Source organism: Polypterus senegalus, chromosome 16, assembly GCF_016835505.1.
Source record: "Polypterus senegalus isolate Bchr_013 chromosome 16, ASM1683550v1, whole genome shotgun sequence".
NCBI lineage: Eukaryota > Metazoa > Chordata > Cladistia > Polypteriformes > Polypteridae > Polypterus > Polypterus senegalus.
The window spans coordinates 74,326,612-74,398,700 of NC_053169.1; the positions used below are offsets into that span (position 1 = coordinate 74,326,612).

Genomic DNA, 72,089 nt, shown 5'->3' on the forward strand with positions numbered 1-72,089 from the left:
GTCCACTTTCAATCCAAGACAGTTGTCAAGTTGTTCGATCACACACATATTGTAAAATAGGTTATATATGTCATTTTTGTACAAAAAAAACACAAGTATGACATTCAGCCATTTTAAAAGAAGGCCAGCTGTGTGTGCCATCTCAGTGCTTGTCTTCTTCCACAATAACCTTACAGCCACCTCCAGGGTGTGGTTTCCTCTCGAAAAACCAAAGTAAACAGTAAACTCAAAGAAACAAATAGAAAACTCATCTTAACCTGTAGGAAAATATTACCAGGAATATGGGATAAAATGAATACTTGCAGATCCCTTTAGTTGTCATAAACATATATCGGAAACAGAGAAGGGATATTTTCTTATATTGAAACTTTTGCCGCTTTATCTGTAAGTTTCTAGGCTTTTATTTTCTGGAGGTACGTTGTGCCTCATAAGGTTGCATTGTAAAACTCAATGACTAGTTATGTATCTTTTTAAATTTATAAAAAACATTTAACTTTAGAAAACAATTTTGTGTGGCAAATACATACCATATACAGTATACTCGTGTTTAAGTTCTCCCGCAGATAAGTTGGGGCTTGATTTTACAGTATAATTTCCCATATTTTATAATGTCAGTTGTATAAGTCGAATGCGGAAAACTCACACTATTTGTCCAAGAGATTATGATATGCTAACGCCCACCTGATAGAGTAACCACGGAGCACACTGCCTTTTTTTCCTACGTATTGTACCTACGTGAGCACACGGTAATACTTGAACTATTCTGAAGTGACGTTTGCACTGTTTTGTATTTTTTGTATCTCACGCCCTCATACACCTTTATCGTAAAAGCATCCCTTATCTACGATGGAGCATTCAATTAGAAGAAAAAATTAATCTGGTTTTAAATGAAGTCGTTGAAGTGGTGAAAAAAATTGGCAACTGCATGTGCTGCTGCAACAAAATTCAATGCGTTGGAGAAACTGGTGCGAGACTGGAGAAAGCAAGAAGATGTAAAAAAAAAATGAAGTGTTGCATTTTTGAACGGGTGTATAAGTCGGGGTATGATTTTATGATCAATTTTTTGGGTTTCAAGACCCGACTTATACACAAGTATATACGGTATATACCATATTTGGGAAGAAATTGGTTTGGCTTGAAAAACACATATCCTTTAATAAGCTAACAAGCTGGAAAACTCTATTAATCAGTGTTTTCTGAATCTTTAATTATTTTTCCCCTAAAAGTTGCATTGCTGGCTAAAGATATAATATACATCTGTGGTCTTTTTTTTAAACAGATACTACATGATGAATTCGCTGGAGTGTTAATGTGGCTAAGTTAAGCCCTGTCACACTACAAAATTCAGTGACATGTTTTATTTACTTAGGAAGTCAGGGACACTTCTCACCTCCAGTCAAATAGTTTGACAGTCTGACCAGTCTGTTATTTGCCAGAACAAAATCATACAGCTCTGATTTTATTTTAAGTAATAATGGCAGGCTTTTGTGTTCATGAAAAACGACGAGTAAACGCTCACTTAGGAGTAAAATGCATACAATGCAGCTACGAGGAATAAGGAACATGTCTGTTTTAAACCTCAGAAACAGAATAGAGTCTTGTTTGTTTGATGCCTCGTGTATTATGCACCATGACAGATGAAAAAAAGGGGAAAAAAAAATGTCCTGAGATTACAGCTGAACTCACTGTACCTGGAAAGCATATGTACGGCACTGCCATGGTCGAACAGCACAGTATTGGTTGTCAGAAAAAGGGGTGAGTTCACAATACTTTGGAAATGTGAAGCTGTGCTGGAATATCTTCACAGAGTTGTGTAGTTTGTAATGCCCTGCAATTCCTAGTGCTGTAATTTGACATCCTCAGATAACAAGAACAGCATCTACAGTCGTCTAATTTGACATCCCCTTCAACTAGAAGCCGTGTAATGTGATGCCAGCTTTAGACAGTAACCTGCAGGCTTTGGGCATCTGTAGGGCTCATGATTTACAGCGGCCCGCGGAATTTATGGTTTTGCAGCGTTAAAACGCCACGCCGCGGAATTAACCTAACTGCCGCGGAAAATACCAAATCTGAATGAAATCTCACCATTTGAGGTATATTGATATTAGTGTGAATAGTTTCAATTACTTCTTTAAGTTCTTTCTTCAGCCTGTTGCATCATCTCATTAATATCTCGTTCATTGCTACTGAAATCGAACACAGTGGAGCTACAGTCCAGTTAAAGAAGCTGTCGGCGTTGCTGCAAAGTACTAATAAACTTAATGAGCTGAGAGCTCAACTTGAATTTGTATCTGTTCACTGCCAGCCAATTATGAACACTCTGACTTCTTTTGAGGCACAGTCATTCATGGCTGTCGATGTCTACAACAAAGTATCTGACTTACTGTCTTGCCTGAAATCATCTGGATTTCCAATTGCAACCAGCAGCTGTGAAGATGCAAAGCACAATGCTGCTGCTAAACTTGAAGAATATTTTGTGGGAACCAAACAGCCGGCAACAGACCTATTCAGATCTTTGAGAATATTTCATCCATGACAGCATACCACTCTTATCGAAGAATTTTGCTGATCATGCACTATCAGTGCCAACAATGATAGCTGCAGCAGATGAATGGCAAGCTTATCTGGACATAGCATCTCGTGAAGTAATTCCAGCTGATATCACTGCTTTTTGGCGTGCCTTAGAGGACAGACTGCCTTGCTTAGCAGCTCTTGCTAAAGTTTAACGATCTCTTCTGTTGATGTGGAACGTTCGTTCTCAAAATATGGATCGGTGTTGTCACCACTGCGATATTCTCTGTCACAAGAAAACCTACGAGCTTACAGTGCCGTTTTGTTCAACAATAAATAAACAATAACTTCAGAAACATTATTTGATAGTTTGTTGAGAATAATACTATGCCTACATATGTTTCAGCATCGTTTGACTAAAGCAAATCTGTGGATAAAAATGTGTGGATGTGAATGCTTTGATATACCTATTTAATTAGTATTACGAATTATGATTGATTATTATTAAGGATTAAGAATAAGAAAAATTTCATTTATTTTGCTTGGGTTATGAATTAGTTTTATGGAGTTCTGGTACTGCATTTGCCGTGCTGCGGTACACCGCGGAATTTAAATAAACATGCCGCGGAATTTACCATTTCTTGCCCCGGTAAATCGTGGGCCCTAGTCATTTGCACCTTATTGTAAATGGGCAGCTGAATAAGAAAAAAGTCATTTAAAAACAACAATTAATAACGGTGTTTAAGACTAAAAGATGCAATTAAGTAGTGGGAATCTTCATGAGCAAGATATGAATTAGAATAAAGCACAAAAATTTGATTGATCAGTAATGACTTCAGCAGCAGTTATTAACTTCTAGTTAAAAATTGTGATGGAACAAAAATCTAAAGGTCTGAACCTGAAGACCCCAGCTCTAGATATTCCATTTGCTTTTGGCAGGCATCTAGCCCTACATTTTTATACCTTGACTGTCATACTGAAGTACAGACTCATGACATTAACATTAATTTCTGAAAGCTTATTTCCATGTATTGTGAGATGAAACATGCTAACAACGACACACATTGGCAGGAACAGCAAACAAATCAACAAAGACACAATATTTTCCTTTCACTCACATTTCCAGAAATTTAATCCACAACATTTGAGATATACACAAAATATTTGTCCTCATTATGACTTTGTATATTGCTAATTAGCTATTATTTAGTTCCTTGACACTAATTCTAACATTCTGAGAGACTTGCTGGTAATCATGATCTAGCAGCTGTCATTTACTTGACTAATGAAGTAGTTAGTGATAGTAAGGAAAGCACTCAGGAGTAGAGAGAAGAGAGGAAAACATTTCCTTAGTGTTCATTCACTTCAAATGTATGCTTCTTTTAAAGTCAGCTTTAAACTAGCTTCTGTGTGGTTTAGCTGCACCAATGTTGAGAAACTTAGTCTTAGCAGTGGATACCTCCACCCTGGAATTGCACTCAGTGTTTTCAGAGCACCAAAAATATAGGAAACAATGTTCTAGCGGAACAGGAAAATGTTTTGGTGCCCCCAAAGTTAAAGTTTTTTATCTGGGAATCATGAGAGGGATAAACTTAAATCCATCCCTGTAACAGCACCTCATCATCATGGAGGTTGACTAGTTTGTGGTCACTAATCCCTTCCACTAAGCATCTGAAGACATTCTTTATTTTAAAATAACAGAGAAGACATGCATGATGCAGCCAGTGTTAACGTATTATATGATTAGAGTCAATTTTACTGTACTGTGAAAAATGTTACCCTATTTGATGATTGAAATGTTATACCATTTTGCGTATGTTTATCATCACATAGATCTCAAAACAGCTCATATCTGCACCATTTCAACATTTCTGTGCATAATGAAACAACCGAGAACGAACAAATTCAACTATAATGCAGAAGCGTTGACTCTTGAACATAATTTGTTACCATAGGCCTCTAAAATAAGGCTTATTGCTCAACTACTAAGCAGTCATTTATACAAAATGTAGAGGACAAATCAATTTTTCAGTCCTGATAAAAAAATATCCATCACCTACAAAGAATAGACTGTTCTGCTCAAATGACATATTTTATGCTGCATGCACTATAGATACCCTGCAATTTCCAAAACAGTATGATTTATTACAAAAAATGCAACAACAATGCTAGACATTTCATATTTCCTTCCCTATTATGAAGTCTAATCACTTGAATTCTGAAGAGCTGCATTTGTTCATGGACTGATGTGCTAGTGTGGGCAGTTCTCATTCTTGGTTAATATACCTCTTTTTTTCTAGTCCATAGCTATATTTAGTATTTTTACTGTAGTGGTGTTCCACATACATATTTTTGTAGTTGTCCTCATCCTCTTTGATTTATGAAATCATGGCACCTTGTTTCTGACTGGATTGTCTTCAGACATCAAGCAAAATGGTGCTATATTTACAGATGATGCATTAATGCTATTTTAAGATTCTTGGGAAGGATGAAACAATAACTTTCAGTTAGTTATTTTTTAAGTGAGACAAATTCTACTTAATTAAGCAAAATATGTCTAAGTTAAAAAGCAAAAACAAACTGCATGTCTTTAAAATATTTTCACTTTTTGAACATTGTGCATTTTAGGCTTACTGATTTGTGATCTGGCACCACATAGTGGTTGAATGCAGAACTGCTTGTTCTGAAATACCAGATTTGGGCAAACATTCCTTTTTTTAACCACTAAAATACAGAGTACATTCAAATACAGATCAGGTCTTATCTATTGACTGTTACTGTTACAAATGTTACACTTAAGCACTTTCGCAGACGGACACTGCAAATACTCCAGTCAGTTTACATACACGCACTCACTAAGAAGCCATCAAAAAATTCTCCATACTACACATAGCCCTAGCCAAAATATATTTTACTTGTTTTGTGCTGTTAAATTTCAGTGCATACAAATAGTTGAGAAATAAAATGTCTGAACAGTTATTAATGTTATCACCCTCTGGTGATTAACAGTAGCCCCTATCTTCTCATTGGGGACATCACAATATAAAGTATGTCCAGAGGCTCAATGCAAAGACACATAGCAAATTCCGTCTTAATGATCTGGATTACACTGCTAGGTGAAAATGACCTCAGGGTACTGCTCTAGTTTTGGTTTCAATATTTTTAAAATCAAATTTGTCATGATCATCCAATAAGCATATTTAAAAACATATAACCATATAACTAGATTATAATTATAATCAGATTTTTATTATTATTATTAAACCTACTGAGACAAATAAATAAGTTTTTTTTTTTCCTGAGAGCATTTTTATGCTTAGAAAGATAAGAATAAATAGTTTTGATATTCTTATAAAATTCTAAGAGTTACCCCAGCCATTCCAGTAAACTGGTTGAACCGTATTGTGACATCCCCATAAAAACATCTTATCACTTTTCAAATCTTATGCAACAGACAGAATTTTGTTGTCGTTTTCAGCATTAATCTGCATGCTGTCTTTAGAACTAAATGCCAACTTACTTTGTTGATTAAAGTCTGTCCACTGATTTGTTTTATAGCGCAACACACAAAGCTTATTGGAAGCCAGCTGGCAGTGCAGTATAAGCGGACCCCACCATTTGGATTTTAGCACTATGGCGAGTGCACAAAGTCACTTGCAGACATCAAGGTGTCCTCGGCTTCTGGAGATCAGCCTAGCCCAGTTTTGTAATTTGCACGCTGCCGTTAATCTTTATTGTATCAATGGAAGGCAAAGAGTTAACACGGTGATAAAAGTCAAAGAGCTGATGCCCATCCACAAATATTCGGAATCGCTGGTGCTCACAATGAATTTCGACCTGTAAAATAAAAGGCAATATTTTAGTGACAAATCATATATGATTGTGGTTTATTAAGGGCGAATCGTTGCGATCAGAAGACTGTCTCTGTATATACACATGCTGTAACTACAGTGAATTCAGACCTCTTCACTTTCTGCACACTTTATTGTGTTGTAGATTTAATTTTAAATGAATAAACTTACCATTTTTATCAATCTACACTCAATAACCCATAATGACAATTCATATACTGTAAGTACTCAGACCCTTATTTCAGCACTTTATCGAAGCACAGCCATTCCTGGTACCTTTTACCAACAACCCGTTGACCTCCTTTGATGTCAATATTAAGGCAAGTTTTACTCTTTTCATTTTTCCATTCTGTACTTTGTAATGACCCAGCATTCTGCCCAAAGTCAGTCCCTGTCTCGATCCCAATGCTTCTGGCATAGAATCCCGCTTCCTTTGACTCTGCACTGGAATAACAGAGGGACAGGTGAATGGGTTCGAAAATTAAAGGATTCTTCCCATATTTGTAACCATTAAATCAGCCTATAAGTAAGCCATGCATACACACGAAGAGCTGCTTTGAAATTCCTTTTCAAAAAGCCAATCTGATCTGCTGGTTTGTACTCTTGCTTATTCTCATTTGGCAAATTGCACTAAGAGCAGCCTTTTTGCAGTTACACTTATGTTTTTAAGAGCCACTGATATTTGCTTTTGCTTACAATAAAAATATATGGAACTATGTGGTCAATATGACTAATTTCAATCACGATAGTTAGCTATTAATGTTTTTAAGGTTGATACTTCAACAGTATCAATATATGCTTTCTCATCAGTCAGACTGCAGTCTAAACGGACCCATTTATATATTATTTTGTTCTTATACATGTTAAGATGTTGGAAAAACTCAACATTCCATGTGCAGCTGGACTCTGGAACATAAAAGTAATATATGCAGACATTCTGAAAAAAAATCGGCATCTAGACATTTTAATGTATCAATGCATACAGGAGCACAGTTATGGAGGCCAAGATTACAACACCCTCTTATTAAGGAGAGAGACAACCACACTGGATTAACAAATCTAGCAGCCACCCTATCCACGCCCCATTAGCTCATATATTTGAGGCTGAATTTTCCCAGTAAGGGACACATACATTTTCAGCCTCTGAACATATATGCCTGAAAATAGAAAAACATTGCAAATTTGGTATACAACAATGATGGATGGATTTAAAGGCAGAAGTCTACGTGACCATCATCATCAAGTCCTTCTGTGAGAACCCTAAATCCAAAGAGGACTGTTTTATTTATGTTAGGTAGAATACCCAGAGGGGACTGGGCGGTCTCATGGTCTGGAATCCCTACAGATTTTATTTTTCTCCAGCCGTCTGGAGTTTTTTTGTTTTTTCTGTCCCCCCTGGCCATTGAACCTTACTCCTATTCGATGTTAATTAATGTTGATTTATTTTGTTTTCTTATTGTGTCTTTTTTCTATTTTTTATTATGTAAAGCACTTTGAGCTACTGTTTGTATGAAAATGTGCTATATAAATAAATGTTGTTGTTGTTATTCAGTCAAAAAAGAAAAATACAGAATATTTTTTGGTTGAAGCTGTTTCTGTTGCTCTCTTTCATTGGTTATGGCTGATGCCTTCAAGCAGTGCCTCTTGTTCTACAGGGATGAGTAAAACAACACACTGCATTGCATTGTGGGGCACAGACAACATCTTTGGAGGTTTGTATTGGTTTATTTACAATGGGAAATGAGTGCAGCAGTGACATTTAATAACTGTTAACAAACAATATTTTTGTCACGCATTCACATCAGAAGATCTCCTTACAGGCTCTATCAAGGTATGAGATACTCTCTGGATGACAGGGGGTGCTATCTCTAATATTGTCTTTTCTTTCTTTCCCTGCAGCACTGAGGAACCACTCAGGGAGGGAACCTGACTCCACAACTTCCTATTGCCTGTACATAAGAATCTCGGACTCCTGGAAGGAGTTATCATTTAACTCCATTCTTTCTCTCCCCCCCTAGTCCCTCCACCCCCCCATTTTGCCTCCCCACGTGAGGCTGGACCCCACTTCACAAAGTCCCAGTCCTCTGACATACCTAGAGACAGAGCACGTCCAAAACAAAACAAGCCCCCTAGCAGCGGCGTTTGAGGATTAAAATTCTATGCCAGTACAGTCTAAATACGATAAGCATAAAATATAGTCTTTAACAGTCTTGAAATAGTAAAAAGTAAATCCAGGAAATGGTGTTAAAAAGTGGCCCTGAGTAAGCGTAGCAAGCCCTAATACAATAATATTAATAACAATAAACCAAGGGTATGATGTTAAATAGTCTCCTTAAAAAAAAAATGAAAAGTTACTAATTTAATTTATTCCACATATACAGTCATGGCTGATTTTATCGGCACCCCTGGAATATTCCCAGAAAATGCACCACTTCTCTCAGAAAATTGATGCAATCACAAATGTTTTGGTATACACATATTATTTCCTTTATGTGCATTGGAACAACACAAAAAAACAGAAAAAAAGCCAAATCTGACATCATGTCACACAGAACTCCAAAAATGGGCTGGACAAAATTATTGGCACCTTTTCGAAATTGAGGGTAAATCGTTTTATTTCAAGCATATGATGCTCATTTGAACTCATCTGTGGCAAGAAACAGGTGCTGGCAATATAGCAATCACACCTGAAGCCAGTTAAAATGGAGAAAAGTTGACTCAACCTTTCTGTTGTGTGTCTGAGTGTGCCACACTAAGCATGGAGAACAGAAAGAAGAGCAGAGAATTGTCTGAGGACTTGAGAACAAAAATTGTGGAAAAATATCAACAATCTCAAGGCTACAAGTCCATCTCCAGAGATCTTCATGTTCCTTTGTCCACTGTGTGCAACATAATCAAGAAGTTCACAACACATGGCACTGTAGCTAATCTCCCTGGACGTGAACGGAAGAGAAAAATTGATTAAAGACTGCAGCAAAGGATAGTCCGAATGGTGGATAAACAGCCCCAATCAACTTCAAAACATATTCAAGCTGTTCTGCAGTCTCAGGGTGCAACAGTGTCAGCTCAAACTATCCGTCGACATCTGAACAAAATGAAATGCTATGGCAGGAGAGCCAGGAGGACCCCACTGCTGACACAGAAACATAAAAAAGCCAGACTGGAGTTTGCCAAAATGTACTTGAGTAAGCCAAAATCCTTCTGGGCGAACGTCTTGTGGACAGATGAGACCAAGGCAGAGCTTTTTGGTAAAGCTCATCATTCTACTGTTTACAGAAAACGGAATGAGGCCTACGAAGAAAAGAACACAGTACCTACAGTCAAACATGGTGGAGGTTCTAAGATGTTTTGGGGATGTTTTGCTGCCTCTGGCACTGGATGCCTTGACTGTGTGCAAGTCATCATGAAATCTGAAGACTACCAAAAGATATTGGGGCGCAATGTAGGGCCCAGTGTCAGAAAGCTGGGTCTGCATCAGAGGTCATGGGTGTTCCAGCAGGACAATGACCCCAAACATACCTCTAAAAGCACCCAGAAATGGTTGAAGACAAAGCGCTGGAGAGTTCTGAAGTGGCCAGCAATGAGTCCGGATCTAAATATGATTGAACACTTATGGAGAGATCTCAAAATTGCTGTTGGGAGAAGGCGCCCTTCAAATCTGAGAGACCTTGAGCAGTTTGCAAAAGAAGAGTGGTCGGAAATTCCAGCTGAGAGGTGTAACAAGCTTGTTGATGGTTATAGTAAGCGCTTGATTTCAGTTATTTTTTCCAAAGGGAGTGCAACCAAATATTAAGTTGAGGGTGCCAATAATTTTATCCAGCCCGGTTTTTGAGTTTTGTGTGAAATTATTTCAGATTACGCTTTTTGTCTTGTTCCAATGCACATAAAGGAAATAAATATGTGTATACCAAACATATTTGTAATTGCAACAATTTTCTGGGAGAAATGGTGTATTTTCTGGGAAAATTCCAGGGGTGGTAATAATTTCGGCCATGACTGTATGCATATAACTGCAACCAAAACATAAACAGAAAGTGGCTGAGAAGGGAAAAGGATGTATAATTACGGTAACAGTATCATTGCAAGCGGATCGTACAGCCGGTAAGATCTTCTTTGTGCAACTCAAAATCGTATTTCAGTGTCAGGCTCAGTTTTCTTAGTTCTTTTTCTTCTTCCTCCGTAGTGATAAAGATGTAGTGCCTGCCTTGAATATCCACTTTCAGTTTGGCAGGATACAGGAAGCTGTATCTGATCTTGGCTTTCCATAAGCTCTGTTTAATGTTGTAAAAAGTGGCATGAACTCCAAGACAAGCTGTTTTTGTAGACAAAACTCCTCTTTCAAAATAAAGGTCAACCCCACCAACACGTTTATTTATTATTGTTTATTTTTCCCTAATATTAAATGGGATGAGCTGGGTGGCACCCCAAATTCTGATCTGCCAGTGTGTCGTTCCCTCACCTGGCCAGAATCTGTACAACTAGGTAACCAAGGAATGGACAACGCACCCTGAAAAGCTAACTTCATTTGAATTTTATTACTGTTTTATTTTTTTTATTTATAGTATTTATTTATTTTCAGTTTAGCTAGTTTAAATAAGGGCAGCACGGTGGCACAGTGGGTAGCGCTGCTGCCTCACAGTTAGGAGACCCAGGTTAGACAAATTTTGTATTCAAATGTTTAAAAGGTGTTAAAATGAAAAACTAAAATACCTTGCTGCTGACATGTTAAAATCTAACTGCCATCCTGTCTTCGCTTATCAATGCCTTTAAAATATAATATTATTACCTAACCCATGAGGTTGCTGGTCCACTTCCTTACAGTACAATAAAGCACTCCTGCCCACCTCTCAATCACCACTCTAGCCTTACATCTTCTTGCCAGTTAAGTCCTTCACCAAATTCTAGCACCCAACTCCAAACTTACAGGACTAGTAAGTGGAAAGCGTTTTTAAGCCGTAATTCAAGACTGCCCCTGATAGATCACAGTAATCATTTGTAGGGTGACATAACAAAGCCCTTAGGCCACATAAGCACAACTCCACAGACAGAACCGGGTACTCCACACCACTATAGCAGTGAAGGCCATAATGGTTGTCTTCACTAGTATCCTTGAGGAGCTATCATGTAATGCCTCTAATGGCTTGGAGGATGTCATACAGCATATATATACACACAGACTTGTATATAATCACTGCATATATATACACACATAGTGTATCTATGTCTGTCACAAGAAATTAATGAACTTTCATTTCAATTAGTAGGAAATCATATATTTATCTTTCTAAGGTGCTTCACAATCAGTCTTCAACATTGTGTGTGAACATTTCAACACTGCCTTGGCTTGATGTTGTTACTTTAAAAAGCTTCACAAAAATGAGTATTGAGAATGCAGTTGCCTGAACTACAGCAGTGCTGTATCCCACCTTTTCTTTCAAAGCCCTACCAAATGAAGCAGCAGTCACTTCTAAAAGACTGCAGTTACCATAGTCGTGTTGCTTTGGCATTAGAGAACTTCTGCTGCTGTGTTTTTAGCTCCCATTTGCACTTACTGTACTTTGGCTTTGTTTCAGTCATTGAGTGTACTACCAGTAAAATAAGCAGTGCAAAAAAATTGAACACACGAGATCAGGAAATGATTCAAAATTGAGATAAAAAAAAGAATTGTTACAGAAAAAAAAAATGGAGTCTTTCACCAAAAACCAGAATGCTAACCCAGAAATCAAAGTCAAAAAGAAAGAGCAAGAATTTTGTATCCAGAATAACCAAGAGACACATGCACAAAGGTTTTTAGTTGTTAGTTCATCCAAATCACGATTGGTGAATGAAGTGTTGTGCTTGCATTTAAAATGAAATGGCAGCACCAATGAATAAATAAGACAGCATCATAGAAATGTAAGTAGAAATACAAAGTTATATTCTGTTACAAAAACAGAGATGACAACAGCTAGAAATATTCTATCTCAAAAAGATTTTGTAGAAAGCATTACTTTCATCTTTCTTTTCTAGAAAAAACAAATCACTGCAATTAAATGGTTGAATAAAGCCATTAGATATTTTTTTCTGAACCATCTATGGCTTAAGTTTCTGGTTGAGCAACAGCATAAACATTTTCCTAAAGCTACGGAGTCCCAGGAAGATGGTCAATAGGACAATCATAATTATCTGTGTGGAGGAAGTTCATTAGACCTTTGCTAACTGAATGCATTAGAAAAATCGTCACAGTATTGAGGCCAAACATTTACAGAACTCAACTGTATAGACTTAAGTTCTCCATCTGACCCGGAAGTGCTTCAGCAATTCCAGCTTCATACCCAGGAAGAGAGCCTGAGTTGGGAGGAGGTGGACAACGCTTGCTGGGAGGTACAAAGGAGAGAAGAAAAGAAAAAAGAAAAGAAGGAATAATTGTGGTTAACTGCCTGTTTATTTGTGGCTTTAATGACTTTAACCAGCGGCTTGCCAAAGGGGGACATGTGACCTGCCCCAAAGAATTCTGGGACAGAGAAGGTCAACATCGACCCGTCTGCTACTTTGCCTGTATCCTGATGGATTCACATTCTCAGAAGGGGAAGAGGGAGGAGAGTGTTGCACTGCCCACCGCAATCAAAGGTAAGGAGGTTTGGGACGTGACTGAACGATCCGCTGATAAAATGAAACAGGCGGATTGAAGTCGGCTGCTGGCCTCATCCAGAAACTCCAACTCCCAGGAGCCCATCCGAAACCTGCACCTGCACATGCACCTGGAATTAGCATGCTTGCCGGCTCAGAGCTGGGAGATGATTGCCTGAGTTCGTTTCTGGCCGATTGATTAAATGATTTCAATGTTCGGGAACTAGAAAGGTTGCTCCAGCCCATACAAGACTTCATACAAGTTGTGTCAACAATGAAGAAGCTACTTGAGGAAATGGAGCTGATAGAGGAGGCGCCTTTGAGAAGGGTGAAAGAGAACCTGTGGTGACTTGGTCAGGAGCTTCCCCATATGGAGAATGCGGTGGTACAGTTATACTTACTGGTACCGTGCAGGAAATAGGGATGCAGAGCGAAGGGGCAGCAAGATGTATTGATATCAGCTGTCAAGTAGCCTTGCATCCTACAGTTGAGGGATGGATGATGACCAATCGCCTGACAGAAGGGTCAGGTGAGCCGGAACAGCTGGGTAGAGCCTCTAGCATCCATACTCTTCAGATGTTGCTTAGCAACAACAAACCGTGCATTTCCAAACTTTTTCCATCATTTTTTAACAGATAATTATAAATGACGGTGGTGAAACTGTGATACAATTACAATGATACACTCAAAGAAGTGATATAACGTTTGATATTGGCAATTCTATGCTGCAGTCCAAGGTGTAGCTCACGATATAGCACTCTGTCTTGCATATTATTGTTTAATAACACAACAAAGTGGGTTATTTTTGCTTGCTGTAACCCATTCAGGTGTGCATTTCTCAAAAATGATTGATCTTAACAAGTAACAAATGTGATAACGAATGATGCACGTAAAGAATGAGTAAGATTTGCAAGTGTTCCCTGAAGTCTTTCGCTATCTGACATTTAACAAACAAGTTTAAAGTATTTCTTTGTTGGGCTCCTCCCCAGTGTCAATGTCAGAAAATCAGACCATTGATAACAGGAACATTGATGTATTTCAGTTGTCAAATATATGTTTTATTGTCACATCAGACATGTGCAGAAGTAAAAAAGTAAGAAAGTAATCAATTAACATGCAAAAATGCCCCAAATAAAGAAACTAACATTTTGTCTAATACAGTGATGGTGAACCTTTTAGAGACCGAGTGCCCAAACTGCAACCCAAAACCCACTTATTTATCACAAAGTGCCAACAAGGCAATTTAAACTGAATACTGAGAAAAAAGAAAAACACAATAACAGAGCTTTCAATGATACAAACAACTTTTTATTGAAAGGTAAAAGTTTGTGTGGCACGGTGGTGCAGTGGGTAACACTGCTGCCTTGCAGTCAGGAGACCCAGGTTCGCTTCCTGAGTTCTACCTGCGTGGAGTTTGCATGTTCTACCCATGTCTGCATCAGTTTCCTCCCACAGTCCAAAGACATGCAGGTTAAGTGCATTGGCGATTCTAAATTGTCCCTAGTGTGTGTGTGCCCTGCAGTGGGCTGGCGCCCTGCCTGGGGTTTGTTGGCTGGGATTGGCTTCAGCAGACCCCCGTGACCCTGTAGTTAGAATATAGCGGGATGGATGGTAAAAGTTTGCATTTGGCATGCTTTTGAACAATTAATGTCATTTTTGCTGTTGTGTGCATGCTGATAATTTGTCTAACCTTGGCTCATACTTTGTAAGCTTGAGAGCAACACATGCAGCACTCAGCAATCCCAAGTGCTTTCATTGACTTAAAATTATTTGGCAGAGAATTTCACACTTTAAGGATTTCATTTTCAGAACTAACTGTGTGACCCGACATTTGCGCGATAAGACATATGCGCGCCGACAAAATAGCGCCGATTAAAATGCTCCGTCAAAATCACGCTAACAAAATCGCCCCGACAAAATCGCGAAAGTTTCATTAAATATGAATTACTAATTTCATGTCAATGTGCATCTTAAAACCAATGTTATATCTCCGTTACATAGATGACATCTTCATAATCTGGACTGCCAGTGAGAAGGACCTCCTCCATTTTCATAATGAATACAATTCTTTTCACCCCAACATAAAGCTGAAGCTGAATTACTCAGAAACAGAAGTCAGCTTCCTTGACACCACAGTTCAACTGAAAAACAACACCCTTGTAACTTCTGTTTTTCACAAACCAACAGACAGACGGACCTACCTAAGAAGTGATAGCTTTCACCCCAAACATATAAGGCGCTCCATTATTTTTAGCCAAGCAATACGGTACAATCGTATTTGCTCAGACCCGACAGACCGGGATCAACAACTGCAGGAGCTCAGACAAGAATTCATCAAACAAGGTTATACCCCCAAAACAACAGACACTCAAATACGAGGAGCTACTGCCATACCCAGAGAGAACCTTCTGGAATATAAAAACAAAGACAACAAGAACCGCATTCCCCTTGTTGTCACCTACAACCCACATCTTGAAACACTTCGAAAAACTATCAAGGAACTTCAGCCAATACTAAACAACGACCAAACACTAAAAAATTTATTTCCTGAACCTCCTCTCCTGGCATACAGACAACCACCAAACCTTCAGCAACTAATTGTCCGAAGCTCCCTAAATGAACCAACAGAAAATGGCACATCTCCCTGCCTACAGAAAAGATGTAAAACGTGTGCCCACATCTACAATACAGACCGTCTAATTATACCAAACTCCCGACTTGAACATCACATAAAGGGATCATTTTCCTGCAGATCATCGAATGTTGTCTACCTAATTCTCTGCATGAAATGTCCTGACACTACACTCTATGTGGGAGAAACTGGACAAACACTCCGCCAGAGAATGAATTTACACAGATTCCACATTAAACATGGCAACACAGATGTTCCTGTAGCGGCCCACTTCAACAGCCATGGACACTGTGAGAGGGACTTTAAAGTCACAGTGCTTATGGGCAACTTCAAAACACAGCAAGAGAGAAAAGAATGGGAAGTTAAGCTCATGTTAAAATTTAATACATTACAGCATGGCTTGAACAGAGACAAGAGTTTTATAGCCAGATATGAAGACTGTTTGCATCTCTCAGACTGACACAGACAACCTGACTACAGATCTGCATTGTTTTGAAAAACTCATCACAAACTTCAAAGGACTTTATTGGACAGTTATCTTATCTAAAGATCTTGACCATACATTGTTCTTCTATCTCCTGTTAAATTAATCTTAGCCTGAATGAACCTATTAATTTTTTACATTTAAGAGTTTTCATTCAAAAATTTACCATTGTTGTTTCTTGTCCTAGTGTGTGGATATAAACTCAGGGAACTTCAGTTTCTGTATTACATCTTGCCTGAAGAAGGGGCCTGAGTTGCCTCGAAAGCTTGCATATTGTAATCTTTTTAGTTAGCCAATAAAAGGTGTCATTTTGCTTGGCTTTTCTCTAGCTTAAAGCATATATAATAATGTTTATTTTAGAAGTCAATATTATGAGACGCGGCATGCCATCAGCACGGCATGCAGATAGTCCTTAAGATCACGCCCTGCATATGTAGGAAGAATTGCAGCAAGGGCATCTCCCTCTCTTGGCTTCTCTAGCGATTTTGTGGTGGCGATTTTGTCGCCGCGCATTTGTCGAAAACCAGTTAGCGGGTTTGTCGGTGCTCATTTGTCGGTCGCGGTTTTGTCGGGGCGCATATGTCTATCGCACTTTTGTCAGTGAACCACTAACTGTGCTGTCCTTTGTCATCCCTTTTATCTTCTCAAGTGTTTCCCGCAGGTCATCCCCATTCGTTTCTGTTGTCTCTCTCTTTTTTTTCCCTTTCCATTGGCCTCGCGCTTCTATCATATATTACGGGGATGTGGATCAGGTGTGGTGATTAGCAGCTCCCGGCAACAATTACAGATGCAACAACTCACCTGTGCACTTAAGGGAGGACCACCCGCATCATGAAGCTCCCGGGAACTACTCCAGCCGCACTACCACGCGAGTGAGGCGATTATCTATTAAAACTGGCCTTTTCGATTTTGAGCTGTGGACCCGTTATACCACATCCCCTCCAACCTAGCTCCTCTCCAACCCCAACACAGGAATCACCTTTGCCACAGACTCAACAGGCTGCCGTCCGTGCCGCACCCTCACGCCGCATGTGAGCTGCCCACCTTACCCCAGACATGAGAAGGAGGAAGCGCTCCCATTGAGCTGCTGGGCAGAGGAGCGGGTGATCTGAGAAATTTCTTCAGGCACGCGTGGAGAGGGGGAAGGGAGCAGCCCAGCCCCACGTCCCTCTGGCTTTCTAGTAACGAACTCTGTGCTGGGGCAACGGCACGCGTGCCATAGGTTCGCCACCACTGGTCTAATAGGTAAAATTAATTTAACATGACATGTTTTCTTGCAAAAAACAACGGCAAGCAAAAAGTAAATAAAAAAAGCAGTAAAAAGGACAAAAAAAGCAGCAATTCACAAAACAGACAACTTATAGAAGAGGTGCAAACAATTAGGAAAGGTTGTTTTCCTGTGCTCATTGAAGCCCCTGTGGACTTGTATGCACAGCATCTTCCACGTGCCTACAGCACACTCTGTAACAACTCATGTACTTTGATTATTGGTGTTCTACCGTTCTTCAGGGACTCTTTGGGAATTCAACATTGGAGTTATTAGGTATTCACAAAGAGGATACAGAGTGTCTCCCAATATTCAGCTACCAGCAAACGTACCACCCTTTGCCATTTGACAAACTCCAGAATTGGACCAGATATAATGTGTCATGTGTTTTCCCAAGCCACTTGGCCACGGTTCCTGTAGAAAGTCCACGATGATCAATTGCATCACTTGGAGATTAGCACTGAGAGCCCTTTGCAACAGGTATGGATGGAATTCAAGGGGGCTGGGAGTGTGAAAAGGGATGAGCATTCCAAACACTGCACCTACAATGCCAGGAATGCCTGCAAAGGCATAAAACCCAATTTAAGTGTCATGCAAGGTATGCTACTAGCCTGCTATAATTTTTTATTTCTATTTGAAACTTCAACCTATTATTATTACTATTGTTGTTTCTGTTATTATGTTGTCCAAACAAGATCGTCACTGTGTTTTGTTGTGATCTACTTAAGGTGACATCTGTCTCTCTGTGACAGAATCAAAGGCAAAAGTCCAAATAAAGAATTATATTAACAATGATGATTGGATCGGTTTACTCGTAAATTTACAAAAAAAGATTAAGTACTACTTTAATTTACGGAGGTTTTCAGGAAGCACTTGCTAATTAACAAATGGTCTTAAGTAAGAGATAACAATGCGCTTAGCATGACAAAGCTTCTGGGAAATGCACCCCTGAATAGCTCCATGTCTCTGCTTGTTTTATAAATATTGGCTGAAGGAGAAAGTAATGGAAAAGTCACCCCATTGGTGAATTGCTGAATTAAAAAGTGATTGACAGAAAACTCTAATAAATCATTGACTGAAAAAGAGAGTGGCAGCAAAAATCAAATATGATTGACAGATGATCACGCCCATATATTACGTCCATTTTTCTTCAGTCTGCAGTAATATCTACTAGTGTATTTAAGAGATCGGCTGATGATGTAACATGCAGCACTGTCCAAAACCATGTTCCTTTTCAATCGGGAGTAACAGGAATCATAAAATAATGTGGCAGTACCATGAAATAAAAAATGACTATGATCAGGAAAAATTATAATGCAAGAGTAATTGCACGGAAATGTTCCAGAAATAAAGAAACCCATATTACCACATATAGGTTTGCTTGGAAAAATGTATTCTAAGAGAAGTAAGTTTTTAAAATGAACATTTAATAACAATGGTCTACTCTCCGGGCGGCACAGTGGCGCAGTGGTAGCGCTGCTGCCTCGCAGTTAGGAGACCCGGGTTCGCTTCCCGGGACCTCCCTGTGTGGAGTTTGCATGTTCTCCCCGTGTCTGTGTGGGTTTCCTCCAGGCGCTCCGGTTTCCTCCCACGGTCCAAAGACATGCAGGTTAGGTGGATTGGAGATTCTAAATTGGCCCTAGTGTGTGCTTGGTGTGTTTGAGTGTGTCCTGTGGTGGGTTGGCACCCTGCCCAGGATTGTTTCCTGCCTTGTGCCCTGGGATTGGCTCCAGCAGACCCCTGTGTTCGGATTCAGCGGGTTAGAAAATGGATGGATGGGTCTACTCTCATTTGACAAATTTCTTATGTTCTGATGACCCAGCCCTTAACGGGTTGCCAGTCCATAACAGGGCACACCTTATCGTCCATAAAAAACCTTAGCAGAAATCTGGAGAACCTGAAGAAAGCCCACATGAACTGGGGAATCAACCAGGAGAATGCCAGAGGTAAGATCTGAACCTAAGACTCTAATTCTGAAGCTGTGAGATAGCATCAACACCTTCCTATTAACAAATGGTATCTTAATATCAAAATAAAAATTCACCATTGCATTTATCTATAAAGGAATATACGTTTTCTGTTTTCAAAATCTGATTTTCTAAACTGGCATCTGAGCTTGCCATAATTAGCATATAAATAAAAATGTCTTTACTGTCTTGAATTGTGCAAATTTATTTTCTGTAAATTGTATCTGCATAACAACATTTTTGTACTAAATATGTAACATTACCAGCTTTGAATTCAAGGTAACCTGTCTCTAGAGGGGATCCAGAAGAACATCCTTTTATTCCTGGCATACACATTGTACTATGCCAGGCAGTGAGAAACACAACACACGCCAACACCAGCGATCAAACCGTCTGCACTTTTCAAAAAGCATCAATTTATTTCCAGCATATTTTACAGAACTGTTGGTGTTCCCACACACTTGGGCTATGCAAGCTGCTAATGTAAATTGAAGCACAACAGTATTAAAAATAAATGTTATTTAGGTTGAGTAATACATAATGTGGGATTTTAACTTCCTTTGTTAGATGTATTTTTAATTTAGAAAGAGCCAAAAATGGAAAAAAAAATATTTTCCTTCTTGACCACCTATTGTATCAGGTGGTCAAGCCCCAGTGATGACTTAAAGTCACATTTATCATGAATGCTTAGAGAAACATAATACTGCCATCTTGGCAATACAAAATTTAACAAATAAAACATAAAAAGATAACAAACTCAAAGTAACTCAACCACATTCACCAACAGAGGTGCGCTCAACCAGCTCATATACCAGGCAGTCCACTAGTTTTCAGCACAAGCTGAAGGACAGAAAGACTGAGAAATGTTATATTGCCCATTCACTAGATATAATTACTTTTACAACCTGATAGAAACCATTCTTCTTTATTTCACAAGACATTTTGAAATGAATGCTATTGTAGGATTACAAATAAAAACAGAAATATTTAAATTGATCGAGGATTCATAGACAAAATGTTGCTGACACATATGGTTTACCATATCCACCTCAATTTAGAGTCGCAAGTCAAACGGACAGAATTTCTTTGCGCAGTGGGAGGAAAGCAGTGTCTCTTTGGTCCTCTATGAGAAACCCTGGACAAACAAGCAAAAAGCTGTCTAGACGGAAACTAAGCAAGTGAATAAAAACTATTTAAACAGCCGATATGAAGATAAAAACCGTTCAGAAAACTTTTAAAAAACATCACCATTTTACAAGCAAAACAAAATTCCAGTATACCTCCCTTGTCTGAATACATATTGATACTAAAACTGAAAATTGCACAACTGAATCAAATATTAAAAACAGCAAAATGACCTCTGACGACCAGGTAAAATGAGCTGCGGAACCCTTCCATGCCAGTCTTCCTCATTTCGCACCCACAATGGTAATTTTTGAACACAATTAAGAGACTGTACATCAGCACCTTTTAAAACACAGGCACAGAAGCAACAGTGAGGTTCTATTAAGGCAGACAGAAAGCAAAATAAGAGAGAGAACATGTAAGACAGAGATACTAACATTTTCTAATATGAGCACAACTTTCCTCTCAATAGCCCGCTAATAACCCCCATTTCTTTGATGTGATCTGATTGGTTTGATGTCATCGAGACTTCACCCAACGTACCCATTATTGCTGCAATGCAAGTGGGACTTAAGCAAGAGGGAAGTAGAATGTAGTGAGGTGCGATGGTGTGGTGCACTAGTGTGTCGAACAATTGTCTGGAGCACCAGGGAGGCTAGTACCGTTTTTGTTACCAGTACTAAGGTTTGAATGATTGTATCAATATGGAAATCTAAATATAAGTAATCTGAGATTAATAGGCACACTAACAAAATAAGTGCCAGAACCTTCTTGAATTCAGAACACAGTACAGCAAGTACAATAAGCAGTGTTTATCATCTGGGATGGATGGCTGGGATGCCCCAAGAATGAAAGAATCAGGGAAGGCGGCTACTTTTGGACACTGCCTCCCCCAAGACACTAGATGGCAGGTCCCCTGGAGTATAGCGGTGCTCCGGATTCCCACAGGGCATCCTGGGACTTGGAGTTCTCTATCACAGCCCTGTTGGGTGCGGAGGGTGCTGCAAGGGGATGCCATGGAAGGAATGGGAGAGTCGTGCTTCCCTTATAGCCCAGACTGACGAAAAACTTGAATTCTCCATCTGACTCCGAAATGCTGGCAAATCACGTTTGGAGGAAGAACAGAAGCACAGACTATTTAAAGGACTGCTGGAAACCCAGTAAGTGAGCCAGAGTCGGGTGGAGGTGGACAACACTTGCTGGGAGGTGTGGACGAGAAAGAGAAAGAAAGAGTATTGTGTATTTGTGATTTACTTGCCTGTTTATTGTGGCTGAGGTGCTTGAAGGGCACTATTTAAAGAAGAGAATTATTAAAATACTTCTTAGTGCTTTTACCCTGTGTCCTCAGCATCTGTCTTTTGGGATTAAAGGGGCAACAACGACCCCCAGTGTGTTACACATCATATACTCTATGTCTGTTGCTGATATCAGTGAGCTCCTACTACTTTAATAATTATAACCACTGATGGCTTGGCTTGACGTTGGGCTCATTTATCTGCATACAGGTAGGCTGGTGGTGTGCAGAGCAGCATGTTGATCTATGCCTTTAAGACCTTTTAAAATAAAACTGTACAAACTTAAAAATATTGTGTTGAAAACCCAAGGGTTTCTGTTTTTAAGGGTTTCCCTTTCTCTTTGTTTCTGGCCGTATTGCAACATTATCACACTTATCTCACTGTAACCCTCTAGTAGCCTATTACAGTTTGTCGTGTTGTTTAAGTACTTTCATTTTATAGAATAATGTGAATCTACACTTAATTTGGTTGCATTCAAAACCTTTGTGTTTTAGTTACTTAAAAATGCATTGGTGTAGTGTTTTGGATAGTAAATTAAGAAAAGTATGTTAAGCGAGTTATTTTTTTTCACAGATCTGATTTAATGTCTTGTGTTTTTAATGAATGGTTCTCATTAATTATGGCACCTCAGTTTTTCTGTACAGTATTCAATTTTTATGAGAGTTAGTCTTTTCATTCCTATATTAAATAAGCAAATCTCACATTTGGGACTGTGCGTTTTTGTTCCTGGAGTCTTGTAGTGATAAATGTTTGTTAAGTGTGGCTGTCTCTTACGTAGGCTATTTACTTCTTAGCATTTGCTCTAATGTGAAATGATAGCACATGTACGTAACCTAAAAACTGGTACACTCTGCAATGTGTAAACAGGTTTTATCTGGTTTAAAATTGATCCCAAAACACTGTTCACATTCCTTTTTACTTTATTCCCTTTTTAACAAACATAAACCATCAGAATCTGCAATCAACTTGCAAGTGAACTACAAGATGCCACCTTCATGTTTGATTTGCTGTTGCTTTCTGTACAGAGCAAGTGAGCAACAGAGAGAGATAGCAAGAAATGGTGTAAGAGCCAAAGCCTTTAAGTCATGTTAATGGTAAATTTAGCTTTGTCTTGCTTACTTTGAACTTGAATATAATGTAACTTTCCCATAGATAATGGAAGATTCTGTTCCACCCTTATAAGTTAAAGTTAATGAAATGTTCATCATATTAGTTCCGTGTGACAATAGTATAGCTCTTAAGTTGAAGTTAGACAACTAGAAAGAAACAGGAACTGGTAGTCAAATAGTTATCTGACCGTATTTGCGGTGAATGAAATAACATAAAGAAACCCTAAGAAATGTAAGCTGTATTCTTAATCGTCATGCGGAATATCATAAACAAGATGTTTCCCTTTATCCCCTTTTTTGGCATGCATTATAATTTTTTCCTTATTATTTGTGAACTAGCCATGTGTGCCCAACTACGTTGCCGCGTGTTAAAGTTGTCTGTGAAGGGCTCCCTCTTTAAACGCGGCTGCCAGTTGTGAACTGGGCCCTTCATTGCACAGCATTATGATTTTTTATAAGGGAAACAAAATTACAAAAGAAAACCCTTGGACGTTGATTCGATAGGAACGGCCTACTCGGAATCACTGTCCGAATAGTAATTATGTGGTGGTGCAGGAGCATTTCTGCTTCTGTCTGTTCACAGTCCGTCTCGTTTTCACGACACTATCGTTTCCTCCTACGATGTCTTCTCAACCTTTCTCCAATCTCGCAGGTTGCTTTGTGGCAATCCAAAGAGTAAGGCAATATACATGGAGCAATGGTTATAAAAGGGGGACACATAGGTATCCAGGCTCTTTAAAGCATAAATAGGGATCACTTCACTGACATGTGAACAAGCCTATATATAACTGTGAGATGCGCAGCACTTGCCAGCTACAACGTAACAATAATAATTTCCAGAACGTGCTGTTACGTTGTCATTCATTTTACCCACTGTCTTTCTTTCATTCATATGTTACGTAGGCACGTACCTTTTATCTTCGGCAATCTCATTCTCTAACCAGGCCTCAGGAGCTAACCAGCGTAACACTGTCCACCACCCCTTTCGTTATTCCGGCACATTGTTGACATCCGTGAGTAACAACAACGTACTAAACTGGAAGGTGGTCTATGCATGCGTGGAATTCGCGGACAAACAAAGATCAAGATCTAAATGAAGATCTCTTTAGTTAATTTAAAGCACAACAATTTGTTTAGTTTGAATGTCTGTGTTTTGAGGTGTGACTGGAGTACTACAGTCTTCAGTAGTATAAGCCTGGAGGAGATTCTTAATGCAATCCCTATGTTTTAGCTGACTCTCTTCTGCCATCTAGTGCTTCTTCTTCTAATTCATTCGCGGACAAACAAAGATCAAGCTCCAACTGAAGATTATATATAGAGATAGTTTGCTTTGAACTTCACTAAAATCTTTCAAACAAAGACTGTGGAACTGTGGAGTTAATTTTTTTTTTTTGCACAATAACAAATAGAATAACTAGTGGAGCCTTCCTATGCTCAAGCATAACTTTTAAAAATATGCTGAAAACTAAACATGCAAATTTAGAGCTGTTGCACTTTGAATGTAAGACTTTGGTGTAAATGTTTACATGTTTCTCATTCCTTATGCTAAATGTTAATCAAACTCAGATTTTAACATCCCTAATGGAAACTATCTACTACACCATCACAACACCCCGTCCCCCCAACAACAAACTAAATTATTAACACTTACAGGTCATGTTTTGACAAAAGCCAATGTCAAGGGACAGAAGGCTAAATGTCAAGAAATGATGCAGAGTATGTATGGTTTGGTTTTACTCATTAGACAGAACCAAAGAACATTAGATAAACTGAGCCCCACACGTTTCAAGATCTTAATTTCTTTATTGCATAGCATCAAAGGCTGACTGTTGCTCTAATAAAAAATCACTCTGCAGCTGTATTGTATACTGCTGATGACTCGAATTCTGTAATATCAGAGGAGGACTTTTAGCTGTTAAAAAGAATGTTGCAATGAGAATGCTGCTGAAATTTCCCCAAGTGTGAGAGAAATTTCACCGTACAGATTCTTGCAACTGTTAATTGGAAAGACTATCCAGAGATTGCTTCCCTAGGTGCCCTCTTAGTTGCCAGATTAGAAACAAAACAAAACAAAACAAAAAAAGATAAATCCTGGAGGACACTGCTGAGTATGAGCCAGTTAATTATTTCAAATTGTTTTTTTCTGGGAAGTGCTTTTGAACTGATGAGTGTGGAGACAAACAGATATGCATTGCAGTCTATGGTTCTCTCCTTGAGTTACAGTATCAATATATTAGCATTCCACCCTTTTCCAACCATCTATGCGAACAACAAGCATAAGCTGGACTGTGTAGTGTGTTGCAACAGCCAGAAAGAACAGCATTTGTAGTGCAACAAAATTGCAAAAGAATTTGGATTACAAATGCATGCAAATGGTTGCTCTAAACGATATATACACTTCAAAATGATCAAGTATAGAGAGTTTTCATACACTTGGTAGTTATATGCTTTCTACGGATGCCAAATGAAGACGTGAAATATCGTTATTTTTTATAATTGTTTCCTTGAGATAACAGACTAATTTTATCGAGATCAAAGTTCGTTTTCTCAAGATAATGGAATAAGTTTATCGAGATTTCGATTAAAACAAATGATCAATGAAATAATTGTGTCTAACGTTTAATGTTTAGCTTATTGGAAACCACATCCTGTTTGAAATGGCAGAATAGCAGAACTGTATTGATCAGCGCTTCACATTTTTGTTCAATCAAGGGCTGACGCGGGCTGAAATATGTTTATACCTTAGTTTAGAGAATAATAACGTTAGTGTCTGTCATTTAAGAAGACAGTTAGCAAGGCTTCAGCTGTTGGCGTCGCAATCTAAGCGAGTCTGATGTCAGGAGCAAAGGTTAAGCTTTGTTTTCTCGAGATTGGGATAAAATTATTCTGTTATCTCAAGAAAACGAATTTCCATTTTCTCGACATCTCGATAAAATTATTCCGTTATCTTGAGAAAACAAATTTTGTTTTCTCGAGATCTCTTTAAAATTAGTATGTTATCTCAAAAAAACCAGCCTTCAGTGATTCAGCCTCAAAAGAGTTATATTGTTATTACACCTATAAGTACCTGAAAACCCACAATGTTATGCTCTATTCAACACTCTGTTTGCACACATCCATATTAACCTGCTTATGTGGTCCAAAACTAATTCATGTGTTTAAAATGTTATTATTTTATAGCTACCTAGTGTCCCTATTTACCCACAAGCAAGGTTAATAATCCCAATTACAAATCTGTAGTATTTGTTGCATAATTACCCTAAATGGTTGGTCCTGAATGAATGGGAAGTAAGGGATGGGAGTTTCTTCATCACTCCATTCTCCGGAGACACAGGCCTTTCTGATAAACTGTCGCTCTGCAAATCTGGCAGTAAGCAAAATGGCCACATCAGCAGGAGGCGCCTCTAAGTTGCCACAAGTCAAGCTGATATCCAAACTGTTAGGAGAACAAGAAATCATCACAAGTGAAAACACTCAGACAAGATTTGAATCATAAGAAACAGCAGGGCTGAATACATTATAAAAGGTAAATACACTGATCAGCCACAACATTAAAACCACCTGCCTAATACTATATAGGTTCCCCTTGTGGTGCCAAAAAAGCTCTGACCCATTGAGGGTGAACCCCACAAGACTTTTAAGTCCTGTAAGTTGCAAGGTGGGGTCTCCACGAATTGGACATGTTTGCCATGTTCCTCAAACCATTCTTGAACAGTTTTTGCAGTGTGGCAGGATGCATCATTCTGCTGAAAGAGGCCACTGCCATCAGGTAATATCTTTGCCAAGAAGGGGTGTATGTGGTCTGCAGCAATCTTTAGTTTTGTAGTACATCTCAAAGTATCATTCATATGAATGCCAGGATCCAAGGTTTCCCATCAAAATATTGCAATTTCTGCAATGAGGCAGGGAGTGTTATCCTGTTGAAAGAGGCCACTGCCATCAGGTAATACTGCTACTATGAAGGGGTGTACATGGTCTTCAACAATCTTTAGGTAGGCGGTACATGCGAAATTAACATCCACATCATTGCCAGGACCCAGGGATTCCCAGCAGAACATTTCCCATTACTGCCTCCAAGGACTTGTAATCTTCCCATAGTGCATCCTGCTGGTATTTCATTTCCAAGTAAATGATGCACACATACCCGGCTGTCCACATGATCTAAAAAAAATGTGATTCATCAGACCAGGTCACCTACCTCCATTACTCCATGGTCCAGTTCTGATGCTCACACGCACATTGTAGGCACTTTTAGTGGTGGACAGGGGTCAGCATAGGCACTCTGACTGTTCTGTCACAACGTAGCCCCATGCATACAAGCTATGATGCACTGTATGTTCTGACACCTTTCTCTCAGGGCCAGCATTAGGTTTTTCAGCAATGTGTGCTACAATAGCACTTCTGTGGGATCAGATAAGACAGGCTAGCCTTCACTCCCCATTCACATCAATGAACCGTTGAGGCCCATGACAATGTCGCTGGTTCACCATATGTCCTTCCTTGGACCACTTTTGTTAGGTACTAATCACTGAATACTGGGAACACCCCATAAGACCTGACATTTTAGAGTTGCTTTGACCCACTTGTATAGCTCTCACAATTTGGCCCTGGTCAAAGTAGCTCAGTTCTTTAAGTTTGCCCAATTTTCCTGCTTCCAACACCTCGCCATCAAGAACTGACTGTTCACTTGCTGCCTAATATATCTTTCCCTTTGACTGGTGTCATTGTAACAACATAATCAACATGGCTCACCTAATGTTGAGGTTAATCAGTGTATAATGCAGCACAGTTACTTGCAAAGAGAATCTATATACTGGCTCCCAAAATTCACATTTAGATTTTTGACAAGACTAGCAGTTGAATTTTAGTTTGCAATCTTCCCAGGGATTTAAGACAAGTGTACACAAACAGAGTTTTCTATGATTTGGCTCTTTTCATTCTGTAAAAAGTCCACAGAGAATGCAGGTAAAATTAGGAGGAACTTCAATTTGTAAAATAGCAACATTATACCAAACAGCTTTAAAGTTCTCAAAAACAGACAGTTAATTCTCAGGTGGAAAATTATTTGCAAAATGTATCATTATGGCAATTCATGAAAGTATTTATTATGTACAAGAAAGCATCTGAAAGAAGAACATGCAGAGAACCTCTCATTTAACCCAAGACTTCATACTAGACATATACAGTTAAAAATGAAAACAAAAATAGGCTGTTGTGGTCCTCCTACAGTGGCAGCCTTCAAGATGAGTGTGGTCAGGTATGACAAGGTTTTAGAGAACCTACAAATTTCTAGAGCTCTAGCAGAGACAAAATATTTAAAGCAGGGATGTCCAGCTATGGTCCTGTGGCCTCATGCATAACGCTGTGCGTAGAATTCACACTCTAACATGACGTAAGCACAAAAGCGGAAATGTGCTTATGCACAAAAAAATCCAGATGCATAAATCTGTGCGAACGCCAGCTTCCACGTTCTTCCGTTACATAAATCCTGGTCAGCGTGAAAATTAATGCACATGCACGCGCCTGCTGCTCCACCCCAACTCCTCCCAGAATTACGCCTCTTTGAATATGCAAATCAATATAAATAGCCCTTAAGCTCAGTGTTCTGTGAAAAGACAATGGCAAAAGCATGAGGGAAAATAGAATTTCAGCGAATACCAAGTGAAGGCAAAGAAAAACGTACTATTTGTTGGTTTAAACAGTGGTATAAACAACAAACGGAAGTTGATCGAGTGACATAGCGTGTCGGAGAAACTCGAAAGCTCAAGTTCACAAAGTCGCCCAAAATAAAAAAGAAGTTGACAGATATCAAAGTCGCCGTGAAAAGGCGAGTCGTAGCCCACCATCTGAGTGTCATATAAAAGCTTATTAGGGTACAGAGAAAAAAAAAAATAGGCACACAGTGGGAAAAAAGCACGAAATGTCAACTTTAATCTTGAAATTTCCACTTTAATCACGTAGTTTATTTTGTCATTAAAGTAGAACATAATAAAGTTCATTTTAAAATTGTTTCATTTACTAGTTTCTCAAGTCCCATCGTAACTAAAGTAGCACATTAAATGCTTTCTTTTGTATTTGATCTTCTATGTGCTCTATGTGTGTGAATCACTACGTGCTTCTGGGCTTCTTCCTCTTCCTCCGACAAGGCACAGAATCCATTACATTTGTGATATTATAGCTCTCTGAGTAATTAAAATACTGAGGTGTATACGTGATATCATTTTCATGATGATAGGAGTTAAAGCATGTTATTAAACATGGAAACACAGTGGTGCAGTAATTGTTCATGCCTCACGCAAGACGCTTGCTGCGTGACCTTTGATGAAATACTTTATTGTAGCAGTACTGTCTCTTTCAAACATACTAACCTACAATTCCTGTCCTTACTTTTCTTTCTCCAAATACCCAATCGCTACACAATAAGCTCTGTAACAGACGTTAAGCCAAATGTAAGTTTAGAATGCCGATTCTTCAAAACATTTAAGGAACATTGAAATATCTTTGTAGTACGTGTTTAATTATTCTATCCATCTTTCCTTCCAGTGTTGTACCAGCACCAGCAAGAATACAGAGCGAGGCAGAAACAATTCGTGAACGGAGAGCCAGCAGCTCGCTAGCACTGCGGCACTGTGTCCTCAGATGTTTAATTATTAACAATATAGATTATTTAAATGAAGCTAAAGTTTTATCTGTATAATAAAAATATTTTGCTGCATTTCATCTGAAAAATGATATTGTTATCATATGTAAATACGCGCTTTATAAAGTGGCTCAGGTTGTGCAATATTATAACTGTAGTGCAAGTTTACAGTGAGGTGATTTTACTTATAAGTACAAACATTTCTACAGGCTGGCCCAGATCTAATTATGCAGATCCAGATCATCTGGATGACTTTGATTTATGCAGGGACGATTCCAGTTCGACGCAAAGACTTCATGTCGTCAGTTCGTACACTTCTCGATGGTCTGGGATTTTTCGGGTGATTTTCTATGTAATAAACTTAATAAGTTATAGGGTAATGAAAATTGCATAATTAGATCTGGACCATCCTATACAAGGAGCTCTTGAAGGACTGATTGAGTGCATTTAGAGTTCTTGGGATGACACTGTTTCTGAACTGCGAGGAAAGGCTCTAAAGCGTTTGCCGTGTGAGAGCAGTTCAGTAGACAGCATGGCTGAGGCAGCGTGTGCTTGATGCTGTATACCGATAATTCCCTTTCAGAATCAGCTGCTGTAGAGCTGTGATTCACACTCAGATACAGTGATATAAATACTCCGAGTGGTGCAGTGACAGTAATATGGAAAAAGATGATCTGCTGTGGCAACCCCTAACGGGAGCAGCTGAAAGAAGAAGAAGAAGGTGCAGTGAGAGTAACAACGCTAAAGCAGCTATGGTATTTAGAATAGTTTGACCATTCTGTGGACCATTATATTGTTACAGGTTAATTACAATCAGATGCATTAAACTAATAAACAATATGCAGTTAATTTCAGTGTATTTATAAAGCCGCGTCAGGGATGTGCCGCCAGTCTGCAAAGCGCAGAACTTCCATACGACAGGGTATGAGCTACAGTGGAAATGTGCGTAGCTTTACGCCAAGATTAGGTTTTATACATTGCAATTTGAACATGGAAACGTTGTTACAATACATTTTTGTGCATATGCACCATTTATACATGAGGCCCCTGGTGAGCTGCAGTGGGTGCAGGTTTTCATTCTAATTCCCTTCATTTTAATAGCCCTGTTTTTAAGGATTCAATATTTCTGAACGGATTGTTTCTTCATAAAATGGCAGCCAAACAAAAGTGAGATTTGAAACGAGCCAACAGATGACCAGCTAAACTGAAGCGCCAAACTCCAACCAATTTCACTCCAACCAGTTTCTTAATGAGAAGCCGATTCTTGCTGTTAATTAAAGCCGTTATTGAATATCATTACTTGTTGTTACTCTCATTCTGCCACAGCAGACTGTTTTCTGTTTTTTGTCTAAGACAACCGTCAAGATGTTTTGGTGACGTGAGCAGACCAACATGACCGAGACCTACACCTTTCTTTATTTTCAGGTTAGCTGGTCATGTGGAGGCGTGTTTTGTGTCTCCTTATTGTTTGGCTGCTCATTAAGGAAAAATGAATAACTAAGGGGTCTGAGTCACGTCAATTAAACTACAGCAAAACAAGTTAATCAGCAGCAAAAATGGCTCACTAATTAAGAAGATGGTTAGAATGAAAACCTGCAGCCACCGTAGCCCAACAGGACCGGAGTTGGACAACCCTGATTTAAAGACTAAAGACAACAACTGGTCAGGCACTAATAAAAAGAAAGTGGATAGTGGAAGAAAAACTTAAAGGAAAGGCTTGGTGTGGGATGGGGATGTCAAACTCAGATGCTGGGGAGTCGCAGTGGCTGTGGGACTTCATTCCTGCCATTTCCTAATTAGTAACCCAATACTGCTGCTAAGTGGCCATACTAATTCTGCCTTAATTTTAAATGAATTGCTTTTTGAGATTTGGAACACTTGACTTATTTTACTCAGCTGAAAGAATCTGAATTCACCATCCATAACTCAAAGGGAAAGAGATGTTCTATATTGTGTCAAACAGCAATCTACTGTACATTTCATTCAATGAATTTGTTCTGATTTGTTTCTGAACTTGGCAAGAATTAATTTATGTAACTCAAAAGCAAAATGATGTCCTGTGCTCAACCTTTTTGTTTTATTTACCTTTTTTTCTATAGAATGAACAATTTTAGACAGGGCTCCCTAGTTGTAAAGCTGCTTGTTCAGGTAAATCATGGATTGTTTTTAAAGCATACTATTGTACTATAACATTATTTTCATTTGCTGGAATTGTGTTCTGTTATAATGTTTTGTTTCCACATAAAGTTAATTCAATTTACAAAATGATGCATGTTATATAAGCTGACATCCATATCCAAGGCGACTTAAGACATCATAGCAGGTTTAGTGATCTCATTAGGGCCACGCACTGACACATAGGCTGGAAATGAGCCAGTAAAACCAGTGCTGTAAAAGTCAATACATGTTGTTAAGCAGTACTTATTATTCAGTTACCAAATCAAAAAATGAAGAAATCTGATATGTACACATTAAGATTCTCAGGGATGGCCCCAGTCCCTCCTTTTAGATTTCATTTTTCCTGACAATTCCTGTCTGCAGCTGTTGCTAAGCAACGCCACTATGGAGCAGTCACATGAGGGCCATATAGCGGAGAAGCCCAGGTGGAATTTCCTCAAGCATTGTGTTTCAGACTTTTTTGGGTTTTTTTTACTGCTTTTTATATTTGGCCACATGTCCAGCCTTCTGTCCTGCATATGACAGCCTGTCTGTCTCATTTCTGGCCTGTAAACTTGGAATTTGGGTTGGCGTAATTAAACTTTGATCACTTTGTCAACACATTTGCTGTCTTTCCCCGATATGCACTCATGCATGTGGACAATGGCGCTTCACGTACCACTGCATTCCTCCAACTTGATCTTGCCTGTCAAAGAGCTGACACCTGGAAATCATGCTGTGCTCTCACACTTTTGATGCAGCAGGCCAGTGCCCACCTGGCAAGCATAAATCAAAACAGCTGAAGCCAATGTCACATTACATGACTTCTAGTTGGAGGGGATATCAAACTTAACGAGTATGCAACTGATTCTCATCGCCAGAGTATGTCATATTACATAACTATAATTCAAATTAGATATCTGCATATTTTCCAATATACGTAGTTTCAGTTCTTCAAAATATCTCAAGCTCCCCTGTTTTTCTGACAGCCAATAACGTGCCGCCTGACAGAGCTGGTATCTGAGTGATCTTGGCTCTTGTTTTCTTTTTTCCATTCTGTTCTGGTATTTAAAACATGTGACATCACACAGACAAGCCACTATCCTGTTTGTGAGGTCCAAAACACAATTGTTCTTTATTCTTCAGTCAGTCAGTCATTTTCCAACCCGCTATATCCTAACACAGGGTCACGGGGGTCTAATGGAGCCAATCCCAGCCAGCACAGGGCACAAGGCAGGAACAAATCCTGGGCAGGGTGCCATCCCACTGCAGGACACACACACCAGGCACAATTTAGAATCACCAATGCACCTAACTTGCATGTCTTTGGACTGTGGGAGGAAACCCACGCAGACACGGGGAGAACATGCAAACTCCACGCAGAGAGGACCTGGGAAGCGAACCCAGGTCTCCTTACTGCGAGGCAGCAGCACTACCACTGCGCCACCATGCCGCCCCCCCTTATTCTTCACTGTTTCATTATATGCAATGTACTTCTAACTGAACACTCGTTGGTTGTCAGATCTCATACATGCACACACATACATATGCCCACTCCTGTGACTTAAGACAAAATCAAAAAAGTCAAAGGAAAGTCTCAAACTAGAGGGACTGAATCGCTACATGGCTGATGGTCATGGGAGTGCACTGCAACTTGCCGACTTACTAAGATTTTGTAAATCGGGTCTACAACCAAAACTCCCAGGTGAAGTCATAAAATTTGACATGGCCCAAAGTCTCTGCTGTCCAAACAAAAAGCAACTGAAGATCTGCTTTCATAAAAAAAAGGGAAAAAATAAGTACAAGGATGTATCACATCACTCCACATTCAACATTATGTCACAGTTCCGGTTGCATTATCTTCCCCAAATTGTCCCAATAGGAGTTAAAAGTTCTAAGGGGTTTTTCCACCCAGAAGCTCATATTTCCCATGTGCCCCTTACCACGTGACTGCAGTGTAAGAAAAGAGGAAATGGAAATGCTTCTTGAGAAGAGGTCTTCTGGGAAATGGAATCCTGCATTGACACAGAGCTAACTGATTCATTTAAACTTTGGTGGTTCAATTGATGGTACCATTTTATTAATTAAACTACCTAATCAGGCCACCTCAGCAGCAGAGGGCACACACGATGGACATTATTTTTGTTTTTACTCCTCATGAATTTTGCATTTCTTGACAATGTGTGTGCAATTAAATTCAATCCTGGCCTTTGTTAAACGTAAATACAAATTGTAATTGTAATGTATCATTAGTTTCCATATAACATTTAATTTTAAACTGCATGGCCCAAACACATCGTTCTGAAGTATTAAGTGGTCTTTTATTTTACACACACTGTTATTTTCCCAGATTACTAGACTAGTCTTAATGCTCGAAGGCCTATGTTCTTAATGCCACTGTCAACTTGGAGGCTGTCAAATTAGATGACTTGCCAGGAAGGACACAATTTAATTTAGGGGATTACAGATTACTAACTAAAATGCACAACTCTTGCATCAGTCTGCAGAATTTCATGACACTATAGAATCAACATATTTAGTGATGGACTACTGATTTAGACACACGGAGAATGGACATCCACTTGAGAGTTAATCCTCCTAAATTGATTAAAGAGGAAGGGTTGGAAATGATAGCATTAGCATCAAATTTAAGCCATTTGTATATTATTCGATATGCTTGGAAGCTCCAGGGTGACCGTGTAATAAATCCCTGAAAAAATACACAAAAACTAGAACCAAAGGGTTAAGCTAGGAGTGGCACTCTTTTTATGAGAGTGTACCAGCAGTCGGAAATGCAGCCAGAAGTGGTGCCGGCTGTGCAGTCATTTTTTTTTTTTTGAGTAATATTTTTAGGGATGACCTGCCAGCGGAGTACAAAAGGGGGCCTTGCAGCCTCTTCATAGGAATAATCTGATTTTGTGCAGTTGGTACCTCTCAGGTTCAGGATCCACAATCCCCATCACAATGATTTTCTTCCCTGGTCTCATTCCTCCCTTGATTCTGCCACTGAAAGGCACAGTCTTGACGAGAGCAAAAATGAAAGAAAGAAAAAAGAGAAAGATTTTAATTCCCAGAAGGAAGAACCTTTCGAATGTAACTCAAACGTGTGTCGTCGGATTACCAGTATCCGTGCAATGTCCTCTCGATCCGGAGAGCCGAGCCCAGTGGTTCCAAACCAATTGTTCAGGTGATCGTCATCTGTAATCTGAAGACAGACAGGCGTTTACAGGCACGAACGTGCATTCAGCTACCCGCACCGAAAGGTGGGCACTTGATCTTCAACGTATCGGCGTGCGCGTGGGTATCTGCCGCGGGACTCTCTCTCTCTCTCTCTCACACACACACACGACACACACAGCGGTCACCTGCGCCCCCCGCCCGTCCCCCGCCGCCGGTCCCGTGCAAAGGGCATCACACTGCGATGCCCCTATACACACTGGGTTTGCCATTCAATGCCAATGTCTCACTCGCCGCACCCGCTCCAGCAGCTCAGCGCCCCCCGCTTCGTGCGTGCAGGCCAAACCCCCCACATGCAACTGCAGAACCCGTGCGTGGAAGGGTAAAGAGCCGCCTTGGCAGCGCATCTCCAGTACTTACGCTCCTGTCCTTTTCTGTGCCCGATCCCGCCATCTTGTAAAGTGCAACATATGAGATGGGGACTGGCCGATCAGACGGGATAGGAGGCGTGTTTCCCCCGCCCGTAGCAAGGGATTATCCCGCAGTTTCAAGAGCAGAATGCCACCGGTGCCGAGAATTGTGCAGCGTGGCCCTTTAGCTGACGGCAAGCCAAGTGCTTACGTGTCATAAAGGGGGTTGTTTACTCTCCGCCTGCCCGCCCATAACAAACAGTCAGTTCATCTTATCCCTGCTTCGAGTGGAATCGCGACCTCAGCGTGGCGCTTCGGGACCTTTAAACGGGGCGAGGCTTCACCTACGGATACAAACGGAGGATCACAAAGAAAGAATAAGACAAATGGTTCGAGTGCCACACTTGTGTCATTTTCACGGGAGCAAATCTGGAAGACGCCTGGAGTGCCGATGTGGGAATTTCGAGCATCCTTATGGAGGAGGCTGGCGTCATCACTGCGAGGCGACGGAGTTACGCGAAAACACACTTTTTAGGTAAAAAAAATCAGAAAAGGAGCCCGTGCTTAGTGAAGCAAAATGAGGCGAATCGGTAGAAATGAAACATTAAAGACTGGACCTCTTGATAAAACTAACAGTATGTGAACGGTGCGGCTCTGTGGCGCAGTGGTTAGCGAGGCCGCCACGCAGCTCAGGAATCCATGGTTCGAATGTGGAAGTCTGCGGGTTCTGCGGTTCTCCTCTCATTTCCCAACTACGTGCGTATTAGATTAGTTAACCAGTGCTTCAGAAATGGCCCGGTGTTAATGAGATTAGGTGCCAAGTAATGGACTGGCAGAGGTGGCCTGAGGGGGGGCCCGCGATAGGAGATTCTTTTGTCACCGTCAGCTCATCATACAAATATGCGGGGCCTCTGCAAGACATTCAAATCCGTTATAGACTGAAATACGGTACGTGGTTGATTTCTTCGGAATAAGGCACCATGTTTTTTAACAATAATAAGGCGTACAGCATTAGAGGCAGAGAAGCCCGTGAGCGTGGTGGTACGGCATATAGCCTACACTTATGGCTCTTGGCCCTATATATGACACTTTCCCAAGGCCCCGCGTACTCCTAAGGCCGCCTCTGGTTTGGGCATACCATGCACTCAGTTCCTATACTTTCATATTGAGATTTTTCAGGTAAGGAAGACATAAGCTTCAAGATGAAGAAGACAGTCATTTTAAGGTGATGCTGAATTGACCCCAGTGTGTGTTTCTTTGCAAATGTTAACACCCTGCATTGGACTGGTGTCCTGTCCAGGAATTGTTACTGCCTTGAACCCAATGTTTGACAGGATAGGCTTCAGCTTCCCTGCATCGCTGCCCAGGATAATAAGATTTGAAAGACAGAAGGGTGTATGATAGTCATATTTATTGATTGTGGCATCAGTCAGTGGTGATGTACTGCATGTTGATTAGCATATGTCAGAAAGAATGTCACTGTGTTCAGCAACCGTGACTATAATGGCCCTACGAACCCATGCCTTGCATCCAGTTTTGCAGAGATAGGCACTCGCTCCCCAACTGAATAAACAGATATAAAAATGAAAGGAGGGATAAATGATATGAAGGGGCGTCTATGAATGTATGACCATTGTTAGAAGATCAAGCTGGCAAGCTGCTACTGTGTATGGACATGATCAGAAAATGGTACTGCTGTTTAAAATAATTTAAAACTTTTGATAAGAGATTTGTTTTTAAAGCCAATAAAATATATGGCCTCTCTATCCCATTAATTGACTTTTTTATTTTTAATACAAAATATGTAATATAGAAATTAATAATGCTCTATATACAAATCATGATCCATGATAAATAAGTCTGATGCCAAATGAGCAATTCAAAAGATACTCAACAAGAATAGTTTGATACATTTACTGTAATGACAGACCACTGACAATAGCTGGGTGCATAGTGGTTGGTGCTTCTGCCTCACAGATCCATTTACTGGGTTTAATTCCCATGGCTGGCCATTGTGTATGTGGAGTCTGGATGTTTTCCCAGTTTTTTCAGCATTCCTTAGTTAATGATACTAAATTGACCCGGTTGTAGGTGTGTGTGTGAGATGTAACTCAAATCTGTTACTTGATCCTTCTTGTTTGTAGTGATGGCTGAGCAGAATTTTTAATCAAATGGTTTTTGTAGAGAACAGCAATAACAAAACTACTGAAATAGTGGGCTTCAAAGGGGTACAAAAACAAACTATCAAACTGTCATGAAAAAATCTCAGATTGCCTGTGTTGCATGATACAAAATGTCAGGTATCTGGTTGCATGCTCACAATGTCCCAAACATGTATTTTACCTAAAATATTATTAAATAAACCATTTCTGGAAAATCCTTTTGTCTTAACAGTGGAATGTATTCAGAAAAGACCGAACTTTAGAATTAAATGGATTTGAGAAAGTTATGTTAAGCTTTGTGTAGCTGCGTTTTTCCAAATTTACCAAAGTCCTGCAGCTATTAGTTTGCTTCATAGCGTGTGTGACGCGTGTTCAGATAATTTCATAGACCAAAAATCTTTGTCAAAAGTTTTAGTAAAATTTCAAGGCAAAACAGTTCAGACAAAAATAGAGAAAAAACTGGTATTAAAGAAAAGAAAAGTAAGGCTTATGTATCTTGTTTCACTCTTAAAGTTTGATCATACAGTCATGCTTGACGCATGTTGAGGAAGTTCAACACATTATACACGTTAAACACGGTCAGACAATTGTATGTCATCTTCTATTTTCTTTGCCATCATATCTAACTGTCCATGCCAGCTGTAGGATTATTTCCTCAACCAAGAAAGTTTGATTTCATGTTATCTTACAGGGGGTAGAAGACCATACCATATTCCAGGCAGCTATAAGAAACAGATGTTTTATACAATACAATACAATACAGTTTATTTTTGTATAGCCCAAAATCACACAGGAAGTGCCGCAATGGGCTTTAACAGGCCCTGCCTCTTGACAGCCCCCCAGCCTTGACTCTCTGAGAAGACAAGAAAAAACTCCCAATAAAAACCTTGTAGGGAAAAATGGAAGAAACCTCGGAAAGGCAGTTCAAAGAGACCCCTTTCCAGGTAGGTTGGGCATGCAGTGGGTGTCAAAAGAAGGGGGTCAATACAATACACAGAATAGAACACAACTTATCCTCAATACAGCATAAAAAGAAAAATTTTAGAAGTACGGAGCAGAATTTAACAGTAGATGATATCATATAATAAGATTTGGATATTTTTAGAATCCTGGAGACCTCAGCCATCAAGCTGCCTCCCCCATTTGGCCATTCCATGGCTAAACCAGTGCTGGGCCAGCCAATCCAATGAAAGGACCCCTCTTTCCCATGATTCCTGCGATCCTCCATCAGGGATGACTTTACCATAGGCAGGCAAAACAACTTGGCAGGTGGGCCGTAGCACCAAGTGCCACATTTGAGTACCGAGAAGAGAAACAGAATAGGTGAGGGTTAGTATTCAATTCTAACTATCATGTTACTTATGTTTTAGTGCTAATGACTAACAACAGAGATGCAGTCTGTACAGTTAATCAGCAGCTCTAGTTAGGATATGCTAAACTGAAGTAGTGAGTCTTCAGCTGGGATTTAAAGGCTGAGACCGAAGGGGCATCTCTTATAGAAGCAGGCAGACCATTCCACAGTTTAGGGGCCCTGTAACTAAAAGCTCGACCTCCCACTGTTATTTTATTAATCCTTGGAATCATAAGCAGACCAGCATCTTGAGATCTTAATGTGCACTCTGGTTTGTAAGTCATGATAAGTTCAGACAAGTAAGCCGGACCTTGGCCATTTAATGCTTTATATGTTAAAAGGAGGATTTTGAAATCTGCCCTATACAAATTAAACAAGCACTATATAAATTTAACATTAAATATTCACTTTCATAGACTGGCTCTTAAAGTTTGGATTAGAAACTGTGATGAGACCTGCCTTCCAGACCACCCTAGGGAGAAGCACTAGAAATTCAATTGTTCAGGAATTCTACAAAAGGTTCCCAATATATCATCACCCCAACACCGAAGAACCACAGAGGTTAGTGAGGAGATAATCCCAGTAACCTCATTCTCTGACCCTGTGCTGATATGCAATTTAAGGAACTCTTAAACTCTTAAAGTCCTCTTCTGGTGCTGCTAACTTGGAACTTCCTACTAATTGATAAAGATCTGGGTGTCAAGAAACTATAGCAATGGTTTACAATGATGTATAATGAGGAGGAAAGCCAAGCAAAATGACACCTTTTATTGGCTAACTAAAAAAATTATAATATGCCAGATTTCGAGGCAACTCAGGCCCCTTCTTCAGGCAAGATGTAATCAAGATGTAATGATTTATTGTCATATGTACAAGTACTGTGTACAATGATATGTTTACTTGCATATATATGCCTTTACAGACAGAAAACATGAAACACCAATAAGCATGAACACGATTAAGTGGCAGAGTCACACAATGTGGTGTTCAAGGCAAGATTACTGATTGTTCATGAGTCTTGTCCCAGTTTGGGGGATCTGTTCATGAACCTAAAGTTCCATGATGGTCTTCACATGCTTTCCAGAGGGAAGGAAAATAAAAAATCTGAGTTCAGGTTGCTGGGGTCCTGCCCGATTCTGTTCACTTTCCTGAGACAGTGAGAGTGTAAATGCCATGAATCGAAGGGAGCTTGTTGCCCGTGATCTGCTGTGCTGTTTTCACCACTAGCTTCAGAGCTCTGCAGTACTGAGCCTAGAACCTGCCATACCTGTACTGTATATGATGCATCCTGCAAGGATGGACCCAACAGCACATCTGTAGAAGCTGCTCAAAGTTAAAGGGGGCATCTGGGTAATTCTCAGACTCTTGAAGACATATAGGCGTTGGTGGGCCTTATTCATCACAGCTGCAGTGTGATATGACAGTTTAATGTTATCAGTGAGGGTAGCCCCAAGGAATCTATAGGGTGGTCCAGATCTAATTATGCAATTTTCATTACGCTATAACTTATTACGTTTATTACATCACCCAAAAAATCCCAGACCATTAAGAAGTGCGCGAACTGACGACATGAAGAATTGTCTTCACGCCAAACTGTAGTCGTCCCCGCATAAATCAAAGTCATCCATCTGCATAATTAGATCTGGACCACCCTGTAAAGTTGTGGACCTGCTTCACAGCATCTCCTCTGGTATAACTCGGGGTATATTTTGTCACCTGTGCCATTCTGACAGGAGTCTGACCTCCATCTCATCGTCTTTACTGATCAAACCAATGATGGCGGTGTCATTGAAGAAGCTTGAGGATGGCATTAGAACTGGGCTTAGTCACGCAGTCATAGGTGAAGAGGGAGTAAAACAGAGGGCCCAGCACACTGCCCTACTGGGTGCCGGTGTGGATGAAGTTTTTCCACCAATACGCACATGCTTGGGTCTGCCGGTTAGGAAATGCAGAATCCAGCTGCACAGTGAGAAGCTGAGCCCTAGGTCTAAGTGTGTACTGATGAGCTGGGATGGAGTGACGGTGTTAAATGCCGAGATGTAGTCTGCATTTAGTTGGCAAATAGAAAACTGCAATTGTGTTTAAAAAAGTAACATTTTATTTTAGGTCAATTTATTCTTATATAGTGGCCTTCTTATTAGAGGAGCTCAGAGTGCTGTACAGCTTTATAAATACAATGCAGCCACATTAAAACACAAAGCATCCTACTTTATGCACAATAGATACACACGCACTGCCTGTGTCTTACACATATAACGAAGGGCATGATGGTGTGGTGGGTCACATTGTTGCTTAACAGCACTTGAACTTGTCATTCATTTCCAGTGCTGTCTGTGCAGAGAGGTGGCTTTTGACCAGAATTTAAAGAAATGTGACTCATTTGTTTGATAGCAAAGAAAATTATGTTTTGAAAGCAGATATCATGTTTCTATTTGAGCATACACCATTGTTGGGTGAATTATATATCAAAGGTGTTAGTTCACAAAAAAAATTTGGTGTAAGCAAAAAAACAATCTGAAGCAAGGCTATTGAATGGAATTAAGGCAGGGGTACTGTTGGCCATGTCATTGCCTGTTGTTATCACCCAATTATTCAGGGCTGAGTTATTGTTCTTCTGGGATTTACATGCATCTTCAGTGTCCTGACTGCTCTGGAGCCACTTATGATTATCTTGATTATTCAAGCTAGAAAATTTCTTGCCCCGTCACAGTCCCACCTTTTCATTAAACGTGCAGACAGGCAATGGGACAACAGAGCATGGAGCAAATTCACTCACTCACCAAAGCCATGTTGATTCACATTATTTAACATCAAATACAATTCTCCAGGCCGACCATTTTCAAACAGGCACAGTCACATGGGAATTTCCCTGTAACACAATGGCAGAGTGAAATGTGTACTCTTTTGGCAAAATTCTCACCATGCTGCAAAAATCTTGAAGTCCTTCCTGAAAATAATAATAATAATAATAACTAGGGGGCTTTGCCCCCTGCTCGCTTCACTCGCACACCCCCCTCCGCCTGCGCTACACACCAACCACTTCATGTCTCTGCTGCTCGCGTTGTGAAGAATGGGGGATAAATGCACCCCAAGGAGATGCAGTCGCTCCTCCAACACCCCCTCTTAAACAGTGATATAATGGGAAACAAATACAGTTTTTTTACCGCAACTGACTTGCTGCTACTGCCTTGACACATGATCTGCATTTTGTGCGGCGCACTTGTCATATCACCTATGTCCATGTATTCAATCTCTTTTCTCTTTTACCTTTTCATAAATATCGCATTGAATTTTAATTCCATGTTTGGAATTACATCATGACAACCCAGCCACATGGGATGCACAAACCAGTGTGTTTCTTCGTGCCGGTCCCAGGCCTGGATAAATGGGGAGAGTTACGTCAGGAAGGATATCTGGTGTAAAATTTTGCCAAATCAATATGCGGACAACAATACAAGTCTCCATACCTGATCGGTCGAGCCCCAGGTTAACAACGACCGCCACCAGTACTGTTAGCCAACAGGGTGCTGAAAAACATTGGGCTACTGTTGGCCGAAGAAGAAGAAGGAGAAGAGGAGGGGGGAGATGTGTCTGGAGGCAGGAGGAGAGGAGGAAGGTAAAGAGAGTGGAACTGTGGGTAGGAACTTTGAATGTTGGCAGTATGACTGGTAAGGGGAGAGAGTTAGCAGATATGATGGAGAGGAGGAAGGCTGATATATTGTGCGTGCAAGAGACTAAATGGAAGAGGAGTATGGCCTGGTGGATCGGAGGTGGATTCAAATTGTTCTATCATGGTGTGGATAGGAGGAGAAATGGAATAGGGGTTATTCTGAAGGAACAGTATGTCAAGAGTGTTTTGGAGGTGAAAAAAGTGTCAGACAGAGTAATGATTATAAGCTGGAAATTGGAGGTGTGATGATGAATGTTGTTAGTGTATATGCCCCACAAGTTGGGTGTGCAATGGGTGAGAAAGAAGATTTTTGGAGTGAGTTGGATGAAGTGATGAACAGTGTACCCAAGGGACAGAAAGTGGTAGTTGGAGTGGATTTCAGTGGACATGTTGGTGAAGGGAACAGAGGAGACAAAGAGGTGATGGGTAGGTATGGTGTTCAAGGAGAGGAATGAAGAAGTTCAGAGGATAGTGGATTTTGCCAAAAGGATGGACATGGCTGTGGTGAATACGAATTTTAAGAACAGTGTGGAACATAGGGTTACGTACAAAAGTGGAGGAAGATGCACACAGGTAGATTACATCCTATGCAGAAGAGTCAATATGAAGGAGACTGAAGACTGCAAAGTGGTGACGGGGGAAAGTGTAGTTAAGCAGCATAGGATGGTGGTCTATAGGATGACATTGGAGATCAAGAATAGGAGAAGAGTGAGGGCAGAGCCAAGGACCAAATGGTGGAAGTTGCAAAAGGAAGACTGCAAGGTTGAGTTCACGGAGAAGGTGAGACAGACACTGGGTGGTAGTGAAGAATTACCAGACAGCTGAGCAAATACAGCAGATGTAGTAAGGGTGACAGCAAGAAGGGTGCTTGGTGTGACATCTGGACAGAAGAAGGAGGAAAAGGAAACCTGGTGGTGGAATGGGGAAATACAGGAGAGTATACAGAGGAAGTGGATGGCAAAGAAGAAGTGGGATAGTCAGAGAGATGCAGAAAGTAGACAAAAGTACAAGGAGATAAGGCACAAGGTGAAGAGAGAGGTGATGAAGGCTAAAGAAAAGGCGTATGATGAGTTGTATGAGAGGCTGGACACTAAGGAGGGAGAAAAGGATCTGTACCAATTGGCTAGAGGGAGGGACCAAGTGGAATGGGTGGAGAAGAGTGTCAGGAGTGATTTGTGACAGATGGATATCAGCAAGAGTGAAACAGAAAGTCTACAGGACGGTAGTGAGACCAGCTATTTTATATGGGTTGGAGACGGTGGCACTGACAAGAACACAAGAGACAGATCTGGAGGTAGCAGAGTTAAAGATGTTACGATTTGCACTGGGTGTGACGAGGATGGATAGGATTAGAAACTAGTGCATTAGAGGGTCAGCTCAGGTTGAATGGTTGGGAGACAAAGTCAGAGAGGCGAGATTGCATTGGTTTGGACATGTGCAGAGAAGAGATGCTGATTATATTGGGAGAAGGATCCTATGGATAGAGCTGCCAGGCAAGAGAAAAAGAGGAAGGCCTAAGAGAAGGTTTATTGGTTTGGTGCAGAGAGGACATGCAGGTGATGCGTGTAACAAAACAAGATACAGAGGACAGAAAGATATGGAAGTAGATGATCCGCAGTGGCGACTTCTAACAGGAGCAGCCAAAAGAAGAAGAAGTTTGGAATTACATTGTGACAACGCAATGTATAAGTGTCTGTGAGTGAATGTCATTTCTTTCTCTCTACAAGAAATGTGTCTGACTTAACCACACAGGACTTTTCCAAATCTCTTTGCTTAAGCTCTTGTCTTGCGGGGCTTCCGGCCCCAGGCATGGTTACGTTGCTTGACACGAAGACTTGTCTCGCGGGATGTGAAAGTGTCTCTGAGACAATCACGTCTCATCTCCTTAGAAGATTTTTTTTTATAATAAAGAGATAATAATAATAATAATAATACATTTTATTTATGTTGCACCTTTCCCATGCTCAAGGCACTTCACAGAGTCTCTGAAAGAAAAGGAAGGCATTTCCCTATTGGTGTAAGGATTTGGCCACAGAATGTTTAAATTCAGTTGTTTTACCCAATGGCATAGAATTACTAGACGCCGCATGACCAGCAGCATCGTACGTCAACGTCGCCGCCATATTGTGAGTGGCACTGCTGTGGAGGGAAGTAATAGATAAAGATGCCTCATGCATGTGCTGCTTGGGATTGTGTAAACCGATGTACGCTCCAGACCAGATCCTGGGGGATTACATTTCATAGGTAAGGCTGAACAATTGTTTGGTTATAGTTGGCCATTAGAAAATCCTGTTTTATAATCTTAACTTTAGCTATGCCAGGCTAAGCTAGCAGATCTATGCATTTATGTGCTCAAGTGAGCCGCCAAACAATGTTTTGGATAAACGTATGTAGTCACTAACTATGTAGGTTTTTGTTAGCTGTTAACATTTCTCAAACTTTGAAAGTTTCCCAAAGAAATCCACCTCAGGAACAGTGGGAGGTAGCCCTTAGATGGAATTTTGAGAAAGCTGTCCTGTGATGTGTGCCGTGCTAGTTTGGTAACAGATGCTGTATTGGCATCATATGATCAAAGCTACCACTTGCTCACATTAAAAAACAAAGCAGGTTTGATGATCCTTCTGAGGGTACAGTCAAGGTGGTCAAAGTAGCTGAGTCTGTTATCCGACAGTCGACATTTGGGCAAGCTGTCAGTATATCTTTGATCAATCAGTTTGTTTGGTCTGAGATTGGTTCAGATGGTGTGTTTTTTTCTCAAGGAACACATTGAGGAAACATAGTTTGCAATTGACAACCATCATTTCATGCTCATGTCTTTAGTTGTGCTTGTCTTCCACAAACTAAGGATGCACCATATTGCCAGACTGAATTCTGTCAAATTACAGGATCTGAATGAGCGAGAGGGAGTGTAAGTCTGTAGGAGATCAGTGAGATAGGGGGAAAAAGACTGTGGAGAACTTTAAATGTTAAGAGCGGTATTTTATATTGTATTCAGTAGTGAAGTTGAGAGAGAATAGGTGTAATATGTTCAGTGGATTTAGAACAGGTTATTATCCTGGCAGCAGAATTTTGAAGAACTTGTAAGCAATGGATACGTTTTTGTGGGATGCCAGATAGAATAGCATTACAATAATCTATACGTGAGATGACTCAGGCATTAACCAATACTTCAGTACTGTGTTGTGTAAGAACAGAACGAAGCCTAGAAATGTTCTGGAGATGGAAGAAGGCAGTCCGAGAAATGTTACTTATATGGGAGGAATAATTTAATAATAATAATTATTATTATTTAATAATTGCCATTATAAGTGTATAATTGGATATAAATAATTGCATTTAAATGATCCGCCAAAATCTGTTGTATGTAAACGATTCTGTTTTAAATGTTATTGTTTTTTCATCAGAAAACCCGGTTTCCACATCTACCTGTATTAGTTTAAATGGCACTTTTGCCACTCGCAGTATGGCGGATGCGCTGACATATCGTGTCGACTGGGCAACACAGTGAATGCGGCGTCTATCTATATGTGTCTATGGTTTTACCCCTTCCTTTCTCTCTCTCACACCGTCATGATGAAGGAGCTTCTCACACACCATGGACTGAAAACAAAACCACACAGAGAAGTAGACTCCTCAGCAGTCACATTGAGAAAGGCATGAGGCCTGTCCTGAAGAAAGCTACAAATGATGATATAACTAAAGACATTTAAATAACTAACAGATCTTTGTTCCATCTGAAACTACACATCAGCATTTATCAGCTTGCATGGTTGCCAATATTCAAATGTACTTTGCTTATTGTTATAATTTTATGAACATTATTAATAATACATTATTTAAAGTTGTAACTTAACTTTTGCTTGTCTATTACTCTGTGTAATTGCCTGAGTGTATAGATGGAGAAGGGAAGGTGGGGAGAAGTTATAAAGTACAATACCTTATAAACAGTGGAAAATCTATTGTATTTGAGGCATTTTGTTGAGGGCTACACATTAAAGAATACAAAATGGGAAAGTGGAGTTATATAGAACTCTACCAAGACAAAACACCTGTCATCTATAGAGCGCAGATTAGTGTGGGGTACAACAAGATTTCCAGAATCAGAGGACCTTAGTGGATGAACAGGAGCCGAGTGATGGAGAAGGTCACCGATGAATCACTGGTGTAGCCCGGTGCAAGGCCATTTAAACCTTTGTAGATTATGAATAAAATTTTATATTCAATCCTGTAAGACACAGGGTGAAAGTGAAGCAGAATGGGGTTCATGTGCTTTTGGTTGCTGGTCCATGTAAGGACTCTTGCAGCAGAGTTTTGAAACAACTGGAGCTCTAATATACTGTATGATTTGAAAGGGCACCTGCTTAGTAGGAAGTTACAATAATCGATGCAGAATGTGATAAAGACATGGACAAGTTACTCAGCATTAGTAAAGGAGGGGTATGAGCAAACACTGGATATATTATGGAGGTGGAAGTATACAGGAGAAAGTAGGATGAAATGACACCTTTTATTGGCTAACTAAATAGATTACAAATGCTCACCCTACTTTCTCCTGTATCAATCTATGGCTAACATGGTACAACACTCTACTGCTATGGAAGTGGAAGAATGAAAGTTTCTTAATGTGGTTTATGTGGGTGAAATAAGGAAAGGAAGAATCAAGAATGACACCAAGTGATTCCTTGCATTAGAAGGTCTGATGAGATCATCATCAAGATTGACTGAAAAGGAGCTTATTTACGGCGCTGTTGCACTTTAATGCCACTTTGCAGGAGATCAGTTTTGTTGCAATTTAATTTTGAAGAGTTCTGCTCCATTCAGGTTTTAATTTCACTAAGGCAAGTTGTGAGCTGAGAATGAATGCTTCAAGTTTCACTTTTAGCATTGAAATAGATTTGAGTATCATCTGCATAAAAATGATAACCCCGTCCAAAGCTACAAATAATGTGGCCAAGGGGAAGCATACAGATAAAGAAGAGCAAAAGGCCGAGGACAAAGCACTGAAGAACTCCTTGTGTGACAGCATTGAGCTTGACCTGCTGTTGCCAAGACTAACAAGCTCTTGCTTATCGGTCAAATAGGACTTGAACCACTGGAGGGCAGTGCCAGAGATACCCAGAATGTTCTTCATTCTGGACAGTAGAATGTCATGTCACCATCACTGAAACATAAACCTTACCAGAAAGGCGATCTGATAAAAGTAAGTCCAGTACCAAAAAATAATTTTAATGATACCCTGTAAAATAATTTAAAACTAAAATAATTTTTGAAAAGAATTGCAAACAATATTCCTGATTTTTAAATCAAAATTAATATGATGAAAGGGTAGCTTTATTTTCAGTGACTGAATAGATGATTGTCCATCCATCCATCCATCCATCCATTATCAAACCCGCTATATCATAACTACAGGGTCACGGGGGTCTGCTGGAGCCAATCCCAGCCAACGCAGGGCGCAAGGCAGGAAACAAACCTCGGGCAGGGCGCCAGCCCACCACAGGGCACGCACACACACACACCAAGCACACACTAGGGACAATTTAGAATCGCCAATCAACCTAACCTGCATGTCTTTGGACTATGGGAGGAAACCCACGCAGAGAGAACCCGGGAAGCAAACCCGGGTCTCCTAACTGCGAGGCAGCAGCGATACCCACTGCGCCACCGTGCCGCCCTAGGTGATTGTCTTTTTAATATATTTTAAAAGACATTTGAGACTTCAACCTTTTTTCCCTTCTTTTACTTGTTTTTTAATCTTTCCAAGCTAAGGTAGGTGATCGGTGTTGTGCTAGGGTGGTTTGGGTGTGTGGTGTGAAAGGCAGGGGAAGAGGTACGCCAAGATGGCAGTTGGTGGGATGAGGCCAAGAAGAAGGCTGAGAAGACGAGGTTAAAGGTGATATAAGATGATATGAAAAGAATGGGTCTCACCTCAAAGGCTGCCCAGCACATAATGGGTGTGTGGGGGGGTCGAACTGGCTAAACCCAGGAAAAAGCTGTTATACCAATGATGGCGGTAATGAATCTTTCTTCCCATGTAGTCATAGACAGTTGATATACTTCATCATCTGAAACCACGCATGCGAAAGCCATAACCACATCAAGTAGCTTGTGCCATGTGTTATGATCCAGTGCAGTATAACCAAATGATTTTGCCACTAGGTCTAATAGTTCAGTCTTTTGTTAATGACAACATACAAAAGTAACAATTGACGGCACTTGACTGAATGATATTTACTATTCAAGGAACCAACACCAAATGATAATATCTCAGTTTCATCACTAATTAAGAGTTTTAGTGAGGTAAAAAAATGAATGAGTGGAGAATATTTGTCTGTAAACTTATTCAGTGGGCGATAATTTAAATCAATAAGGCAGATTCTTAACATAAAAGACTAGAATTTTATTTTGTCTGAAACTGCCTATAATTTCGGTGTCACTGAGTTAGTCGCCAGTCATTTCGGTGCTTTATCAAACCTGCTTTTCCAATTTAGAATTATTGCAAAATCAAAACGTTTTGTTGCTTGTTTATAAGCTTGTTTATTCATTTTTCTCAAAAAGAACCGATTTATTACAGTGTTTTGTGGTAAGGAGGTTTGAATTGTTCACGTACTACACTACAGTCGGTTCAAAACATGGCAGAATGAAGAAGTACAACCATACAACTAGAGTTCTTAAATCACTTCAGAGTCTTCCAAATAAGTTTGAAGTTAACTTTAACATCTTCCCACCCTAAATGTACAGAATATATTGGAACAACAACCCCAGGGCACATGTTGTGATCTACATATGCAGGCTCCCATAAAATGACAAATTTAAATAAAGGTTTGGTACCAGTCAAGGTCAAGGTCCATCAGCATCTGATCGAACCATCCGTCACTTTTTCAGTTTAGTGGGCTTATTGGAAGAAGACACAGGAGGACTCCACTGTTGAAAGAAAACCATAAATAACAGACTGCATTTTGCTAAAAAGCATATTGACAAGCCTCAATGCTTCTGGGAGATTGTCCTGTGAACAGATCAGGCAAAACTGGAGCTTTTTTGGCAAGCCATGTCAGCTCTATGTCTTCAGAAGAAAAAACGAAGCCTTCAAAGAAAAGAACACCATACCAGCGTTTCTCAACCTTTAAGTATTTGCGACCCGAGTTTTCAAAACAGTTTTAATCGTACACCCCTAATGTTTTTTTTGAAAGGAGCCCACTAATACCAATTTGTTCTTTTAAAATTAATGATATATCATAGATGCATATTTTATTATACCTACTTAACTTTTATCGACATTTATCTGACTCTATATTTATTTTTCTAGTATCAGAATGTAGTTCAAGTTAATTTGTTTTGGTTTCAATTGATGTATTTTTCATATTTTTGATTCTTGTTTTCTTTTTTTCACATCTTTGCGCCCACCTTTTTGTTACTTCATGCCTTTCTAGGGGGGCCCGCCCCATAGTTTGAGAATCACTGCACTATACTTACAGTGAAACATGGAGGAGTCTCGGTTATATTTTGGGGCTGCTTTGCAGCAGCTGGCATGGGGTGCCTTGTGTCTGTGCAGAGAACAATGAAATCTCAAGAATATCAAGACATTCTGGAACAAAATGTACTGCTCAGTGTCAGAAAGCTCTGTCTCGGTCGCAGATCATGAATCCTCCAACAGGATAAAGACCCAACACACACAGCTAAAAGCACCCAAAAATGGCTAAGATCAAAACATTGGACTATTCTGAAGTGGCCTTCATGAGCCCTGATTTGAATTCTGTCAAACATCTATGGAAAGAACTGAAACATCCAGTCTGGAGAAGACCCCTTCACACCTGACACAGCTGGAGCAGTTTGCTCAGGACGAGTGGGCCAAACGACCTGTGGACAGGTGCAGAAGTCTCATGGAGAGCTACAGGAATCGCTTGTTTGCAGTGAGTGCCTCTCAAGGTTGCGCAACAAAATATTAGGTTATGGATCCCATCATTTTTGTTCATACCATTTTCATTTGTGATATTATTTGAAATATTCTGTTGAATCAAAAATCTAAAGCAAAGTCTGATTTTTGTTAAATACTGAAAAAAATCAGGTGCCAAAGTGGCAATTACTTTTGTCAGTTTTAAGTTATTTCAGAGACAATTGTAGGTTCTTCTTTGATCGTGGAGGGGTACTAACAAATTTTTCTATGTCTGTATAGGGCACCCAAACTGTGGAACGATCTTCCTTCAAAAATGAGTGAAGCCCCATTGGTCAACACAATTAAATCAAGGATAAAGAGCCATTATTTAAGTATACAGTAGTTTTTACTTATTGGTACTGAATTCTGTAATTGCAGAAGTTATTTGTTTGGCAGTCAGTCTTTTCCATTTTCTTTTTCTTTTTGGCATCCTGTGATGGCACTTTCTATCGGAGTGGATGAGTCAGACCTCATGGTGTTCTGCTTTACTTATCATAAGTGACTTGTGTCATGATCCATTTCACAAAATATTGGAATCTGTCTGTAAAATAACATACAACAATGAAGACATTGAAGAGTTTCAGGATCCGAGCCTGTTGAGTTTTTAGTATCTAGCAATCACAACATGATGCTTTTTCCAGTGTTTTGGCAGCATGTATACAAAAAATAAAGCTATTACGTTTAATTTTACTAAAGCAAATTGGTCCTTACGTCCCTTTCCACTGGGACAACACTGAACTTCAATACGCTGACATGGACTAGGATTTTAGAAATGGGACGGATGGGTAGAACCTTTAAAAAATGTAGCCGGGAAATTGCTATAATCTTTTGATCTTGATCTTTTACAATTAGCTAACCAAACAAGTCTAATGGACTAAATGGTCTTCTCTCATTTGTCATATTTATGAGGAGCAGTGGATGCAACAGCAAATGTAAAAGAATATATCAATGGATCAGTAAGAAATTAAGAACATTTTTAAACAGCTGTTAGACAAAAGATAGAATGATTTTTGTATTTTCATCTTAAAGTGTAAGTTCGATATTTTTCAAGTTGAAGATACTTCTTCACAATCATGGTTTATAGTGATTCGTAAAATTGTGTTTTAAAGTGGAATATTTTTATACTAGCCTATTGTTGTATTTTAAAATTGAAGTGAATGGGGCGTGAATCAATCTTCTTCTTCTTCTTGCATCTGCTCCCATTAGGGGTCATCACAGCGGATCATCTTCTTCCATATCTTTTCTGTCCTCTTCATCTTGCTCTGTTACACCCATCACCTGCATGTCCTCTCTCACCACATCCATAAACCTTCTCTTGGGCCTTCCTCTTTTCCTCTTGCCTGGCAACTCTATCCTTAACTTCCTTCTCCCAGTATACCCAACATCTCTCCTCTGCACATGTCCATACCAACACAATCTCGCCTCTCTGACTTTGTCTCCCAACCGTCCGACCTGAGCTGACCCTCTAATGTCCTCATTTCTAATCCTATCCATCCTCGTCACACCCAATGCAAATCTTAGCATCTTTAACTCTGCTACCTCCAGCTCTGTTTCCTGTGTTCTGGTCAGTGCCACCATCTCCAGCCCATGTATCATAGCTGGTCTCACTACCGTCCTATAGACCTTCCCTTTCATCTTCTCCATCCATTCCACCCTGCCTGCACTCTCTTTTTCACCTCTCTTCCACAATACCCATTACTCTGTACTGTTGACCCCTCACCATTCCACTGACCTCCCTCTCATTCACACACATGTATTCTGTCTTGTTCCTACTGACGTAACCTAACCAACGCAATCTCACCTCTCTGACTTTGTCTCCCAACCATCCAACTTGATCAATAAAAACTTTAAAACTTACCAAATACGTCCACTTTGAAGCAGCAAAGGTTTCAATGTAAGAAAATGTGCCTTGTGCATTTCTGGACATGCTTATGAAATTAAAAGTAAACTGGAAGGAATACATTTTAGCACAGATTCCTGGCTCTGTTTTTCTTCAGGTTAAGATATATTTATTCCTGTTTGCTTACGGTGAAGTTTTGATGTTTACCCTTGGTACACCCTCAAGTTACCAGATTTCCATAGCTTCAGGCTGCATATTATTCCACCTTTGTCTCTGCAGTTCTGTTTCTTCAATGGCAACATATGTTGTTGTGGCTTGTAACAAATGATGCTCTGCACAATAGTGTGTCAAGTGTCTGAAATATTGACGGAGCAGTCCGTGTGCCATGACATCAGGGTATGATCTGGGTATGTATGATTCACAACTTGCACTAGCACAAGTGGCGTCAAATTGTATTATTTTCTTATGCTATGTATACTCTAGTCATATTTTTATAGACAATTCTGGCACACATATTGGATCACATACAGACACAGCAGTTTAATGACAGATACACTAAAATCATTTGATTATTCTTTTCTAAATGGTGCTTATATGTTTTTATATTCTGTGATGTTTTGGAAATTGGTCACAGGTACATTTCATACAAATGTTAAAAGGTGTTTTTTCACACAAGGAATCACAGACAACTTTTTCATTGTATCTGACAATGAAGGTGTTAGGGGTACGTTAGGGACCTCCAGATATCAGTAATATTTTTGGCAACATTGAATGGCTTGTTATTGTTAAAAATCTTCCTACATTTTTTTTGCTCTTACATTTCCGTGTACTCTGGGTATCTTCCTACATCCAAAGGATGTGTGTATCAAGTTGATTGGTGAATAGGGCTTAGTCCACAGAAACATAGATACATTTTAAAGTGCTGTGAAATATCGGAGTATTTCAAGATTCAGTGCCCATCAGCCAAGGCAGAGAATTTAGGAAAAAACAATCCTGACAGTAAACATGACACCACAAAGGAAAATATCGGTACAAACTGAAGTCGGTGCCTGATCACATGACAATTATACAGTAATAAAACAACGAGCCCTGGTTATAATGCCATCAGTTAATTGTATTCATAGTAGAGAAGTGTATTATATAACTAATTGAGTACTTTTATGTGTGCAATATTTGTTGTTTTTACCCCATGGGACTAATATTATGAGTTCACTAGAGCTTGTCACTCTTGAACATGCTACGTAGAATCACACATGAATACAACCTTCATGCAATAGGACAATTCTTGTTTATTATAGTGATTTGGATTTTGTTGATCGTAATGGCAAAGCACTATATTTAGATTAAACTGTATTCTTTTGAATTGAAACAGTTTGTGACGATGCGGGTTTGCTTTGAGCTGCCATCCATCTGCTGGGAGCTCTAAAACCCGACACCGTTGGTAATGTCACCGAGATGAGCTGACAAATGAAAACAATTCTCTAATGAAGCCAGGAGATAGTGCAAAAGTGCTTTTATTTTAAAACCAACAAAACAGTGTCCAAACAAAGTCAATAATGCAGTGCTCCACAATTTCAATAAATAATCCATAAAAGCAAGTGTTCAGTGGGGATAAAAACAATAAATAACTCCTTTAAAATTCGAGGTTAAAAATGCAGTCTCACTCTTCACGATCCTAGCACACCTCCTTCTCTAGCTCTCCCTGGCTCACCCATAACTCTTGTAACCGGCGGAGACCCCAACAACAACGAGCTCCATTTAGCTGACCTCCATCTTGGCCTCCTTATAGACATCACTGCCAGACTGTCCGAAGTCAGCTCTCCTCCCTTCTTCTTTCGCGCTCACGTAGTCGCTCCTCAGATCCCTCGGGAGGACACCTGCCTTGCTCACCCCACTCCAACCGAACATTCAGTGGGGCGAACTAGTCCCTAGAGCGCCACAACCAAACGCTCCTTTACAGGGCCCCAGCTTGTGCTGTCTCCTCCTTTCAGGTGGCCAGATCCTCCTGCTAAGACTGCCTTTCACTTTCTTTAACCTCTTTCCTTTTCTTCTCCTCAATCGATCTATCCATCCCCTCTTTCCAACCCATATATTTACACATCCGCCCGCGCCTCCGTGGGCGCAGCGCCTTAATCACTTGCCGCAGGAAGCCAATGAAGCAATCAAGAACGATCGCACCCACACGTGCAGGTGTGACTCGCTCCAACTACCTCACTAACTCCCCGCGGTCGTGCAATCGCGCCCAAGGAGAACGACACGACTATACGGATTTAAAACCTGGCCCTTATTTTTTTACGAGGCCGCGGATCCACTATACCACACAGTTCTTTAGTAGGAAAAATGGGAATTTTGATTATACACATAATTTCACCCTGTAGCACATCCTGTAAAAATGGTAGCTTCAATCAAATTTAAATATAACACTTTGGTGTTTGATCTTGTACTTTAAGAAAATTTTTGAGCATTTAGATCAAAAGCAACATACAATGAATCACAGTTTCCTTTAACTTACAGCTTTAAGGAACTACTTTGTGTACTCCGGGAGGCCACTTGCTAACCATACCTTTTTTGAGTTTTGCCTAACTTTTCTTCATCCATTTCACATCTCATTTTATACTTAGCTCACCTCCTTGTCTCTGTTTTCCTGTGCAGGGCAGCTGCCCTTTCTGTCCACTTCATTTCTCTGTGCGGTTACAGCTATAGCTTGTACAGTGGTGCACTTCTGCATTAGACGTTCATCTGCATGAACCGCAAGCCCTGTTTCTGCACACTTTCACTCATCGGCGCTGAGCAGTGAAAAGGATGCACTACCTAAGATCAACCCACATGCTACAGCATTATTGCTGACAAATATCGACAAATAAAAAACACAGGGTGGCTAATTTTCTTTTTTCTACAATGTCACTAAATATCATTGTGGACCTGTTGGACCCGGACACTGACAGGCTGACACAGAAAGTTTTAAATCACACACATTTATTTACCACACTTACCCCAAGACAACACACAATGTGCAAATCACCACAGACACAGTCTCTCTTGACTCCTCACTGCTTCTTCGGCAGCCTCCAACTCCTCACTGGCAAGCTCCATCCTTCTTCCACCGGACTCCGGCTCCCTGATTGGAGTGAGGTGGCCCCTTTTATCCAGTCCCCAGATGTTTCGCAGGTGCTTCCTGATTAACATCCGACAGCACTTCCGGGTGTGGTGGAAGTGCTGCATACTCTAGTTCAGGGGCTTTTCAGATGCCCTCTGGCGGTGGCCACAGTGGAGCATAGGGATGACTCCCCCATCTCAGTGGCCTGCTTACAACCCAGGGGCGCTGCCCCCTTGTGGCCCAGGGAAAACACTGCCTCCCTTCCGGTACTTCCAGCATCCCAGTGGGGCAAGGTCCCTGGACAGCTATCACATCATCAAGCAAAATTTCAGCTTTTTATCTAAACAGAAAATAGCAGTATTGATAATGAGTTAGTGAATTTTGCATTTTATATATATATATATACTAGCAAAATACCTGTGCTTCGCAGCGGCAAAGAACTGCCTTAAAATGTTTATTGAGAAGAAAAGTAAACCTTTTTAAACTGAGGGACAATATACCAATAATTATTTATTAAGGATCTCTTTGTATGCCACGTTGTCAGTTCAGCCCTCCAGTTGTAATATGACTAGGCTGTGTGCTGAGCCATGTGAAAAGCAATCTTGCCTCAAATCTCACAGCTTGGATTGCTGCTGTCATAATCGGTTTGAGTTTCATGGTTTGTTTCAATTACGTTGGTATTTGCAGGACTTGTTGTGTTGAAGTAACATTCGGCATCTGTCAAGCGTTGTAAGCATACAACCGGTTTCATCGATAACTTAGCATCCAGCTTTTGAGAGTTGAAACATTCATAAACATCAAAGTGTCCACTACTGAAATTGTCACCTGTCAATCTAAGATGTTTAAGAGGCATTGGCGGTTGTCGAAAGGTGTAAAATATTTGGCCATTTCGGTACACTTGAAAGCGACAACTGAACAATTCAGCAGCAGCCATCAACTCACATGCAGAACCATAGGTGAAGGGCTTAAGCATTTCACTGTTATAGTGCTCCTGTGTAGAATAATTATCTCCTGTACCGTCATCAGTCCACACCTTGAACCTGTCCCAGTCATTCAATACATAAGACAGAATGTTCCTCCGGATATCAAGAGTGAGCCTGATATGGCCGTGCAATATGTAACAAAGAGAATGGAAAAGGTAGGTGCCATCTCCGGGCATGGAAACCACTCAGTAAGTGACAGTTTTTTGATTGATGGTGATCACCTCGATAGACATGTTAATGGGGGTACAGTTGGAATGATAAAGGAAATGGGTACCTGAACAATGTAAAGTAAGTCTAAAATAACCTACACAATAACTATAATCGTAATAAATGAAAAATAAAACAGTGGAGAAGCCGGGGATTAAATAAAAAGGCTGCAGTTATCAGCAGGAAGACGTGAATACTGTGGCAAAGCAAGGAAGGGAATGAAGAGACCAGAGCGACGGACGGCCTTATATAGGCAGGCAACCAACAACATGGGAGTTGTGGGGATGGGGGACCCAATGCCGCCTCACACGACGACCGAGCTGCAGGCTATGGACATATATATGTATGTAAGTAGGATTCAATTAGCATTGGGAACCCGCGTACCAGATTTCTTGAAGATGGGTCCATAGGTAACAAAGACCGTTGGAAAGTTCAATATGGCGTCCGACAATGGCGTCATACCACCGGAATAAGTACGTACATTGGTTTCGGTTAGCGAAGGGAAGCCACCTACCAAATTTCGTGAAGATGGGGCCATAAATAAGAAAGTTTAACATGGTGGAAGTTGTTGACCGTTATGACTGTTATGCGTAGAATTTCTAAATGAAACCTGCTTAACTTTTGTAAGTAAGCTGTAAGGAATTAGCCTGCCAAATTTCACCCTTCTACTTACATGGGAATTTGGAGAATTAGTGACGCTGGAAAGTTCAATATGGCGTCATACCACTGAAATAAGTACATACATCGGTTTCGGTTAGCGCAGGGAAGCCGCCTACCAAATTTCGTGAAGATGGGGTCATAAATAAGAAAGTTCAACATGGCGGACGTTGTCGATTGTTATGACTGTTACGTGTAGAATTTCTAAATGAAACCTGCTTAACTTTTGTAGGTAAGCTGTAAGGAATGAGCCTGCCAAATTTCAGCCTTCTACCTACACAGGAAGTTGGAGAATTAGTGATGAGTTAGTCAGTCAGTCAGTCAGTCAGTGAGGGCTTTGCCTTTTATTAGCATATATATATATTGTGAATGCTGGCCCGGACACACACAGACGGACATCTTAAGTTCACCCAACACACTGTTTATTTACAATATTTACAAGTTCGTGCATCAACCCCAGTGCCTCTTGCACCGATTCCCCCAAAGTCCAGGGCTCACAGTCACTGTGCCTTCTCTTCCTGGCCACCTCCAATCCTCTCCCCAGCTCTGTCTTGCTACCTCCCGACATCCACCAATGACTGGAGGGAGGCGGCCCCTCTTATGGGAACCCGGATGGGCTCCAGCTGCTTCCCGGCAATTAGTCTTGGCCACACCCCTGTGTGGCAGAAGTGCCGCTGCGCACCCGAAGCTGTCCGGTGTCCCCTGTCGTCTTCCCCCCGGCACTTCCTGGTGTGGCGGAAGTGCCGGGCTCCCGGGATAAATAGGCACTAGGGCGCCGCCTGGCAGTGGCCACGGGTCCCTACAGGGCTGGGCTTCCAAGCCCCCTACCCAAGGCCTCCTGCATAACGAGGACGGACGCCCCCTCTCAGTCTGGAGGAGGCAACCGCCCTCCTCTGGTCCTCCAAGGCGTCCCGGCCGGGCTCCAGCCCCGGCTGAGGACCACACGGGATAAACCGGCATCGGAGTGCCGCCTGGCGGTGGCCACGGGTCCCTACAGGGCTGGGCTTCCAAGCCCCCTACCCGAGGCCCCCAACATAACCAGGACGGACGCCCCCTCGTGGTCTGGAGGAGGCACAAGCCCTCCTCTCGTCCTCCTATATATATATATATAAACTGCTCAAAAAAATTAAAGGAACATTTTTTATTCAGAGTACAGCATCAAGTCAATGAAACTTCTAGTCTATTGATCTGGGGCCTCATGCATAACGCTGTGCGTAGAATTCGCATTATAACATGACGTAAGCACAAAAGCCGGAATGTGCTTACGCACAAAAATATCCAGATGTAGGAATCTGTGCGTACTCCAACTTCCACGTTCTTCTACTACATAAATCCCGGTCAACGTTAAAAGTTGCGCATGTGCACGCGCCTGCTGTCCCGCCCCAACTCCTCCCAGAATTACACCTCTTTGAATATGCAAATCAATATAAATAGCCCTTAAGCTCAGCGTTCTGTGAAAGGACAATGCGAAAAGCATGGGGGAAAATATAAGAATTTCAGCGAATACCAAGTGGAGGCAAAGGAAAAACGTACTATTTGTTGATTTAAACAGTGGTATAATCAACAAAAGGAAGTTGATTGAGTGACGTGGCGTGTTGGAGAAACTCAAAAGCTCACGTTCACAAAGTCGCACAATGCCAAAATAAAAAAGAAGTCAGATATCAAAGTCGCCGTGAAAAGGCGAGTCGTAGCCCCCCATCTGAGTGTCATATGAAAGCTTATTAGGGTACAGAGAAAAAAAGGCACACAGTGGCAAAAAAGCACGAAATTTCAACTTTAATCTCGAAATTTCCATTTTAATCACGTAGTTTATTTTGTCATTAAAGTAGAACATCATAAACTTCATCTTAAAATCATTTAATTTACTAGTTTCTCAAATCCCATCGTAACTAAAGTAGCATGTTAAATGCTTTGTTTTGTATTTGATCTTCTATGTGCTCTGTGTGTGTGAATCACTACGTGCTTCCGTTCTTTCTCTTTCTCCAACAGGACACAGAATCCATTACATTCGTGATATTACAACCCTCTGAATAATTAAAATACTGAAATACTGTATATACGTGATATAATTTTCATGATGATTGGAATGAAAGCATATTATTAAACATGGGAACACGATGGCTCAGTGATTGTTCATGTCTCATACAAGATGCTGCTGTGCCATGCGCGACCTTCGATGAAGTAATTTATTGTAGCAGTGCTGTCTCTTTCAGACGTACTAACCTCCAATTCCTGTCCTTGCTTTTCTTTCCCCAAATATCCAATGGCCACACAGTCAGCTCTGTAATAGATGTTAAGCTATCTGTAAGCTTACAACGACGATTCTTCAAAACTTTTAAGGAACATTGAAATATCTTCATAGTACGTGTTTAATTATTCTATCCATCTATCCTTCCAGTGTCGCGCCAGCCTCAGCAAATATACAGCGCCAGGTAGGAACAATATGTGGACTTGCTAGCGCTGCGGCACAGTGTCCTCATGTTTAATTTTTAACAATATAGATTATTTAAATGAAGTTTTATCTGTATAATATAATCAACATATTTTGCTGCATTTCATCTTAAAAATGATATTGTCATCATATGTAAATACGCGCTTTATAAAATGGCGCAGGTTGTGCAATACTGTAACTGTAGTGCAAGTTTACAGTGAAGTAATTCTACTTATAAGTACAAACAGTTCTACAAGGAGCAATTGATTAAGTGCGTTTATAGTTCTTGGGATGAAACTCTTTCTGAACCACGTGGTCCGTACAAGAAAGGCTTTGCAACGTTTGCCGTGGCTGAGGCAGCGTGTTCTTGAAGCTGTATACCGATAATTCTCTTTCCGATCAGCTGCTGTAGAGTTGTGATTCCCCACTCAGATACAGTGATATAAATACTCCGAGTGGTGCAGCGAGAGTAATATGGAAAAAGATGATCCGCTGTGGCAACTCCTAACGGGAGCAGCTGAAAGAAGAAAAAGAAGAAGATGGTGCAGTGAGAGTAACGATGCTAAAGCAGTTATGGTATTTGGAATACTATGGCTATTCCCTGGGCCATTATATTGTTACAGGTTAATTACAATCAGATGCATTACACTAATAAACAATATGTGGTTAGTTTCAGTGTATTTATAAAGCCGCGTCAGGATTGTGGATCTCAGAAATAAAGGGTAACCACACAGGAACAGTTGCACTGCTTTGACGCTGGGTGCCGCCAGTCTGCAAAACCGAGGGCAGAACTTGTGTACAACAGGGTATGAGGTACCGTGGAAATGTGCATGGCTTTACGCCAAGTTTAGGTTTTATACATCGCAATTTGAATGTGGAAACGTTCTTACGCAACATTTCTGTGTGTATGCACCATTTATACATGAGGCCCCTGGTCAGTTAAGTAGCAGAGGGGGTTGTTAATCAGTTTCAGCTACTTTGGTGTTAATGAAATTAACAACAGATACACTAGAGGGACAACCCCCAAAACAGGAATGGTTTTACAGGTGGAGGTCACTGACATTTCTCCCTTCTCATCTGTTTTTTCACTAGTTTCACTAGTTTTGCATTTGGCTACGGTCAGTGTCACTACTGGTAGTATGAGGTGATAGCTGGACCATACATCATTCCCTGCCATTACCAGAAGGTTTCCTGTTTCTCCCAGCACAGTTTCAAGGGCATGGAGGAGATTCCAGGAGACAGGCAGTTACTCTAGGAGAGCTGGACAGGGCTGTAGAAGGTCCTTAACCCATCAGCAGGACCGGTATCTGCTCCTTTGAGCAATAAGGAACAGGATGAGCACAGCCAGAGCCCTACAAAATGACCTCCAGCAGGCCACTGGTGTGAATGTCTCTGACCAAACAATCAGAAACAGACTTCATGAGGGTGGCCTGAGTGCCCAACGTCCTCTAGTAGGCCTTGTGCTCATTGCCCGGCTCTGTGGAGCTTGATTGGCATTTGCCATAGAATACCAGAAATGGCAGGTCCACCACTGGTGCCCTGTGCTTTTCACAGATGAGAGCAGGTTCACCCTGAGCACATGTGACAGATGTGAAAAGGTCTGGAGAATCCGTGGAGAACGTTACGCTGCCTGTAACATCATTCAGCAAGACCGGTTTGGGTTGGTTTGGGGAGGCATATCTATGGAGTGATGCACAGACCTCTACAGGCCTTGACTGCCATTAGGTATGGGATGAAATCCTTGGACCCATTGTCAGACCCTATGCTGGTGCAGTGGGTCCTGGGTTCTTCCTGGTGCACGACAATTCCCGGCCTCATGTGGCGAGAGTATGCAGACAGTTCCTGGAGGATGAAGGAATTGATACCATTGACTGGCCTCCATGCTCGCCTGAGCTAAAGGTAATAGAACACCTCTGGGTGTGACATTATGTTTCAGTTCATCCAACGCTGTCAGGTTGCACCTTAGACTGTCCAGGAGCTCAGTGATGCCCTGATCCACATCTGGAAGGGTATCCTAAGGGACACCATTCGTTGTCTCATTAGGAATATGCCCTGACGTTGTTAGGCATACATACAAGCACGTGGGGGGCCATACAAACTACTGAGTGCGATTTGGAGTTGCTGCAATGAAATTTTGGCAAAAAATGGACCAGACTGACGCATCATTTTTTCTCTTTGATTTTCGGGGTGTCTTTGAATTTACCTCTCTGTAGGTTGATAATTTTCATTTCCATCAAACGATGTGGCAACCTTTTGTTCCTAACACATTACCATATCAGTCCATGTCAGTATAGATATCCAACAGGATTTTCTTTGAGATCTGATGTGTTTTCAAAGTGTTCCTTTAATTTTTTTGAGCAGCATATATACACAGTGCCATTCCATAATGTTCGGGACAAACACACATTTTTTATTGATTTTCCACATTGCTCCACAGTTTAAAGTGTTGTCATTTCTACATGCTGTGATCAAAATATATACAAATCCCCTTAAATGAAAGTCTGCAATGTGCACTTTAATCAAATCTTAATTGTTTGATTTGTGATTTTAAACTGTAGAGCAGAGGGGTAAATCTTTGAAAAATGTGTCCTTGTCCAATACATTATGGAGGACACTGTATATACAGTAGGTGACAACACTTTTGCACAACTCCATTTTCCATCATCCACCCTGCTATGAGAGACCTGGCATTTTCCGATTTACACATATTGGAGAGTGTTTTCAAAATAATATATTTTCAGTGTTGACAGGAGTTTAAAATTAATTGAAAAAAGTGTTCTCAAGTTTATTCATGTTAGTATGGACCAGGTGGAGGTCTGGTGTGTACTGGACTGGCGTCTCATCTGGGGCTGGTTGCAGTTTTTGTCCCAGCGATACTTGGGTGGGCTTCACAGCCCACAACCTTGAAATTGTTAAGCTTATCTGATAATGGATGGATCCACTACTATTATTACTACTCTTAGTAATAGCAAAAATAGTTAAAGAGCATCCAGAAGATGCAAAATGCAGCTGTTCATAATTAAACTGTTAGTATAAGTTGGAATGAAATATCAGAGAAATCTGAGCTTGGTATTGATACATTATAAGAATGCATTCAACTATGTTCCTCGTACCCAGATAATACTAATATTAGGAACATTTCAATTATGTCCACCTATTGTTATATTCATGACAAAAATGGTGCAAAACTGCAAGCCTAAAATGTGGATATTTCACAACATATCAAAACAGAAATCATTGCCATCAGGAAAGGAATATTATAAGGCAACCGCTTGTTTCCTGTGACGTTTTGTCTCTGATTTATATCTCTCATGAGTATGCTAGGGTATGTAGTCAGCAAAAACAAAAAAGAGTCAATTACATTTTATATGGATGACTTGAAGCCATTTGTGAAAGATAAATATAAACTGTAGCAGGACCTGACTACAATAAAAGCATTCAGTGATTAAATGAAAATGGAATTTAGCCTGAACAATGGTGCCATTTGTCAAGCTAGTGAAAATCCAAAATGTCCAGATGAGTGACAAAATATAATCACGAACATGAATAACAACAAAATGAAACAGCTTACTGTGGAGGAAAACAAGCATATGCAACACCCCTTGATGTTGGAGAAGATTAAGAAAGAGCAGGCAAATACTCAACAGAATAAAATCAAAGTTACTTACAGCTTTGTTGTGCTTCAACTTCTAGCTATAGAAGTATAGACTGACTGAGAGCTGTGATCCAAAGAAAGGAAAGCTTATGAACTGGTCCGGTGGGACCAGTTTTCTTTGTACTCCTGTGGTGTTTTTTGGGATATGAGCTGTTCAAGAGCACCCTCGTGGGTCACAACATAAATAACAAAATATTACTGGGAAACTGAGATATACCCAGGATAAGTGTTATGAGGTCTAGGAACAGTTGAACTAAATGTGAGTCTTTTAGTAGGTTAGGACTAATGACTTTGGAATTCATTTAGAGGTCAGTTAATAATTAAAAACACAAACAATGTGAATCATGTTCTTCTTTATAAAACCCATATCTGCTTCTGTTTTAAATTCCAACAGCGTGATATTTATCGCCAAGCAGTGGGTTGGTGCCAAGTCATTACAATACACAATTGCTTCATCTCTTGAAGAAAATGATATGAGACAAAAAGTACAAATTCAGTCCAAATTCCTAGCCAAATTCAGAAGAGCTACTGGGAGATTGCTATGATCTGCAGCATTTTGTCTGTAGCCGAGATCAGCCGCTCTGTGGCTTGCTTACTAAATGAAGGAAGAAGCGCATGCTGATCGTTCTCAGAGCAACCATAAGTTTAACATGTGTGCCCTTGCATTGTTACAACAGTAAACACCAGCTTGTATCCAGTACCCACAGCCATTATTTATTTTTTTGTTTTTATTTAAAATCTGATTATTAAATCATCACGTTTTTCTGGAGGCTGGACTTTATATTCAAATTTTCCGACATTTAGATAAAATGTTGTAAAGGAAAAAAAAAGTATAAAAGTATAAAGGCACTTTTATACTTTCTATAAACTAGAAAAATACATTGAATATAACCTACAGTATATGTATTTAATGAGGTTTCAAAGTAATAATGCTTTTGTTAATGTTTCGTATACATGTAGCAAGTGTCAAATAAAGAGAAAGTAAATAAACTGCTCAAAAAAATTAAAGGAACACTTTGAAAACACATCACATCTCAAAAAAAAATCCTGTTGGAAATCTGTACTGATATGAACTAGGTAATGTGTTAGGAACAAAAGGATGGTACATCTTTTGATGGAAATGAAAATGATCAACCTACAGAGTGCTGAATTCAAAGACACCCTGGAAATTAAAGCGAAAAAATTATGCGACAGGCTAGTCCATTTTGCCGAAATTTCATTTCAGCAGCTCAAAATCGTACTTAATAGTTTGAATGGCCCCCCACATGCTTATATGCATGCCTGACAACATCAGGGGGCATGCTCCTAATGAGACTACAGATGGTGTGTGATATCCCGTGTAGTGGGAAGTGGCCCCAGCCTACACTCTGGACATCTGATAGTTCATGAACCCAACGGGATCAAATGGAGAGATGAGACACAGACAAAAATTGAAGGGTGAATGGTGCAAATTTATTTACAAGAGTGCTGTACACAAAAAAATGTAGTAGTGTCAGGTGGGCTTTGAGACACAGTCCTTCAACCCTGACTCTTCAAAAAGAAATAAAAACAAACAAAAAGGAAAAATATGGTGTATTTACAAAAAACAGTGCACTCCTACAAAAACTACACACACACGCTCCAATAATGAAGGTTGTCTTCTCTTATCCTGGGTTCAAGACGTTCCTCCAGCAGGAAAGAAATATGCACAAAAACAAGTGTGTGTATATACAAAAATAAAACAATTGCACCAAACCCAAAATCAAAAACTATCCCAGCACCAAATAAGTATATATACCTCCACCAAAAATAATCACTAGGAGATATATAACTCTATATACAAAAAGAATATATGCAAAAGCCGCCAAAATTACAACTGCTCCTAGAAATAGCTCAGCAGTGCTTATTCCTACCTCGCTCTTAGGTCCACTGACGACCCCTGTTGGCCGGTAACTCTTTAAATATAACCGGCAAGATTGTCCAGCCAATCTGCCAACATGTCTACCTCATGCACCTATCCCGGTAGACGGTAGCGCATTCACGCCACACGCCGCGACACGCCCCGAGCAACTATGTATTTAAAACCAAACTCCTGCGGGTCGCGCGCGCGTATAAGCCCTCCGGTACAGCCAACGGCTATGCTGAGCTCAAGCACGACCGTGGTTGACTCACCAGTAAGTAAAATCATTTTTGACATTATGGGATCCCCATCTTTGATTCAAACCAATGCCGGCTTCCTCTTTAAGGCGCGCCGCACTTTAAACCGCCTGCACTAGGCAGGCTGCGAGGACACCGGAGTGTAAAAATGAACACATGCGGCGGAGCCCGTACTGGCCATTATACCGGCCCCACGTGTGTCCACCACCCCGCGTCTCACAGCGCTCACCCGCTAGACGGCCCCGCCTTCCCGCGACAGCGCCCTGAACACACCAACGGTAAGTGCACTTTCTTATAGTGATATACATGCTGCTACTTACTTAAATTTGGTAAGACGCGAACCGCGCATTACCACATGGTGTCCTGGGGGATCTCTTCCAGGACCCGGATATCACTGAGCTCCTGGAGAGTCTGAGGGGCAACCTGGCGGCGTCGGGTGGACCAGAACATAATGTCACACCCAGATGTGTTGTATTGGATTGATGTCAGGCGAGTGAGCGTGGGGGCCAGTCAATGGTATCAATTCCTTCAGGAACTGCCTGCATACTCTCGCCACATGAGGCCGGGCATTGTCGTGGGTCCAAGGATTTCATCCCAATACCTAATGGCAGTCAAGGTGCCATTGTCCAGCCTGTAGAGGTCTGTGCATCCCTCCATGGATATGCCTAACCAGACCATCACTGACCCACCAAAGCAGTCATGCTGAACGATGTTACAAGCAGATAACCTTCTCCATGGCTTCTCCAGACCCTTTCACATCTGTCACATGTGCTCAGGGTGAACCTGCTGTCATCTTGAAAAGCACAGGGCACCAGTGGTGGACCTGCCATTTCTGGTATTCGATGGCAAATGCCAATCGAGCTCCATGATGCTGGGCAGTGAGCATAGGGCCCACTAGAGGACATCGGGCACTCAGGCCACCCTCATGAAGTCTGTTTCTGATTGTTTGGTCAGAGACATTCACACCAGTGGCCTGCTGGAGGTCATTTTGTATGGCTCTGGCTGTGCTCATCCTGTTCCTCCTTGCCCAAAGGAGCAGATACCGGTCCTGCTGATGGGTTAAGGACCTTCTACGAGAGGCCCTGCCCAGCACTCCTAGAGTAACTGCCTGTCTCCTGGAATCTCCTCCATGCCCTTGAGACTGTGCTGGGAGACACAGCAAACCTTCTGGCAATGGCAGGGAATGAGGTGCCATCCTGGAGAAGTTGGACAACCTGTGCTGCCTCTGTAGGGTCCAGGTATCACCTCACGCTACCAGGAACGACACTGACTGTGGCCAAATGCAAAACTAGCGAAGAAACAGTCAGATGAGGAAATGAGGAGGGAAAAATGTCAGTGGCCTCCACCTGTTAAACCATTCTTGTTTTGGGGGCCATCTTATTCCCTCTAGTGCACCTGCTGTTAATTTCATTAACACCAAAGCAGCTGAAACTGTTTAACAACCCCCTCTGCTACTTAACTGACCAGATCAATAGCCCAGAAGTTTCACTGACTTGATGCTATACTCTGATTAAAAAGTGTTCCTTTAATTTTTTTAGCAGTTTATAAATACCCTGATAAAGATAATATCAGCCATTATAGTTCTTCATATCATGTAAAGCACAGAGAAAAGAAAAAAGTTTAACCTTAGATCCATGAATTTTCTAAACCTACTTAGTCTAACACAGTGTCATAGATGGTATAGCGGGTGGTACAAGGCAAAAATAAACCCTTGGATGGAGTGTCAGCGTATCACAACTACATACAAACCCAAACTCACTCCTGTGGGCTCAGTTTGAACTCAATGATCCACCAAGATAAATATCTACTGGAGAAAACCCAAGTGGACATGCAAAGAAAATGAATGAGCAAACCTGTCGCAGACAGTGGCCATGTGACAAGTGAACTTGGGTCCCTGAAACTGTGAGACTGCTAGCTGAACCAGTGCAGCAACATTTACAATGTAAAAAACCTTTGAAGTATTAATGTTCCACATGAGGACTATTAACACACTATCAAGCATGCATGTCTGTGGACCACCTTCCTGGCTCATCACGTGGTATGTATTACCACTTCGCTTCTGAGAGAGGATGCTGGCCCTAAAATTTTCTCTCTTATTCTCTCTGCAGCATGGAGAAGACACCCAATGAGGGAAACTGACTTAGCACCTTCCGGACCCCAAACTATAAATCCAGCTGCTAAAAGGAGAAGGCATTTAGCCTTGCACCGAACCCAAGACAGGACGGAGTTACCTGCTGAGAACTTTGTCATTATCTAGCCTGATAGAAATATTCTGTGGAAGTTTTCTGTTGGTGCACATAGCAGCCCTAATTTTTGTTTCATCTAAAGAAAAGATTTTTGTTCTAATTAAATGGGCACAACTGCTTTGGTGCCCCAACAGTTTTCAGTGGTAACTTGTAGTTCCTTCTCTCGACCCCATCCTATACGCAGATCTCACATTGTGCATGGGGCCTGTGATCAGAAGACAGGTTTGTGGGGGCAGCCTGTTGGGGGTTCACAGACCTCTGCAATTCAGAAGCTCTGCTGGACAGCCAACTGGATTGTATGGTTTTTCAAACTCCTCCCACGGCCCTAATTTATCCATAGAGTGACCAGGCATATCGTGGAACCTCACTGCCATATAATGTAAAGTGACAACCTCCTCACTAGAGCAGAATTCCGGGGGTCTGCAACAGGACTATATTGGGATTATTGCTGTTTCATGAATCATCAAATTAAAGTTACTGACAGTCGTCTGTTTTGATAATTTTCCACTAATGAGCACAAAGATTGCAATCAGGAACCTAGCTAACAATTGACCGAGGATTATTTATTGCCACCTATAAACCTCAGGACCTCTACACATTGTTATATGATACTAGGGGGTTCTCCCCCTGTTCGCCACACTTGCCAATCACATCCCACACCGTGCATCTCTGCTGCTCGTGTTGCGAAGAGGGGGGCTGAACGCACCCCAAAAAGACGCGGTCCCTCCACCGAAATACCCTCTTAAACAGTGATACAATGGGAAACACATACAGTTTTTTTTTAACATCCTCAGCTGCTGGTTTGCTGCTGTCGTGCTGCGTTATCTGCATCTCGCACGGCGCTTCGAACATTTAAAAGCCTGTACAGCAGCTGTCCTACTCTTTGTCTTTTATTTCTGGCCCTGGGCGTAAACGCTAACATTATTCAAAGTTATTGTCTGTTTTTTTACATGCATTTTTATTACTATTTAATTTAATATTGTTTTTGTATCAGTATACTGCTGCTGGATTATGTGAATTTCCCCTTGGGATTAATAAAGTATCTATCTATCTATCTATCTATCTATCTATCTATCTATCTATCTATCTATCTATCTATCTATCTATCTAAATCTCTTGGCACAAAGTCTCGTCTTCTGGGACGTGAGTTTGTGATATTTTTTCATTGATAATTTAAAAACGGAAAAAGAATCTGAAAATCTAACAGCATCACATTAAAGTTCGATAAATTTTGGAAAGAATGATACCAAACATATATATGTAGGTTTTAAAATAAGCCCGATTTAAAGTGTGCCAAAAAACGTGCTATAAAAACGTCACATAAAATCGTTGCACTTTTAGGCTTAGGATTTTATATATACAGAGTAGATATGAAGTGCTCTGAGTGTCCTTGCATTGAGGACACTTTTGTAAATTTCACCAACACACAAAGCCTCTCCTGCTTACTAGTTAGCGATTGGCTGAATTATGGAATATGGATTATTCATATACTGTAGCACATTTTCATTCAAACAGTGTAGCTCAAAGTACTTTACAAGGTGTCAAAGAGAAAGTTACAAGAAAAGAAAAACAATTACGATTAGCTAGAATATTGATGAATAAGTAATAAAGAAAAAACAAATAAATCTATAAGACGTTATAAAACAGATATATAACTAGTAAAAGAGTAGCATCCTTATATACAATAACATGATGTAAGTCTCCAATGATGCAACATTGACATCTAAAATTAGTTCATATTAACTTCAATTGTTGGTTAATTCAGTGGCGTAGCTCGAGTTTATGCTGCTCGGGGCGGGGCGCTGCTTCAATTTGCCGCCATCCAAAATATCTGAATATGTTAACCTATTTAAATAGAAAATTAAAATGACGTATAGAGAAAAATTAAGATACATTTTGCATAGATTTATTCATATATAGAGAAACAGCAATAATTTGTCACTAATAATTATTTATAAGCATCAACTAGACAAGAAAATAGTATAGACGCACTAAGAAGCCGTGTTCTTATTATTAATTTAATATAATTACGCAGCTTAGTGTACAAGTGAGAGGTGGGGATGTTTTCTGCGCAGATCAAAAACGCATTCGGATTGATAACTAAATTAAATTATAAATTGTAAATTAGTTGTTTATCTTACTAGAAATTATCGGTGTAATGTTTATGTTTATTTTTATTATTACCAAATTTCAATTGCTGTGTCTGATGCTGTCACTGAAGGACAGTCTCAAAATTATGTTTGAAGCATTTGTGGTTAAAAATCAGAGAATTTTACTTTTGTCATTCATGAGTGATATTTTCCCAAACCCTGCGGCTTAAACACGAATTGTACTGAGCCTTTTGGACAATAATACCGCCCCCGAAAATGTGCCGCCTGGGGTGGACCGCCCCCTCCACCCACCCCACTGGGTTAATTTTATTGGGAGCTGACATTATTGATTTAGTTAATATCTTATTACTATCTGCTGTCATTGAAAGGACAAAATAAAGTTTAGATAAATTGTAGGATGATATAGTCACGTTTGTTTTTAAAATATCTAAATATTCAGTTTCATTTTGACCAGCCTTTACTGCATTAAATAAGTTTATTAAACATGTTCAGTAACAGTAGTAGTAGAAGTTTTTATTTTTTTTGTTATTATTAGTAGTAGTATTTTACATATAGGAGCAGTAATGGTAGTAGTAGTAGTGTAGTTATAACAAAGAGTAACAGCATATTCACACTCTGGACTATTATTATTATTATTATTATTATTATTATTATTACTATTATTATTATTATTATTATTATTATTCCTTCATTCATAAAGGAAATAATTAGTGGTGTTATTGCTATTAAATACTATTGAAGTCCAAAATCATGGGTTGCCTGTCGGATTGTAGCAACCCCCTACACTTGAGGTCATCCGCGGCACAAGAATCAGAATTAACTCAAACCTCTCACAGAAGCCATCGTATGAAGACCTCATAGATGACATTTCCTTCATAAAATGTCGATGTGGGCTGTTGTGATATGCAGCAAAGAGACTAAAGAAATCACAAATATTAACTTTCAAGTTTTGATTATTTTTTTTTAAAAGTATTTGTATTGATGATAAAAGTTATAGTTAAGAATGTGATGTGTGCTTCATTGTTTATTTATTATTTATTTATTTGTTCAAATTAAAACTGTTTTAAGAAATAAATAATGCAGTAGTTTCAGGTGGGGGCAAAGTGGGGGTATGGGGGGTCCACAAAAAGATTCTGCTTAGGGACACCAGTTTACTTAAGAGCAACACAGAATACTGCAGTCCATTTTTATACAGAGCAACATTTAAGGGAATTCTGGAAAGACCCCTGAGTAATGATGCAGTAAATCATTACTATATTTGTTATGAATACTTTTGTAATACCCAATATCACAAAGTGCTGCACTGACTAATCAAGGAAAATATCACAATTATGCTTAATGTTTGGTCTTAACATTTGGAAAAAAAGACATCAAATAAAGCAAAAGAAATATTATGGAAATTCTATATTATTCACAGCAACTGTTACAGGACACTGTTAAGAGTCCATAAGAACACCAGAGCCAGCCTCTACAGCTTACAAATTCGCCCCATCCACAGAGTTGTGGGGTGCCCCCTTTATTGCTCACCAAGATGGGATGGCCCAAAGCTCTCAGGTTCACAGCCAGCAGGCAGTGCTAATCCACAACACTACAGAGCAAATTATGAACTGGAGAGAGCAGCAATTCCAAGGAATGGATATTCAAAGAATGAAAAAAATAAATTTGAGTTGATAATTTTGTGCATTTCTTTCATGGTGATCTTCTTCTCTTAGGCCTTCCTCTTTTTCTCTTCCATGGCAGCTCTATCTTTAGCATCTTCCTCCCAATATACTTAGCATCTCTCCTCTGCACATGTCCAAACCAGTGCAATCGCACCTCTCTGACTTTGTTTCCCAACCATCCAACTTGAGCTGACCGTCTAATGTACTCTGATCCTATCCATCCTTGTCATACCCAATGCAAATCTTAGCATCTTTAACTTTGCCACCTCCAGCTCTGTCTCCTGCTTTCTGATCAGTGCCAACGTATCCAACCCATATAACATAGCTGGTCTCACTACTGTCCTATAGACCTTCCCTTTCATCTTCTCCATCCACTCCACCCTGCCTGCACTCTCTTTTTCACCTCTCTTCTACAATCCCCATTACTCTGTACTGTTGATCCCAAGTATTTAAACTCATCTCATCAACTCTATTCCTTGCATCCTCACCATTCCACTGACCTCCCTCTCCTTTACACACATGTATTCTGTCTTGTTCCTGCTGACCTTCATTCCTCTCCTCTCTAGAGCATATCTCCACCAATCCAGGGTCTCCTCAACCTGCTCCCTACTATGCTATTGCACATTGAATGCATCCGTCACTCCTACTGCAGACCTCACCACTGTCACACGTCCCTCGTACATATCCTGTACAACTCTTACATACTTCTCTGCCA

At 40.4% G+C, this 72,089-nt stretch overlaps 1 protein-coding gene across 1 annotated transcript; it reads right to left on the bottom strand.

Moving 5' to 3' along the window:
• Nucleotides 1–2,880: 2,880 nt before the first annotated feature.
• lgalslb (lectin, galactoside-binding-like b) lies at nt 2,881–35,361 on the bottom strand. Its single transcript, XM_039738563.1, has 5 exons — nt 35,245–35,361; nt 34,769–34,852; nt 34,579–34,667; nt 26,109–26,286; nt 2,881–6,348 (listed from the first exon to the last, which is right to left on the bottom strand). Exons 1-5 carry the CDS (start codon nt 35,275–35,277, stop codon nt 6,205–6,207), a joined length of 528 nt encoding a protein of 175 aa, XP_039594497.1. The 5' UTR covers nt 35,278–35,361; the 3' UTR covers nt 2,881–6,204.
• Between the last annotated feature and the right edge of the window lie 36,728 nt (nt 35,362–72,089).

What these genes read in the sequence shown, in the direction of transcription:
- lgalslb (XM_039738563.1), bottom strand. Translation starts at nt 35,277, where the DNA reads ATGGCGGGATCGGGCACAGAAAAGGACAGGAGC. An exon ending in AGGACATTGCACGGATACTG is followed by an intron (nt 34,668 to 34,768) that starts GTAATCCGACGA and finishes GCTCTCGTCAAG; the next exon opens with ACTGTGCCTTTCAGTGGCAG. An exon ending in TTCAGGACCAACCATTTAGG is followed by an intron (nt 6,349 to 26,108) that starts GTAATTATGCAA and finishes TTTATTTTACAG; the next exon opens with GTCGAAATTCATTGTGAGCA.